The sequence below is a fragment of the Rattus rattus genome, chromosome 2 (genome assembly GCF_011064425.1).
Source record: "Rattus rattus isolate New Zealand chromosome 2, Rrattus_CSIRO_v1, whole genome shotgun sequence".
Lineage (NCBI taxonomy): Eukaryota > Metazoa > Chordata > Mammalia > Rodentia > Muridae > Rattus > Rattus rattus.
The window spans coordinates 104176823-104247960 of NC_046155.1; the positions used below are offsets into that span (position 1 = coordinate 104176823).

Here is a 71138-nt window from a genome sequence, read left to right on the forward strand (position 1 = left end):
TAGAAAACCCTCCACAATCCTACAGTACTCTTTTTTTTTCAGCTTTAGAGACGTTGTCAAGGCTAATTTACAGTGTTACCTGCTCTCCACTCAGAACCTGAATTTTCCAGTTTTCATCGCTTTTGGCAAGCACTCTCCTCACCTACAACAAATCTTTCTACCTTGAAAATCTCCTCGTTTATAGACTACACATTACGACATAGCCCTCTTCAGCTCCTATCCTAGGCCTCTGACTTTTTGTTACTAAATTTTTTTTAAGACAAGTTTTTTTACATCTTAGAAATTTGGCAGATCTTTGTTGTTGAATTATTCATACTTTTCTTGTCAGAATTAAATCAAATATGCAGTACAGACTGCTTCACATAGTGCCTAGTAGAAAAACACAAAATCAATACTAATTACTGTTAGTGAAGGAATCAGTCCAACTTAACAGAAATCCAAGCAACTAATAGAAATATATTTGGAACTTACAATTCCAATCAAATGGAGAAAAACAATCTATTCAATTAATGACATTGGGATATTTGACAAGGTTACTTTTGTGAGAGAATAAGATTATTGCCCGATTTGTTAGGTAAACAAGTAGAAATTCCAGATGCCTAAACAGCAAAACTATAAGAATATTTAAAATTAAAATGAGTGTTTTAAGATAAAACATTTTTGGCATTTGAAAGACCTGAATAAAATAAGGGAACCAAATTCCATAGAAAGTAGCAAATGACTGACAGTTTTGTAAAAACAGAATGAAGAATATAAAAAAAATAACTCTAGAAAAAAGATATATACAAAGCTTGCAATAGAAAAAAATTAACGTCTTGAAATAATAAAGGTTGGTGAAAATAAAAAAGAAATATTTTTGAACATGCAAAGAATCAAAATAGATATATACTATAATAAAATCAGTCTATACATATGAACATATGTTCAATCATATAATATTTAAAGAAATGAAAAATCACATAAAATTTTAAAAACTGAAATATATCCCAGCTCCCTGTGGAGACTTGTAACTTTCTATGGCCACTTTGGACAGTGGCTTGACCACAGCTTTTAAGCATTTGTTGTTTTATTTTGTTGTTACTTGTTTGCTTGCTTTTGGTTTTGGGTTTTATTGTTTTAGTTTTTGTTTTGCTTGTTTGGAGTTTTGGTTGATTGGTTGGTTGGTTGTTTTTTTAGAGGTTTGGGGGAAGTGCTGTTGGTGGTTTGGTTTGGTTTGGTTTGGTTTGGATTGGTTTGGTTTGGCTTGGCTTGGTTTGGCTTGGTTTTTTGAGACAGAGTTTTTGTGTGTAGACCTAGTTGTCACTGTGTAGAGCAGGCTTGCCTCAAACTCAGAAATTTATCTGCCTTTGCCTCCGGAGTGCTGGGATTAAAGACATGCTCTACTACGGCCCAGCACTTTTTAAAGTTTTAACTCTGCAAATGTTTCTGTTCAGTAATTTCTGCCATCTACTTTCTGAAATCACAGCAACAGCAAGAGAATCTACAGACGTCTACATTCTACACTATCAAGTTAGCTGTATGATTTCATAACCACCCTAGGGACGTAAGTTAGGGTTCCTATATTTCAATGAGATGTTGTTTCCAGTTGTTTGCTTGCTTGTTTGTTTGTTTTTCATGTCTAGGAGCTGGAGAGATAACTATGTGCAAAGCACTTGAGGTTCTGATTTGAGCTCCAGCACCCACATGAGAAGCTATATGTTCTGACATGGACTTCAATACCATTGCTTAAAGGTGACGACAGGAGAATCACTGGATTTGCTAGAGACCAGCCTCACTACTCAGCAGGCCCAGGTCTCAGTGAAAGTGTTTGTGTCACCACAAAAGATGATGACTCCTCAGGAGAAACAATTAAAGCTGGCATCTGGTCTCCATATTAATGCGTACACATGCACACACGTGTACCTATACACACATGAAAATACACACACACACACACATATGTATATACACACAAAGAAGCGTCCATGAGGGCATATAATGAAGTAAACAAAAACTAGTTTTAGATCCAGATGCGAACTCTGAGTTCTGTCTGTGAGACACACTGCACTACATTATGAACAACAGAAAACCCAAATCCACTTTGGCTTGAGCACACAGGAACTGTCTTTAATTCTGTTTCTGAATAAAAAACTAAGGACTGGGGAGACAGCTCAGTTGCAAAAGTGCTTGCTGTGCATTTAAAAAGCCAGGCATGGTCCTTTGTCAGTCTACAATCCCAACCCTATGGAGGGTAAGACAAGAGCATCACTGGAGTTTGCTGGCCACTGGCCTTGCTTCTAGATCCAAGAAAAAAGATGAAGGCAGAGAGATAGGACAGGGTAGGGAATGTCCTCTGATCTCTGCACATGTACAAGGACATGCTCATACATGTGGTGCACATCCAACACGAGAGAGAGAGAGAGAGAGAGAGAGAGAGAGAGAGAGAGAGAGAGAGAGAGCGCAAAATGTTTCTGTCTCAAGATCACATAAGGATTGAAGACATCATAAGGATCATTTTAGGGCTTGGGCCTCCAGGTGCTGAGTCACCTAAGACAAAGTGAGTGATGAACTTGTCTTCTGTACAAAACAGCCACAAAACAAGAGAAACGTTATTTCAGCAAAAAACCTAAGTAAAACTCCACAATGAACAAAGAATCAGAATTTGAAATGCAGGTCAGTGTGTGACAACACAACACAGCCATATCCAAAGCATGAGAGAAGAAGAAAATAGAAATCCATACATTTATAAAGTAGTAATGACAAAATTGGTTCTAAGTCTTTATTTTTCAATTATTTTGGTGAATTTCTTCCATTAAAGCCATTATAATGAATCCTAATGCTGTAACAGTGAAGTCTTAAGCAACCTGAAGTTGTAATTTTTAATATGCCTGCCTTCAGTATTTCAACAGTTTAAGCTACTTTAATATTCCAGGGGAAAATAACTCTATTCCCACTCCTGCACAACACAGCAAGATGTCAAAATGAATATGTTTAGTATAGCTCACTCCCCAGACGACATAAAAGATCCTATTGAAATCTGCATCATGCAGGGAAAAGCTAAAAACCCCAGAACCAGTCAGCCCAGAAATTTACCCAAGCTGAAGAGAACGTTCTTCCTCCACATGTGGTATAGACTCTGGAGTGGAGTAGGGTGATATTTGTACCTCACCCCAGAGTCCTTTGTGTCAGGAGACAGCTTCTTCCCCAGCATTCTGTAGAGCGTATCTGGTTTGGCTAGACAGAAGCAAACCCCAGCAGAGCCTGTCTCCAGAGATCACCATCTCAGAAGCCAGAGGAATCCTTCCTACTGTTTCTGCACGTGCGCCTGCTCAGGACTCCAGACCTCCAGCTCACAGGCATCAGTGAATCTGAGATGCTGCTGCTCAATGTGTAGATTCTTAAGAGCCCACCCATACCCACAAAACTTCACTATGCATAGACATCTGTAGAATAAAGAGGAAACAATAGATCAGAAGGAACTAAGGACAGAGAGAGAGAGAGAGAGAGAGACAGAGACAGAGACAGAGAGAGACAGAGAGAGAGACAGAGAGAGAGACAGAGACAGAGAAATTCAGCTTTGTAGTAATATGCTGAAACATAATGATGAGTAAGACATGATCTCTGCCACCTCCCAGTAGTTCCACAAAATTATAAATCCATCAGTGGATGAATCTGCTGATAAAACCAATGCCATTGCAATCCAATCACATCTCAAGACTCTCACCTAAGAAGGCTGGAGAGATGGCTGTCTCAGCAGTTAAGACTTGACTGCTCTTGTAGAGGACATGGGTTTGGCTCCCAGCAACCACATGGTGGCTCACAACCATCTATAATGGGATTCAGTGCCATCTTCTGATGTGTCTGAAGACAGTGACAGTGTTCTCATATATATTTAAAAAAAAAAAAGTTCTACCTAAATAGACTGGGGGCCAAGTCTTTACCCCACAAGCCTTTTGTGGGGACCACTTTATAGCCACATCCTAATAGTCGTTATTACCATCATTAATACTTGTAGCATGCAGCTTTTGCTCCTCCACTTTAAACTCCGGGCAGACTGCACCACCAGCCCCTACCCAGAGAATATTGGATCTGTGGATGTAAAATACAGACACACAGGTAGCTCCATTTCAACCTGCCTTATTGGCTCAATGGTTGGATTCTTCTTAGCCTTCCTCAGCTCTCTTGTGCCCTTCTCACTCCCAGCTCAGCACCCTAAATCTGTCCTCAACAGATGCTCAGTTGCTCAGTTCCCTTCTCCTTTTTCAACAACCCAAAACTGCCCTCCGCTTAGTTGTGTTTCTAATCTCCTGCCTGGGAGGCTGCTCCGCCCGAGATCTCACATGGCTGGTCACCTTTTCTCCCTCTGAAGCATGCTGAAAATCTTTCTCATCCCTTAACCTTCCTGAGAGCACCTAGACATCCCACTTCTTTCCTTCTGCCCAGCAACTGGCCCATGGCATCTTTACTGATTGATTAAGAACCAATTGGGGAGCAGGACCTTAGCATCAGAACCACCCCCTATAAATACTGCTTATTATGTTCTACATTAATATATTATTGTACAGTGACATGTTTGAAAAAGAGATGGAATATTAAGTCATGACAATATTATAAACTAATGCTTACTTTATGAGTGATCCTAATTTCCAGGCTTTGACTAAAGAAATAATAGATTATATTAGAAATATAAATTGTTGTGTCATCAACAATGATTATGTGGACAACCATGAACCGTATCTTCTCTTGGACTCCCATGTACACAACTCAAAAGATGTCAATATACCCCACCTTTATTTGACCAAGGTACATCAAGCTACAAAACACCAGTATTCCATGTGTACAGCTATAGCTTATTCTATGGAAAACATTCTGCAATTAATGAAATGATCCGCTGTCTGACAGAAAGCAGCAGCTATATTCTGCCATTTACAACATGCTTAACACCAAGTCACTTGTATAGGTTAAGGTATAAAAGATATAAAACATTAATTCAGTTAAGAAACTAAAGTTGGGTGTGGTGGTGTACACCTTTAATCCCAGCACCTGGGAAGCAGAGGCTGGCAGATCTCTGAGTTCAAGTTCAGCCTGGCCTACAAAGTGAGTTCCAGAACAACCAGAGCTACACAGAGAAATTCTATCTAACAGGGGAAAAAAGGAAGGAAGGAAGGCAGGAAGGAAGGAAGGAAGGAAGGAAGGAAGGAAGGAAGGAAGGAAGGAGGGAGGAAAGGAAGGGACAGAGGAAGGGAGGGAAGGAAGGAAAGAAGGGAGGGGAGAGGGAGGGAGGAGAGGAGGGAGGGAGGGAGGAAGAAAGGGAAACTAATACAAAACTTGATAAGATAAAGTTCAGTAGTAATTTGCAGAGGCAGTGTTAAAATATATGATTATAATTGAACAAATAACTCAGTACTAGTAAAATATTTGCTGTATAATACAAGCTAAGGATATATAAGTGATATATGTGTGTATTTATGTATTATCTAATTTAGCTCTCAGTAGCTCTATGAAAGTGTCCATAGTTACCACATGTATTACCACATAGTTACCATTTTATAGGTTGAAAAGTGAATTTCCGGATTTGCACACCAAAAATAATAAAAACAAGCAAAATTCAAATAAAATTTTATATGACTCCAAATACCACCAACATGACTATGCATAAATTTCATTATTAGTAATATTGATAATAACTTATTGAGGAGGAACCCTGAGAGGAAGTTGAGAGGACTCCAGGGTTCCCTACATGGTGAAGTTCATGAGACTGCCCTAATTTGAACAGATTCTAGAGTAGAGACATAAATGTAGTGTCCACAGTGTAGATGGGAGCTGAAGAAACGGGCATGACCTTTCCTAGAAAAGTATGAATGAGCAGAGCTCAAAAACATGAGTCCTAATTGAGTGCTACAACTCTGCTGATGTGACCGTAGGGTTTAGAAAACACCACTCCATACAACACAGCAGAGGAGCTGTCAGGATCCAGGCAGAAGAGCCAAGTGTGTCCTGTGTCTCTCTGCCTCATCTATTCCCCAGTGCTGAGTTAGAGCCGAGCTATGAGAAGAGGGAGGCCTCACACGGCAACTGACTTACCTTAGTGATGCTAAAACATCACTGTTTTCATGGATCTATGCTGTTGGCCATTTCCGTGCATCCTTGAGATTCATGTTCTGAGTTCATAAAGGTCATTGTACTTTCACTTACCATTTGTTAAATGCCAGATGTTTTCACAGATAAGGGTATAAATATGAAAGGCATATACTCTTCTTGTTTCAAAGTGTTTACAGTCTGTCTTAGGGTTTCCACTGCTGTGAAGAGACACCATGACCAAGGCAACTCCTATAAGGACACATTTAGTTGGGGCTGGTGTACAGGTTCAGAGGTTCAGTCCATTATCAACAAGGTAGGAGCATGGCAGCATCCAGGCAGGCATGGCACAGGAGCTAAGAGTTCTACAGCTTCATCTAAAGGCAGCTAGGAAAAGACTGGCTTCCAGGCAGCTAGGAGGAAGGTCTCTCAAGCCCACCCCAACAGTGACACACTTTCTCCAACAAGACCACTTCTACTCCAACAAGGCTACATCTCCTAATAGTCCCTGGGACAAGCATATTCAAACCACAATTATTTCTGGTTACAAAGAAATGAGCAACTTACTACAACTAATTCTGCACACGTAGAGATTTTTACGAGATGAACTAGGCAGGCAAAAGTAGAAGCCATGGCTTGCCTGAAGAAAATAAGAAAGACCTGACAGAGAAAGTAGTTTCCTCAGAACCCAAGGCCTGACCCCTGCCTCTGCTTGCCTTCACCTCCTGAGTGCTGGGACTAAAGGTTTGCGATACCACCACTCTGCTTACAAAGTAGTTCTTGGTTTGCTCTGGAAGTCAGTCTGGAGGTTCCTCAGAAAATTGGACATTGAACTACCTGAGGACCCAGCTATACCTCTCTTGGGCATATACCCAAAAGATGCTCCAACATACAACAAAGACACATGTTCCACTATGTTCATAGTAGCCTTATTTATAATAGCCAGAAGCTGGAAAGAACCCAGATGGCCTTCAACAGAGGAATGGATTCAGAAAATGCAGTACATCTACATAATGGAGTACTACTTAGCTATCAAAAACAATGACTTCATGAAATTCATAGGCAAATGGATGGAACTGGAAAATATCATCCTAAGTGATGTAACCCAATCACAGAAAAACACACATGGTATGCACTCACTAATAAGTGGTTATTAGCCCAAAAGCTCAAATTACCCAAGATGCAACCCACAGACCACAGGTATCTCAAAAAGAAGGATGACCAAAATACAGATGCTTCACTCCTTCTTAAAAGAGGGAACAAAAATACCCATATGAAATATTACTCAGCTATCAAAAACAATGACTTTATGAAATTCGTAGGCAAATGGTTGGAACTGGAAAATATCATCCTGAGTGAGCTAACCCAATCACAGAAAGACATACATGGTATGTACTCATTGATAAGTGGCTATTAGCCCAAATGCTTGAATTACCCTAGATGCCTAGAACAAATGAAACTCAAGACGGATGATCAAAATGTGAATGCAGATCGCTCCTGAGAGGCACAGCCAGAATACAGCAAATACAGAGGCGAATGCCAGCAGCAAACCACTGAACTGAGAACGGGACCCCCGTTGAAGGAATCAGAGAAAGAACTGGAAGAGCTTGAAGGAGCTTGAGACCCCATATGTACAGCAATGCCAACCAACCAGAGCTTCCAGGGACTAAGCCACTACCTAAAGACTATACATGGACTGACCCTGGACTCTGACCTCATAGGTAGCAATGAATATCCTAGTAAGAGCACCAGTGGAAGGGGGAAGCCCTGGGTCCTGCTAAGACTGAACCCCAGTGAACTGGACTGTTGGGGGAGGGCAGCGGTGGGGGGGAGGGTAGGGAGGGAACACCCATAAGGAAGGGGGGGGGGAGGGGGATGTTTGCCCGGAAACCAGGAAAGGGAAAAAAACTCAAAATGTATATAAGAAATACTCAAGTTAATAATAAAAAAAAAAAAAATACCCATATGAGGGGATTATGGAGGCAAAGTTTGGAGTAAAGACTGAAGGAATGGCCATTCAGAGCCTGCCCCACATGTGACCCATATATACACAGCCACCAAAACTAGATAAGATTGATGAAGCTAAGGAGTGCATGCTGACAGGAACCGGATATAGATCTCTCCTGAGACATAACCAGAGCATGTCAAATACAGGGACAAATGCTAGCAGCAAACCACTGAACTGAGAACAGGACCCCTGTTGGAGGAGTTAGAGAAAGGATTAAAAGAGCCGAAGGGGCTTGCAACCCCCATAAAAACAAAAACGCCAACCAACCAGAGCTTTTAGGGACTAAACCACTACCCAAAGACTATATACATGGACTGACCCATGGCTCCAATGGCATATGTAGCAGAGGATAGCTTTGTTGGACACCAATGGGAGGAGAAGCCCTTGATCCTGCCAAGTTTGGACCCCCAGTGCAGGGGAATGTCGGGCTGGTAGTAAGGGGGGTGAATGGGGGGTAACACCCTTATGGAGGAGGGGGAGGGGTTAGGTGGCTTATGTACAGGAAACCTGGAAAGGGAATAACATTTGAAATGTAAATAAAGAAATATAGCCAATAAAAAATTTTTAAAAATAAATAAATAATAAATTTAAAGAATGAGACAATTTCCCAAAAGAGAGAAAGACATATATGGCCTTTAAAAAAAAACACATAACACCATAGAAGTTAGTGAAGAACTTTTATTTGTTTTATTTGTTTTGTGTTTGTGAAAGAGTTTTGCTTTGTAACTCGGGTAGTTCTTGAACTGAGTAAGAAAGCCACGCTGTTCTCAAACCCAGATCAACCCTGCTGACTTAGCCGCCTCGGTGCTGGGAGCACAGGCATGAGCCACCAAGCCACACGTACTTGACTCTATACCAAAGAAAAAAGAAAAAGTAAATCATCTTAGGGACTTTAAAATAGCAGACCCCCTTCATGTAAATGTTTAACGATGCTCATTTGTTTATAGCTTTACTTCCTGCGACATATCAATTACTGAGAAAGTCAAATGCTCATTATCCGGGAAATGTTTTTAAGGATAAATGTATGAAGTGGGTAGCAAACATTAAACATGAGAAAGAGCAAGGAGGACCAATCAGAAAATGGAGATGTGCAGAGCAGGGAAGAAGGAAGCAAAAAGACAGTCTTTTCTGTCCAGGAGATCTGTGCTCCTTGGTGAAGCTGGATAAAAGATTCACAGGGACCAGTCATCCCAAAGTCTTAATGTCCAAGAACCAGTGGACCACACCCTCCCGGATCTGCTTAGTCTTCACTCCGTAGACAATGGGGTTCAGCATTGGAGGCACCACCACATAAAGATTGGCCAGCAGGATATGCACATGGCGGGGAATGTTTCTCCCAAAGCGGTGGGTCAGTAAAGTAAAGAAGGACGGAACGTAAAACATGAGGATGACGCAGAGATGCGAGCCACAGGTGCTGAGAGCTTTGTGCCGAGCATCCTGGGAGGGCAAACGAAACACCGCTCGGAGGATGAGCGAGTATGACACAGCAATGAGGATCACATCCACGATGACCATGACGATAGGCACTGAGAAGCCGTACCAAATGTTAACAGTGATGTCGGCACAAGCTAAGCGGGCCACCCCAATGTGCTCACAGTAGGAATGGGGGACAATGTTGGTTCTGCAGAACGGCAGCCGCTTGAGCAAGAAAATCACAGGAAAGATAATACAGACGCTTCTGATGACAATGGCTAGAGCCATCCTCCCAACTGTGGGCCATGTTAGCACTGTTGCATATCTCAGCGGGGCACAGATGGCTACAAAGCGGTCAAAGGCCATGGCTAACAAGATGGCTGACTCCCCCACAAACATTGTATGCACAAAGAAGACTTGGGTGACACAGGCATCAAAGGCAATGTTGTGGGCATGGAGCCAAAAGATAGCGAGGGCCTTGGGTACAGTAGTGGTGGACAGTAAGATGTCTGTGATGGCCAACATGGAGAGGAAAAAGTACATGGGTTCATGAAGGCTCCGTTCTGTGATGATGACCATTATCAAGATGCTGTTTCCGAGGACTGCAGTGACATACATAAGGCACAGGGGTATAGACAGCCAGATGTGATAAGCCTCCAACCCAGGGATGCCAAGTAGCACAAAAACTGCAGGGTGGATGATGCTGATATTGCTGTGAATCATGATGCTCACTATAGTGCTAAAGGAACAGAAAGGAACTTGGGCATAATGCAGTGACACAAACATAGATGTGAACTTGTGACCTGCTGAGCTCCCAAGTTCACCTAGAGGATAGTGGCTAGGGTGTTGGAATAGCTTCTGGACCTGAGAGTTTCCGTTGTACAGTTTCTGTGGCAATGTGCTTTAAGAACCAACAGAAGTTATACCTGCCTCTGTTCATCCTGCCCCCGGTGTTCTGTCCTACCCCCGCCTTTTAATGTTGATTCTACCATTTCCACAGAAGCACAGATTGCCCGCTACCTAGCTTGTGCTTGTTCCATCCACGACATTTTGTTCTGTATTTACCTAAATTTCTCTCCCCTTCTTCTTGTTTGCCCAAATCTTAGCCTTAAAATAGCACCTCAAAACACGCCACTCTGTAATGTGTTTAATATTTCTCCTTCCTGAAGACATATTAACTTTAAACTCGATTATATGTAATCGTATTGTTTATCCGCCTATTACCTTGAGCATTTCTCAGGACAGCTGTCCTCATGGCTCCCTGTGATGGACATGGGGAGTCAGTTGGAAACTGGAAGCAGCTAAGGGATGGATCTACCTTCTCTAGGCCAGATTACTGCTTCCCTGACGGCAGGAAATAGGAGGCAGCCAATGAAACTGAAGGAACAATTTTCATCACTCTCCTCGTGAACCTGTGCTCCCAAACGCTCCACACAAACACCTTTTAATCAGTCCTACATCTGCTTATCCACATTACCCTGCAGCTGATGGGCCCCTCTTTAGGACAAACTGTGCACAAGAGAGAATCATCGACTCTGTCTCCCTGCCCTCTATCAGCTCCGGTGCAGCTTTCCCTACTTGCTCCTTCACTCCAAAAGTAACCAAGTCTCCTTGTTACTAAAAAGTGTTCTAAATTCTCCTTGGCTGTCCAACACGCAATGAACATTTGTCTCTGAAGGTAGCTATCTGTCTGCTCTTTGGACTAAAGAAAGGGTTAGTATTAATAATGTAGACAGGACCATGATGAAGCCTCCATGGGTCAGGTGTGATGACATGTGCCTGTCATCCCAGCACTCCAGAAGGAAGCAGGGGCATGAAAATGGGCACAAATCCAGGCTAACCTGGGATACACAGAGCCCCAGGTTAGACCAATGCTAAAGAATAGGTTCTTATCTCAAATAAACAAATAAAATGCCATGAGAGAATAAAGAAAGAATTAAAACAATAAAGGCATCACATAAAAACTAGACAGACACCCTGATAAACATGTTCCAGGAGCCCTATGGAAGAAGCCATGCGAAGGCATAAAATCCTCAATTCAGGAGTTCATCCTCCTGCCTGTGGGAATGTACTTCGTTGAACCACAACCAGCTTTGAGGAAGGAATGGTGGAACTACAGGTGGATACCAGGGAGAGAACATAACCAGATCCCAACAATAGGTAATGGCCAGGCAGATACCTCTCAAGCCGAATCTCTTAAATGTGTGCTCAGTGTGCACTTGAAGGAGACCCTGAGCTTTGCTGAGTAAACACTGAGGAGTGTGTGCTGGAACAGCGCTGCCTCTATTCTGAAGGCCCTCCCTCAAGTCTATAGAAACCAAAGCCACACCAGAAAACCAATCCACTTTTCTCAGAAGAAAAGATACCGGTATTTAAATCTTTACTGCTTCTTCCAACTCTGCTACATGCTAATTTATTCTTTTCTAAAATAAAGCAGATATTAGCTTTATTGCAAGATACAAGCCCCTAATAAACCCCTGCTCTTCTCTCGAAACTATGTGGTATAACCACAAGACTGGGACGCCAAGGCACGGGGAAGCTGTTGATGGAGTTCTTCAAAGGATGCTACTGATGGCAAGGATTGTCATTTCACTGTGTGCTCCCCAGGGGTACCACCTCAGCCCTGCTGTTTCTCTGCCAAACCACAGAGCGTGAGGGTCACAAAGAGCTTCGTGTGGACTCACAGAGAGCACTTCCCAAGGCTCTAGAGGAAGATTAGAGCAATTTTACAAAAGAGAAGGAGAGTCAGAAAGGTAGAGAAGGGGCCAGGAGCCATGTGGATGTAGGAGACTGTGTTGTGTTGGGTGGGAGCACTTACTTACAGAGTCACTCTCCTTCTCCGTGCCTCTATTTTCTCCTCAGCAATGAGAGGACAATAATCAGCTGTGAGGGTAACTGTGGACGTTATGGTGCTCTCTAGGGCAGCGTGCTGAGAGCCGTTGCTGTTATCGCATCAGTGTTTGTTTGGATGTCGTCCTACTGTACTTTTCCTGGACGCAAAACAGCTGAGCACCAAGCTAGAGTGAACACCATGCTGAAACCCTACTCTTCACCCAGACAGGACTGAATGAAACACCTTTCCCAGGAGGAGAGGAGGAAATTGAACCGAAGAAGCTCCAAAGAAAAGAGAGTCACTGGCAAGCAGGTCTCTCAGGTGGACCTGACCTCTCAGAACCCAAGCTTAGACCCAGACCCAGGCTCAGCCTGGCTCAGAACTACGCAGAAGACTTCAAGCAAGTGCTTTAAAAAATAACCATGTGTCTCAGCAGAAATAAAGAGAAATTGTCCCTGTAATTTACGGATGTTCCTGGGACATGGTGAGGTGACAAGGGTAGCTACAGTATGAAGGAAGCTGGAGTGGGAGCCATAGGGAGGCTGTCTAAGCTAGGAACCAAGGTGTCCTGTGGCTGCTGCTATCTAGGAGTGTTCTTTTCCTTCTCCGTGTAGAGTCCTACCTGTCTACAGACTCTGTCATTGTCCCTTCCTTCCATCTGTAGTTACACAAAGACCTTTTGGATGTCTACGGTCTGAATTTGAAAGGCTTAACATCATATTAACACAGTAGAGTGCATTCATGAGTTCCACCCTATGGAACTGCTAGATGACTATGTGGGTTGCTTTTTGCCTAGCTGAATCATCTGGACACTTATTAATACACATATTAATTTCACTTTGCCATCCTCTGTGTAAATGCCTTTCATATTTCAAGCATTTTTCCACCATTCATACTCTCTAGCCTGCACACTGAAGCTGTGCGTCTGACGGACACAACAGCATACATTATAGCAGGTTTACTGTGAGCTGTATTACAGAACTTTGGTTTTCTTCAACTTTCCTCACTAGCATGCACTAACTGTACACATTAATGGGGCAAAGCTCGCAATTTGGAAACTGTTTACCTCTTAACGTACTGATGCAAATTCAGATTTAGTCCTCACTCCTGCCCACAGGCACTCAGACAGCGGGCCCTCCACCTTCACAATCTAAAGTCAGCATTAGCTACACTGCAGAGTCACAGAGAACTCCCCGACTTGTTACAACATCTTTAGAGAATTGGTAAGTCATGTTTAACAAATAAAAATTTATGCATGGTACCCAACATTATACACACACACACACATACACACACACACACACACCCCTATTTTATACAGTAGCATATCTATTAAGGTGAAGTATTGTGTGTATTATTTCACATCATACCCTTAAAAATCTACTTTCTGAGCAATTTTAAACACATAATATGCTCTTATTAACCACAGTCACTAGGGTGAAAAATAGATCCCTTGAATTTAATTTCCTCTGCCTAATGAAAATTTACATGTTCTTATTGATGTCTCTCTAAAGCCCTGGACCTCATACCCTCTGCTACTCAGCATAATTATTTGTTTTAATGAATAAACTGTTCAAGAAAAATGCCCACCTACCTACTGGTTTCCCTCTCTATAAGTACTTTGGCGATTGTGTTCAAACTGGAATGACCCAGTGTGTCATGTGCGATGACCATCTCTGTGCTCTTGAGATGTACCAAAATGGTGACAGCTCAATAAGCAACCTCTCTCCCAGAGTCTAAATCTGCTCTCCAAAATGCAAGACAGTGGACAGGATGAGTTTAAAAGCTGAGTAAACCAGACTCCCAGATTACCAAGAAAAAATGTCCTGAACAGTTCTCACTGGAGCTAATGCCATGGCGCAGTGGAAAGAGCCTGGCCACACAAGCCTCAGGACCTGATTTAGATCCGCAGGACTCACGAGAGAGAACCAACTCCCAGATCTGTCCTCTGATCTCCATGCATGCAGCATCCATGACACCTATGTACCACTCACATACAAATAACAAAAATAAATAAAACAAAAAGTAAGGAATTCTCCTCACCTTAGGATAGGCATTCACAGCACTAAGAGTCCATCGTGCTAGCATTTAAGAAATATTTGAATAAATAACATGAAACTGGCAAATTAATATTTACTATTTATCTAGTATCTTATTCCACCAAAAGGAAACAATGGTCCAAACCTAAGTTATTTCTATGAGGACTCCTCTGGCATCCCTTTCCTCCGACAGTCCGATCCCAGACCTTCAAATCTTTATCAAGAGCTGACTCCTCACCACATCCTCCTGGGGCTTGCCAGTCCCCTCGTCGGACTCTCATTTCTGCCTCCCTCTGTGTCCACTGTAAGCTCCAGTGATGTCTCCCCATCTATTCTGATGTGGTGTGATCCCTCTCACACGCGTTATTTATTTAACTCCTTTACTTTCTCCCCCATGCACTTCCCCTCCTGGCCTCAATCTTTGAAGATACACTCATCCCTGCCTGTTCCTCCTTTTGCCACCAGTGTTCTTCCACTCACCTATTACATCACAGTATCAGCTGAGGGACTGAGAAAAGCTAAAGAACGACTCATTCTGAGAAGAGAGGAGCAATAGGGAAAAAGTCTGCACTCTGATCATGTTGGCTTGTGTGGGTATCACTGCTCCTAGTCCGGGCAGGACCTTTATAACTAGACACTGAGAAGCCGTGGGCACCCCTCTCCTGGAGGCAGCTATCAGTGTCACCCTTGGGATCATGGAGCATGCATCCAGCAAACCTCAGGGGAAATGAAAACCTTTTCACTAGTGCCACCAGGAACACTAACTCCATGGATAATTGGTAACAGCAGAAAGAAAGAAAAAGACACAACATAAGAGCAGTATTGGACATCCTAACAACAAAATAACATAGTAACACTCAGGTGTGATAACTGCTTATTATATCCCTGTCATTACTTTGAGTTTTTAACCACAGATTGTATCATTTGATTCTCAAAATAACCCAATGATAAAAGGCACTATCATTATATCCATTTTCAGATTAAAAAAAATAGAGGCTGAGAATGAACTAAATAGTTCATCAAGGGAAAAATATAAAATCCTAAAACTGAATACATAAAAGTGCTCAGACTCAGTCATAAACTCAGTCCCCAACTAATTAGGAAATAACCCTGGAGGGCCAATACCTCGAAGTAATCTCAAAGAAAAAGGACAGAACTAAGGAAAATCTGATTAAAATTCTCGCACCATTAAAAGCAAAATGTACAAGTTCATGATCATTACCAGGGAAATGCAAATCAAAACTACATGGAGACACCACTGTGTACTCATTAGGAGAGCTACTATTAAAAATTCAAGTTAAGATTAAAAGAACAGAAAATAACAAGTTCTGGCCAGAGTGTTAGAGACTATGCTTTGTTAATGCCAATCCCAAATGGCACAACTGCTCTGGAATCAGCATGCCATAAAATTACTATATGACCCACTATACCGGTTCCTCAAAAGATAAAATTACTATATGACCCAGAAACTCCATTTCTTGGCACATACCCATAGCAATTGAAAGCTGGACAGCACATAAAATCTCAAGAGATGACAAATGTACTACATTACGATTAAAAGATTCTGCCCAGAAATCTTCCCCAGAGGGAAAAGAGGGCCTGAAGGACTGAAGGACAGAGAAAAGAGGGACAGGCAAAGTCTCTGCCACGCACGCCTGCCGATCTCATTTTCTACCCCCAGGACTCACTAACAGTGAGAGGTGAGGTGAAACAGAAGAACTCCCAAATGCTTGGGATTTAGCCTGGCATGTGCAACAGAGAAGAAGAGATGCTGTCCCAAACAAGGTGGAGGGTGGGTCCAATGCCTGAAGTTGCCTTCTGACCTACACACACACACACACACACTCACACACACACACACTCACTCACTCACTCCTTGGCATGCCTGTACAATCACACACAAATTTTATTTTAAATAATGGGCAGATGAAAAAAATCTTTCCTAACTATACATGAAACTGGGGGGGAGGGTTAATACCTAGAATATATTGCATAGAATTGCACTACAAGAAAAGTGGTGTGTGTGTGTGATCCCAACACTTGAGATGAGACCAGCTAACCTGGGGCTGAACCTGACCCTGCCTCAGTATGTAAGATGGAGAGTGATCAAGGAAGACACCAATGTCAACCTCAAGTCTCCACATACACACATCCACACGTACACCTACATACTCAAACATGCACACACACACACACACACACACACACACACACACACACTGACAAACACACACACAGACACACACACATACATACACACACAGACAAACATACACACACACACACACTAGACAAACACACACACACAGACACACACATACACACACACATACACACACAGACAAACATACACACACACACACTGACAAACATACACACACACAGACAAACATACACACACACAGACAAACATACACACACACAGACACACACACACACAGAGACACACACACACAGACACACACACAGAGAGACAAACATACACACACATACACACACACAGACACACACACACACACAACACACACACACACACACACACACACACACACACACACACACACGCACGCCCGCGCGCGCACACATGGAGATAGGCAGTTCACAGTGTTTTATCAGTTACCCCCTATATGCCTTGGCTCTTTGTTAATGTGACAACATATAACTCAGAGAAACTATTTAAGAGGAATATTTATTATGGATCCCAACGCAAAAGCATACTGGCAATTCAGGAGAATCAGAAGAATCAGGAATTCAAGGCCAGCCTTTGGTTACAATATGAATTTAAAGATCAAGGCTTAGCCTGGGTTATATGAGAACCTGTCTCAAAAAAGGAAAAGAAAAAAACCCTGCAGCTGGGTGGTGGTGAGGCATACCTTTGATCCTAGCACTTGGGAGGCAGAGACAGACAGATCTCTAAGTTCTCAAAAGAGGAAATACAAATGACCAATTTAAAGCTATTTTGAGATCACCTCACCCCAGTGCCAGCAAGCACTGGAGAGGATGTGGAAGAATGGAGAATGGGCTCTTTGTTTCTTCCTGGTGGAAGAATAAACTGATGTAAACATGGACGTCATCAGAAAGTAATCAACTACACGACCCAGCTATCCATCCCTCTGTATACACACAAAGACTGAATAAATAAAGACAAAAAATAACACAGAAAAATGTGTGGGGCCATAGCTAAATGTTCTAAGAGAACTCTTGTAGCACAGCAAACCTACATTAGAAAAGAAAAGAAAAGGTTCCAGATCAGTTGTCTAAGCACCCAATCGCAAGAAGCTAAAATTTTGTACTCGTTAGGAAAGCTATATTAAAACTTAGTTGAAGTAAACATAGGCAGAAAATAATATCATTAAGAACAGAAATGGGGGTGTGGAGAAATAGCTTAGTGATTAAGGGCTCTTACTGCTCTTGCAGAGGACCTGTGTTTGACTCCTAGCACCCACATGAAGGCTTGCAGATGTTTGTAACTCATCTCAGGGGGCCTCTGGATGGTTATGTACACGTACAGGCAAACATAAATTTAAAGCATAATAGGCCTGTTGACTCAACAAAATCAGGCGACAAAATGTGTGTCTTTCATTGTAGCTTTATTGGTAATGGAGTAATGGGTGTTTGTGGGCTTTGACGTGAAGATCCTTCTCATATTTCATCTGCTAAGATGAGTAAGGTATTCTTTCATGTAACTTCCCCCTCTGTTGTGGAAAAGCAGTTTTGTCAGACTTACTGCAAGAATATGACTGTGCAGAAGGGATTACCACAGTCTCTGGTGGCTTCCAGGGCTGTGGTCACTGAGTTTCATATTCCCAGAATGAGCAAAACACCGTCCAGTCTTCATTACAATTTTGTGATAAATGTGTACATTTTTTAAAATTCTGAACAACACGTGAATAAAGGATTATTCACAATGTGTATATATTATATATAAATCTACTGGGGAAATGTTTGCCCAACTCTATTTTTAGAGATGTGCTAGGATGTAATATATGAAAGTGGGGTTTTCTACAACTGCTGGTTAGGGAACTTTCTTGCCCTGTGCACTAACAGGCCTAAGTTTCTGCAGCCAGGACCCTCCATATCCACGCGAGTGTGGTGGGACTTCAGGCCGTGAACTGAAACAATTCACTCGCTGTTTGAGCAGCAGTGTTTCATAGAAAGAGAAAACAGATCTATCTTGTATTTTCTTACCACATAAAGGCTTCTTCTCTTTGAAATAAAGTAAAAAAGCTCTCCTCAAAAAAGAAAAAAAAATAGCTATATCTGTAGACCTGAAGAAGATCTGAAATGTGTTCTTTTCAAGTATGTAAGAGTAGTGCTGTCTATAAAGATGGACGTCATTAATAGTCACAGACTGAGTAAGAGGAGGGTGTGTCAGACATTAATGAAAGTATCAGGCATGGAGGAGCTGCTCATACAAGGACAAGATGGACAGAGATTGCTATTATTTTGGTCTTTATATGCCTTTATTTTTATTTAATAAGTAGTTGTGAAATCTGTGTTAGGAGGAGACAATAAATAAACATTTTTAAATATATTTGGATGATTTAAAAGCAAGTAACCTAGCAAAATAAAAGGAAACACTGAACAGCAGGAGTGTGGCTGGAGGGCAGCTTGGATACAGTTATGATCGGATAATAAGAGATTTTCAACTGAGGCAAACACAATCTTATTTTCATGACTTTCATGGCAATCAGAAGAAAAGGAAGTGGGAAGATTCTGTGATGGAAGATTCAACACCAAAGCAATCACAGACAGAGGAGGGTAGCTGAGAGACTCAAGGACTGCCTGTCCTCAGGCACCACACACGTCTGTGACTCTGTACCCGCCAGTCAGAACTGGAAAAGGACAGCCTGGCCCATGTAGGAGTGGAAGACGCAGACGGGAAAAAATATATTTGAGTAATGTGAAAATGGAGAAAATTGTCATTTTCAAAGACTCTTGGGGCTGGGGATTTAGCTCAGTGGTAGAGCGCTTACCTAGGAAGCGCAAGGCCCTGGGTTCGGTCCCCAGCTCCAAAAAAAAAAGAACCAAAAAAAAAAAAAAAAAAAAGACTCTTGCCCAGCACTGACCTCCATGTTTTCAGGACAGCCAGTTCCATGGAATGTCTAACACTGTTCAGTACTCAAGGAAAGGAGGTGAGATGAGGTGCTAGACATGGAACTGGGGGTACTGAATGAATCTTTAGAAAAGCTGAAAGATACATCTGTGTGCCTTCGACAGGGAAAATGTCATCAAATTCAAAAGAGAACTCCAGAGCGCAGGGAGAAAGTGCGGGTCTCTCATAGACAGGAACCATAATGTAGAAGATTCTTTAAATATAATTTGAGCGGACATGAGGATAGTTAAGTAAATACAGAGGACAAAAGAAAAGGCATTTATTTGCCTACTGATTTCAAGCAAAGCATTTGGAGCTGCTCCTTCAATCTCAAACAGGGTGTTGTTCTGAGGAAAGGAAGTGCGAGCTGAGGAGAAATGAGATTACTCCAGGAACACATGATGAGGCCCAAGCTGATTTCGTGTTATTAAGTTCACATAACCCTGAAGCAGCTGTCATTAAGAGAATCCATTCTGGACTCATACTGACCTGAATTTAAATTCAGATTCATTAGATGTTTGGGTGTCATAAGTAAGCTACTCATTCGTCAGTCATATCAGACATAATGTAGAAATAATAGCATCTAGCTGCACGCTAAGATGATAGACGTACAAATGCTTAGTTTAAACCTGACTCATAGGAAGGGTTTGACATCTCATGACCTGAGCGTTGTTGAGAGTGAAGAGCAGGGTCTTTACAACCTCAGGGGAGGAAACATATAATGAACCACATACAAAAAGCGTATGTCCTAGACATGTTCTTATTAAAATTTAAATTTCCTTCAAGATAAATGAGACCATAAATAAAATTAAAAGACATCAGACTGGCACGTTATACTTCTAATGTAAAATAAAGAGTTGCTGTATAGAATACTTACAGCCATCTACATATTTATGCAGCCAGGAAAACAGCTGGCTAGAAAAACAGACCAAAGAAATGACTGGGAGATTTTCAATAGAGAAACCATAAATAACCATATAAAAAGTATATTAAAACAAGGTAATATTATCTATCAGTCACAGTCATAAAAATATCAGTCTAATATATAGTTGTCAACAGTGTTTAAAAAATAAGATCTTGCATAAATTGCTAAGGAGAAGCCAAATTAAAACAACAATTTTGAGAACAATTTTATGGTACTCTGCTAAAGAAGAAATGTGCATATCTTAAAATTTACAACTCCATATAAATAGATATGCTCCAGAGAAAGACATGAAATTTTCACATCTCCCTTTATACAGATGTATGCAATGTTGTCAATAATAGTAAACATAGCAAAACAGCCAGTAGCAATCTTAAATACATTTTAATTTTCATATTTGGTATGCTCATAAGCTATAAAGCTCTATAGTGATTTAAATGGATGATAAAAATCTGCTTATTTATATAATCATCACTCAAAACCATAATTTCTACATATAATAGGGATTACTTCACACAAGTATATAAAAGCGCCAACAAAGAAAAGCATTAAAGATTCATAATAATTGTTTTAACATGAGAGAACATGTCATTATAAGAGTTAAAAAAGACTTTAGTAGCTATAATTGTTATTACCTGTATTAAAAATATCTAAAAGCAAGTTGGATAAAAAAACGTTAACAACTGACAATTTGGGGACTGACAATTAAGAATATGTGTATATATTCTTTCTTTTTACATTTATAATGTTGGCCACTTCTAAGATAAAAGTATGATTTTTTAAAAAATAAAATACAAAAACACACTAGAGACAAGAGGATGAGACCGCTACAATATTCCAGAACAGGCATGAGACGTAAAAAGGACATGCTCCAGCGGAGACAGGAATCTCAGACACATAAGGTCCTATAGAGACGGTCTGGGTGGCTCTTTGAGTGTATATCCAGGCTGCAGGGATAAAGTACCACAGACTGTGTGGCTTAAACAACATCTCTATCTCACAGTCCTGTAAGCTTTTAGAGAAACACCCCATAAATGTCTATGTTTTCAGCTAATAATAGTATAAATAAGTAAATAAATAAATGAATAAACCTCTTCCATGCCTCTCCTAGAAAGAAAAAATATTCTGTATGTTAAAGGGGTTCCTTTGTGCCCTAACCCAGTCTCACAATCACAGTGTGAACCAGGAGACCATGACATCAGCATGCAGGAGGAGAATGCTAGTCACTAGTTAAATAGGATCAAAGATGGTGTCAGTCTCAGAATTCTATAATTAGAAAGGACAACTATGTTGCATAGGAAAAAAAACTATATAGGGAGAGCAGATAATACACACAAGTATTATCTGCTAAACTTGACATGGCAGGCTGTGGTAGCACACAGCAGTAATCTCAGACGCTGAGGCAGTAGGATCATTAGTCAGAGGCCAGCTAACGTTACGTAGTGAATTCCAGTACTAGTTGGGTAAATTACTGAGTTAATATCTCCAGAAAAAAATAGTAAGGGACTAGGAATGTAGCTCAATGGTAGGTAACTTGCCTAGAGCATGTATGAGCCCTAATTTCAAACCTCCAGTGAGGCAAAAAATACATACATAAAATACATACAAACATAAACACACACACACACACACACACACACATTCATTCATACTAGACATGACCTATTCTACAGTCCTAACACAACTCGAGTTCCACAAGATCCCACTATAAGGAAGATGGAGAAAAAATAATTCCTGTCACAAATCAATGCCCTCCATTCAAGCACATCTACTACTCCAAGGAGTAGAGAAAAGTGGCCCATGGTTTAGAGACTATTTTAAAGACCTTCGCATGCAAGGGTTAGAAAGCTGGAGATGGCAGGGTGATTGATGCTAGAAGACAGAATGGATGAGGTGATTCCATGATCTTTCCACATTTCCATATGGTAATGTCACCCGACCTTACAGGGTCCTTTCTCCTCATATTCAGGGAAGATGGAGCCTCAACTACTGTGATGCTGCTAGGTCTGCAGGCATCTGACTGACCTGGTAGTTGTGGTTTGGTATTTCAGAATTACATAGGTCTCTGTAAGAGGATTCAGTATTGAGTGGCACCACTAAATCCACGGTTTTCTGAAATGTAATCTACTGTATAAATGAATAATGTGTGTTGTGTTTACAGACCATTGAAAGTAAACAAACACAGAAGAGGTCCACATGGAATCATGCTGATATCTGACAATGCTGTCTATGGAAAATGATGGTGGAAGCTATACTAGTCTAAGTAAGAAAGTCAGAGTCAATCTCAAAACAGAGCCTCCCTATCATTTTTCTATGCCAGTCTTGAAGCAATTGAGGGGTTCAATGTCCTCTTTTCTACAGGGGTCTCGGTCAAGGCTAGAGTAACAATCTGTGTAAGGCAAGAAGAAAATCCTGTTCAACACAACTCAGTAGCCAGTATTGGTTAAAACTTCTAGAGTCTGATACCAGACTGTTTGTTTTAGATATAAGTATAGTACAGTTTTGGGGAAACTTTCCTGGTGTAACACAATCTTGTGTGCACAAGGAGGCATAAATTACATAGAAACTCTTCTTAAAGAACATGCCACTTCTTCCAGGAAGATGGATTCTAAAGATAGGTTGCATGTGTTATCTTAAGGGACTAGAGGAGGATCTGGTGTGGTCTCAGTCATAGAGATAGCACAGAAGTTACCTAGGTTATTAGCTACCTCTGGTCCTGCTTGTGGAAGCTTGGGAGAGCCCTTGGCCATAAAGGCAGTACAGAGGTCATCTAGACTATTAGCCAACTCCATCTGGGTTGTGGGAGCTTTGGGAGCCAGATATGGCATGGCCCAGGGGTTATCTAGGCCATTAGTCACTTCCATCCCAAGCCCTCTAGGCAGGAAACAGGTTGTGTCTCTTCTCCTTTGAAAAGACAACCTAATGTGTTTAACATCTCATTTCTCTAATGCTATCTGTGAGCACAATGACACTGGTGCTCCCAATACTTCTTCCCTGCCACTTCCCACAAACGTGCGAGGTTTCACATCCTCCTATGGGAAGCAGGCCCTAACATAGTAGTCCTATAAAGTCATGGACATATTGTCAAATTTCCATTTACATCTTGTCAGGTGACCCCAACATGCACCCAGAGAACTTCTATAAATATGATCAAGAGTCTAGAATACCTAGAATTCTCAGCAAGAGAATTTTCTAGAAACAAACCTCCTTGTAAACTCAAAATCAGCAGGTTTCCAAGAACCCAATTACCTCAACTCTAGATTGTTGGATCTAAGAGATCTGTGCTTTTATCTTACAAGCCATCTCTAATGGACAGGCAAAAACCTCTGAATCTCTTGAAGTCAAAAGCATTTTTCTCCAAATCCATGCATAGCTGTCCTTGTACAGTTCCTGAGCATTCCCCCTCCTTCCTCAAGCAATTACAACCCACTGCCTACTGATTGCATCAAACTGCAACTGCCCACCCAAAACCAAAGCCCCCTGAACTATCTGTCCCTGGAACAAGTATCTATTGCCCCTAGCTATTCTACTAAACTTCTATCCACAAGCCAAATTTCAGCTGAAGTATTTAGTGGTGGCTAAGTGCAAGTACACTAAAGCCAAACTACTTGAGTTTGTGTATTAATTGTTGGTTGTGACTATTGGCAGGTTATTTCCTCTTGTGCCTTAGCGTGTTTGTTTGTTTGTTTTTGGTTTTGTTTTGTTTTGTTTTGTTTAAAAGAGAGAAAAAATCACACTTACTTTAAAATCTGTTTGGAGATGAGGGCCTAGATCAGTACATGCACACAGGAAACACAATAGGATTTGCTCACAGTTGAAAGTCATAAATGTTCATTCATTTTCAGATGCCCCCAGGAAGAATAAGAGGCTTCTTCTGTGTGGCCACTGTATCAAGTACTGACCTTGGTTAGTGCAGCTGGCTTAGTAGGCCTCCAACAACCCTGTATATCACTGGGTGCATGAGCGTATAAACTCCTGGAGAGCAACAGGTCTTGTTATGGTCCCTGCATCTTCCTCCACGTAGCAAAGGACCAGGTACAAAAAGCGTTCAGTCAGTTCTGCTATAGTGCTGTTTTTGAAATGCAAATTTGTCCAAACACAGCTGACACATTAGGAAACTGAGCCATGAGCTTTATACTTACAAATGAGTCTGCATTTTGGAGACTAGATAGCCACAGAAAACTCTACCTAGATTGTTGGGATTCTGTCTAAGTTCCACCCCCACAGCTACCTGGCAGCAGTCAGGTATGCTCCGCCTCACAGTCGCCTAGCAACAGCCAGCTATGCCCGACTATATAAGGGGCTGCTTACCCCCTCCTCCTTTTCTTACCCCTCTCTTACTCCCCTCTTACCCCTCTTGCTCTTTCTTCTTCACTGCTCTTGCCCCCTCTGCACTTCCCTCCACGTGCCTATGGTCGGCCGCCTTTCCTCTCCTCTACCCTTTTTCTCTCATTATAGCTCTCCACGTGGAACCAGGTTGTCTGGGTGTGTTCTGTTCAGGCACAGGCTGAGATTGGAAACCCTGGCATAGATCCTGGCTGAGCACAAAAACTCAGCATGCACTTCAAACTTCTCACAGATACCTCAGCTTCCCTATAACTTTCAACACAGTTTTGATAAGCTTTCTATGAAACTCAAGTTTTTTCTCCAGATAAAGTGTAGTATCTGCATACTTTCTAACCACATAATACCTAAAACAATTGTACTGTGGGATTTTTAGTTATTTTTGCATGTGTATGGTGTACACATGTGGAGGCCAGAGGTTGACACCCTCAGCTGTTCTCCATTTACTATGTAAGCAGCGTCTCTTACTAAATCTAGACATACCCTAGGCTAGCTAACTTGGTCCAGGGCCCTCCTGTTTTTGTGTCCTAATTGCTGGGAATTCAGGTGGCCCACCACATCCACTTGGATTTTATGTAGGTGCCAAGGATCCAAACTCAGTCTTCACACCTGTGTGGCAAGTACTTTATCCAATGAGCTAACTCCTTGGCCCCCATTCCTACCATTTTTTATATGGGTCACTGATATTTTGGGATGCTGTATTTTTATTTTCATTTTTCCAATAATCCACTGGTTTTCACTGTGATTTTTGCATACTGTGGTCATTTTAAGGATGCCTTTTTACAGTTAAAAAAAAAAAAAAGAACTGCATTCAGTATTCTTCTGGTTGATGGTGATTAACAGATAGTCTCCATGGATACCTAACTCCTAAAACTGTAACAAGTGTACCTGTCATCCTAGACTTTGAGGTTAACAGATTTGCTCACAGTTAAGTCATAAATGTTCACTCATAACCTGAACATGCATGCTAGACAATATGAAGATGTGAAGACAACGTGGTTAAGGAGAAGCAATGCTTGCACTGCACTTCTACGTGGGTGAGGAGAGACAAATAGTTTATTAGAGTGAAGCAGATGCTATTACAGAATGACACAAGTTCTCTCCAGCCTCAAAGGCTTTCCAGAGGAAGTGTTCCTCATTCTCAGATTGTTTTTCCCAAGGTTTTCCTTCCATGTCTCCTTTCCTTTCTCCTCACTGAACACGCCGAGACTGTGAGCAGTGAGCAAGGATACAAAGAAGAGTTAATGTGGCACAGGTGGAAGAGACAAGGGCCCTGAGGGATGCAGGCAGAACAGCTCAGAACTGTCCCAAGAGGCATTGATCAATGTGAAGAGAGACTGCCAGCACTCGGTGCTCAGGGTCACTCCCTAGTCAAGTCTTCCACTGGTTTTGTCTTCACTCAACATTTAAGCTTCTGCCGGGGTTAGATGCTTGCAAGGACTCCATCTACTCACCGTGCCTCCTCCGTCAGAGGTGTTTCTTCATATACTCAGAACTCTGGGATTCTTATCATTCCTCCTTCAGTTGCCTTACCTCTGAGGCAGTCCAGGAATAAGACTCCAGTGGAGCCCCCTTCCAAATCCGGAAGAATGAAAGGATACCAACAAGAAATGTTTCTTTTTTTGCTGCCATCTCTCTCTCTCCATTGCTCCCTGCTCACAACTTCTCTCCGCCTGATGTTCAAGATTACAACTTCAGCACCAAATGCAGAATAATGTAAGCACCCCTTGAGCCTACCAAATTTCTCCTATCATTTCAGGTTCCCAGCTTCACTAAGATCCTACCTGTGCCATTATAGTTTCTCCCTGTCTTTCTATACTGCCTCCTCTTTGCTTCCTGGTGTATTAGTGTCCTAATGATTAACTGAAGTAAATACTTAATATCACTGTGTTTAGCCCTATTATAGAATCAAAAACATAGAGGTTCAAGGACCCTCCCCAAAACAGTCAAGATGAGATAACATGGTCCTCACTCCACATCAGTTTTCTCCCCAAATACAGAGAACAAGACTGTCCATGGACTTTGAGGGAGAAGGCAGTCATCTCAGCTCTATCTCCTCAGATGACCTCATATGGGAGAACTTTTTGACTGTAGCAGCCACTTCATCAGTTACCCACTTCCTTAACCTTTCCTTTCTACCCCTGCCTCTGCTCTCCTTATAACACTCATGGATAACTAGGGGCAAAAGATTACCCCATGACCTAATTATGGGCATGGCCATAATTACCAATCCAACCTGTCTCAAGCAAAGATGATGCTCCTGTAATATTCCAGTCCATGGATGGGTTTGTGGCACTGTAACATCCCTAGAATCTCTCCTCCTCTTGTCCTTCCTTCATCAGGAACAATACCCCTAAGAGACCCAAACTTCATCCTTACAGAATGGCAGAAGGTTCACAGTCCAATTCTACCTTTCAATGCCCAGCTTTCTTTATATTGACTGGCATCCCAGGGTTGGGAGATGGCCAGGCCTGGCTGACCCTAGTGTTTGGGCTCATGTACCTGCTGGCCCTACTAGGCAATACAACACTTCTGACAGTGATCCGAATAGACTCTACACTGCACCAACCCATGTTTCTACTCCTGGCCACACTGGCAGCTACTGACCTGGGCTTAGCCACATCTATAGCCCCAGAGTTGCTGGCTGTGCTGTGGCTTGGGCCCCAACCTGTGCAATATACTGCCTGCCTCATCCAGATGTTCTTTGTCCATGCACTGACTGCTATGGAATCTGGTGTGCTTTTGGCCATGGCCTGTGATCGTGCTGTGGCAGTAGGGCGTCCACTACACTACTCTATCTTGGTTACTAAAGCCCGTGTCGGCTATGCAGTCTTGGCACTGACACTGAAAGTCGTGGCTGTTATAGTGCCTTTCCCTCTGCTGGTGGTACGATTTAAGCACTTTCATGCAAAGATCATACACCACGCCTACTGTGCACACATGGCAGTTGTAGAGCTGGTGGTGGGTAACACATGGGTCAACAACATGTATGGGCTAGCACTTTCACTGGCTGTGTCTGGTGTAGATATTCTGGGCATTGCTGGATCTTATGGGCTCATTGCCCATGCTGTACTTCGGCTACCTACCCATGAGGCCCGAGTAAAGGCCTTTGGTACATGTAGTTCTCACATCTGTGTCATCCTGGCCTTCTATGTACCTGGTCTCTTCTCCTTCCTCACACACCGCTTTGGTCGTCACACTGTCCCAAAGCCTGTGCACATCCTTCTGTCCATCATCTATTTGCTGCTGCCACCTGCCCTCAACCCCCTCATCTATGGGGTCCGCACCAAGCAGATCAGGGACCGATTCTTAGAAATGTTCAAATTCAGAAAAAAGCAGTTCTAATGGACCGTGACGTAAACTGGATAGGGGAATGCCCTTGGAGCAAAACTTGGAGTCTGGGAATGTGAGTTATATTGTCCTTATATTGTCTATATATGCATAGAACTTTGATCACTCAAAGGTATTTGCTGTGAACCCTTAGTGTGCATATCATTGGCACCTGTAAACTTTGGCCTAGACAGCCATATCTATTACTTGAAAGGAGGCAAAGGCAGGGGCTGAACATTACCATGCAGGGAACATAAGGAGATGAAGGAACTAGTAGATATTCTAAGATCTAGTCTATTGGAGAATTTCTCTCTCCTGTCCAACCCTATCCCTTCAACCCAAGTCTCACTCTGCTTCTTAGATGTGTAGGTACTTGTCTGAAGTTACACCTCTGTCTGTCCCTGGAACCAGATTCTATTTTCAGCCTGTTCTAAAGATGTTATAGAAACTTATACTCCACATTGTAAGAATCTGAAAAATATACCCTATAGGGCCAATTAAGCCAGCATATAGGACTTAAGATACTCCCAATCAAAGAATTTTCCTGGTCTCATGTGTAATCACTACTTTACCTTCCTTCAGTTCCAACAAAGACCCCCAAAGTAATAGCTACAACTTCTTTCTCTGAGGCTGGAACTTTGGGAGTCAGGAATCCAACTATAATAAGTAATAATGATAACGATGAAGCTGATATTTAAAGGGTCATGATCATGTGTCAACCTGCCCTTTTGTGTGCCCTCATCCATAATGTAAAATCTCCAGCAGCACTCCTCTCTGTCTCGCTCATTGTCACTAACAGCATGTGATACCAGTGCAATATGATGAAATGGGACTACTTCATGCTGCTGCAGCTGCCCAACAGAATATTAAACAGGAAGCAGCATGGTGTTACCCAATGGGGGAATCCAATTTCAGTTATGACTGGACAATGGAAGGAGTAATATATAATAGGCAGGGAGTCACATCTGTAAGGTCAGAGAAAACTTAGTCATAACCACAGTATTGGTGTTAGTTATGGAAACCTGAAGCAAGAACATATCCCAAAGAGTTAGACCAAGCACCATGAGACACCACACAGAGGAGGTAGCTCCAGAACTGAAGGACATTGGTCATTTCTAAGGCTAAATGGGATCTCAATAGACACTTATAAACAAGGAAAAAGTACCTCAAAATGTCTGCATGATTTCAAATCACACTGAATCTGACTCAGTGAAGAGAGCATCTAGTCCTACCTAGAGCAACCTTCCTAAACTGTAACCCTTTAATACAGTACCTCATGTTGTGGTGATCTCTAACCATAAAATTATTTTCATTTCTGTAATTTTACTACTGTAATGAATCATAATGTAAATATCTTTGAAGGTAGAAGTTTGCCAAAGTGGTTGTGACCCACAGGCTGAGAACCACTAGTCTAGTCAATCATGTGTGAGTTCAGTCATTCTCAAAACTAATCTTTTTCATGCAGTTGTAAGTTTAAGTCTTCCACAAAATGCTTTTGTAAAAAGCTAACAAAATAGTAGTCCTGGAGCTGGAGGAGATGGCACTGGGAAACACTCTTTGCCTGTGTGCATGATGACCTCCACTCAGATTCTCAGCATCCACATAAAATCCAGGTGCAAATCTGTTAGTCCAGTACTGAGGAAGAGGAGGACTGGGAGGAGACAGATCCCTGGAGCTCCCTAGCCAATCAGTGGGCTCAGGTTCAGTGAGAAACTGTTTCAAAACATAAAGTGGGGAATGACAGAGTGAAGATACCCTCCTTCAGCTCTGGGTCCTCTGTGTGTGTGTGTGTGTGTGTGTGTGTGTGTGTGTGTGTGTGTGTGTGTGTATGTGCACACACAGACATACTGAACCTCATGAACCACAAGCTACAATATCCATTTACTTCTCTTATGAGATTTCCCTTTGATTGATCTAGTCTGAGAAAATAACTGAGATATGAACAAACACGTATGGCAGTAGGATATTTATTACATTATTATAAAGAAATATAAAGGAATTCATGTGTGATAATCCCATGTCACACATACATACACACACACCGTTTTCTTCTCTGATACATGGAAAGGGAAATCATGTGCAATCAATGTTCATTAGCATGAGTCTGTTACCATCCCACCATGGGAAGATAAGGCACCTTCAACTCGTAGCTGTGCACAGTTCTCCCAGTTTGATGTTCCAAAGCTGTGTGCTGAGAACGCTTTTTCTTCAAGGCAAAAAATCTAACACATTTGTGTTTTGATGATCTTCCATACATACCTACCGTGTGATATGTTCAGAAAGCTTTGCCAGCACACACTCATTCTCATTCTTCATAATAACCTGAGAATTAACTATATGCCCACTGCCCATCACCTATACTTTCAAAATAAATAATCTCTGTAGAAACATCTTTTCCATAACTTTGGCCCCAACCATTATGATCCTATTTATAGCCATTATTTCACTTAGTGTAAATGTTCACATATTTAACTGAAAAGAATGTAGACAGGTTTGACTAGAGGGCATTGCCCTGAATTTCAATGGGGACACTCCTAAACATATGAAATATTATTCCCTTTCTGTAAACTTAAAAATTCTCAGCTTTATTACATATTTATGCCAAAAGGTTTAAAGTAAAGCATCCAGAGTTTGTATAGTTATCCCTGCAGCCTGAAGCAAGAGACCATTAGGGATCTCTATCACTCTTTATCTTTGCTGTCCATGCTACTTTATGCTACCACGAGAATCCCATGTTCTCTGCATAAACAGTCCTATTTATTTATTTCCTATCTCCATCCACATCACTCTTTCATATCCTCAAGGCGATCAGTGCCTTTCCAAAGATAACCATAGAATGGTGTCACATGGGAAACAAATCTCAGAAAGATATGACCCAAACAGTCTGACTCTAGGGCTCACCAACTAATTCATGACTTGGTTATCATCTGTTTTCCTTGAGCATCTTTCAGTCTCAGACTCTGAGCAAAAAGGAAAGACAAACTTACTCAAAGTTAAGGTATAGCATCACAGAATTTAGGAAGCCTATAAATTCATGGGAATTGGAAGGCAGGAAAAGAACAGAAGATGACTTCCAGTTGAGTAGTTTATTAGAACCCAATCTAACCTCTGCACCATGTCCTGAACAAAATTCTTAGAACTTCTGCTGCCTAATGACCAATAAGCCATTCCTGCACTGGCCTCATGCATGTCTTCTCATTCTGGACTCCCCTTGTCACCTGTGTTTGCTTCTCAGTCAGCTCTACTTCTACACTGCAGAGGTGCAGAGGGACACAATTCTGTCCTACTTGTCTCTATCTGCCTCTTATTCCACCTCAGTGTTGCTCATCAGAATGCTTTCTTGGGGACCAGAAGTACCAACTACACTGCACTGTATTTCTTTTCCTTGTCAACCAAAATCAAAGGATGGTGTATACATCTTTGAATGTAGCAATTAAGTCAGAAGTACACAAGTGGGAGGCCAGCTTCAGTAACACAGTGACACGCCGGCTCAGGAATGGAGAGAATGATTCAGTGATTAAAAGCAATGATTGCTCTTCCAGAGGACAAGGGTTCAAGTCCCAACAACCACATGGAGGCTCACAACTGTCTCTAATTCCAGATTCCAGTCCAAGGAATCCAATCATCTCTTCTAGCCTCCGCACACACACACGCACACACACACACACGCACGATACATACACACACACACACACACACACACACACACACACACACACGATACACACACACACACGATACACAGCCAGATATGTAGGCAAAACACCCATAAACATTAAAAATTACAGTCCTAATATCAAAGATGGTATTTGTGAGGGGCTTGCCAAATAGACACAAAAAAGAAGGAAGTTGGTTTTAGCTGTCTAAAGAAACCTGAGGTTTCTCACTTGGACTGCTGTGGCTTCTCTTGCACCCTATCCACTTCCCTCTTACTAAGCCACGTGTATTTTTCTCCTTACACACTGAGGTGAGCAATGCAACACCACCAAAAGGAGCTACTGTTCAATATTAAGAGCCGGACCCCTAGATCTGTAGTTAACTAGTTACTATGTGTTGTTGGCTAATTAGTTTTTCCCAGCCTTTTCTTCACTATAAAATGAAACAATAACACATACTCCAGAAAAGAAGCTGGCAGTGGTGCACACCTGTAATCCCAGCATTCAGAAGGCTGAGGCAGGAGGATTGCTGTGAGATTCAGGCATCTTGCAGCTACATGAGTTCAGAGCCATTCTGGATTACAGCAACAAACACAAAACAAAAACAAGAAATATCTAAAGGGATCATCTAAGATAATACATTTAGCATTGGACACACACCCTAGCACTGAAGAGTTCAACAAATATCTGACATTAAGTCATCTCCTGGAACAGGGCCAGGTCTACTGTCCAGCATTTGCTCAAAGAACTAATGCACCTGTTCCGTGCATTATACTGTCTGAGGAGACATGCCTTTCCCTTGAGAGACTTCCTTTTGGACAGTTTTCTTCATAACACTTTCCCATCACTACTATACCCTTCTGTGTGGCATGACGAATACCACTTCAAGCTGGATCTGAGATAACCAGCTTTGCAGAACAGCATTCCTCTCTAGGTCAAGCTGTAACAGGACACCCCCTAGACAGGAGACCTCCGGGTAACCTCAGAAACAGTAAAGACAAAGTGTGCAGTGGGAAAATGACTACTAAAAAGTTCTAAAAATTTTTTTTGAAGAATCATTCTTCTCAAACAAAATACTAGGTGAGCTCTTTGAGCAAAGACACAAGTGAGAAGAGTATTAACAAGAATGGGAGAGAAACTACTACACATAAATTGGCCTGCGACAGGAATGGAACATGAAGCAAAAGAAAATCTTCATGTTTACCTGGGTAATTCTGGCTTCCTGAAAATTCCTGCCAGTTACTAAGGGAACATAATTCCATTTAGATCTTACGCTCCACATTGCCTGCTCAGCCTAACACCCTCCTACACACACCTGCTTTCCACCACATTATATCCCACTCAGTAATAACTGGTTTCAGTCTAGGAGCTTTTAGAAGTTAGGAGTCCCAGGCATACCCTCCCAGATGAATTAGATCATAATTTGTAAGAATAGGAGACAGGTATCAGTAATTTTCTAATCTTCCCTGGTAATTTAAAGGTTGGGAATCCCTAGGATTTTGTTGCTTTTGTTGATGTTGTTTATGTATTTTTCAGTATAAGCCTTGATCTATACTTCTGTGTCCTTCTAGACCCCAATGCAACCTCAAAGAGAAGTAATCCACAACTAACTAGACAGCAGTTACTCTAGTGATGCAGTTAAAAAGGAGTGGTCCTATCCTGTTTCCTTAAAGAACTCAAACCAAGAACTACAGATGAGAAACTGGGACAGAAAGAATGTGTTGCATTTTCCTCTCCCAAAGCAATATAATGACCACTCTAGGCTGAGGCAGAAGAACATGAGACCATGAGGCAAGACTGTATAAGAAGAAAGAAAAAGTGGGTGAAGAGAGATGAAAGAGGAGAGCATCTTTGTGCTGTTTAAGGACAGGGCAGGGCAGGGACATAAAGGAAACATAAAAGGGCAAAGGGTAATAGAAGTGGAAAAAGGAAATAAAAATTTGTAAATATTATGACCCACTGGCTGCAATGAGGCTAGGAGAGTTACGGTGCTCTCTGTATCCAAGGCGCTATCACCTAGCAGGGCCTCTGTGACCTCATGCTAGAGTAGGTCACAGCCCAAGGTAGGTGGGCCTTACCTCTCTGGGCAGCTTGGGGGTTCCTGCAGCAGCCACTACTTTGCCCAAACACTCCCACTCCCCACCATGTTGGTCAGTACCCCCCATCTGCTAACACTGGATGAAGCAGATGCCACTTGGGCCCTCATCAAGGATAAGGTAGGTAAAGTGAGAGGGATAAGGAGAAAGTGGCAAAGCATGGCCAGGCTGGGTCTTAGGTGGTTTCTATGTAGAAAAAGATGGAAAAATCTAAGATAAGAGTGGCAGTAGCAATCAACTTATAAAAGCCACAAAATACAACTGAATGAGTGAACAATGGGTGAATGAACTGCAACAAATTTAATATGAAAACCAAAATCTATGAGAGGGAAAAAAAGAAAAAAAAATGTGTATTTCCCATCTTAAACCACCATCTCAGCATCCACCAGACTTGAAGCAACCTTAATGGCATTAACTCTCATTGCTTGGGAATATGCTAACCACAAAAGTGAAGGAGGCAGAAACAAAAGAGAAAGGGTCTTTACAAGATTAAGAATAATTGGTTTCAACAGTGCTGAAGTCTATACCTATACTAGACTTGATAAAATACATTATCATAAATGAGGTATTCCACTATAGAAAAGAAAAAAAGGAAACTCTCCTTATATTATCTCAGTGATAACTCAGGGCACTGATACACAGGATTAATGTGGCAACTTCAAGGAGAACAGGGCACCTCTAAGTGCCCTGATTTCTTTCTTTCAATGCAACAAGCCAGCACTTCAAAACTGCTTTATGTTACAAAATAAAAGCAGAGCAGCTTCAGGGGTCATTGGGTGAATTCAGTGTAAGAACACAGATATGTGGGATCTGGGAGATAAAAGGTAGATTACTTGAACTTCTGTATGGCTTTGCAATCTAGCATGACTGAGAGCCAGAAGGATCAGCCGATGAAATCTATAACAGGTCAAAACTGTTAACAGCTAAGTTACTAACTACTGAAGAGGATCTGGTTCCCAGGCCCTCTAGAGAATTGATCACAAGCACAAATACCCCAAAAATAATAATAATAAAACTAAAGGAACTGGAAACCCTAAACAGACATTCATTGGAACAATACAAAGATTAGACATCACATAAACATGGAAAGAACTATTCCTTGTAGCTAGAGTAGAAAGCAAGTAAAAGATAACTGCCCCCGCCCAAAAGGATGGGCATTATAAGCCTGCATCGGTGTACCCATTTTTCACTAATAACCCAGCACTTAGGCATAATCCTTGAAGATTCCTTTTCCCCCATCCATGAAGAGACCAAGTTCTACCAATTCTATAACCTTAACTCTTTCCCATTATTTAGTTCAGGAACTAAAATCATGTTTTGCTGGCTATTATTGCAACAGTCTTAAGTTATTTCTCTTTCCTGCTTTATGCGTATTAAAAATCAGCTCTCTTCTTCCTGGTCCCAGCTTCCCACCACAGGCCTTAAGTGGCTTCCCATTGGCCTCCGAATAAAACAGTTACTTATGAAAGGCATACACACGTGACTTTCCATATCCTACTTCCTGAATGCCTTTCCTCTTCCTTCTTTAAATGCAAGTAATATGAAATGATGTACTCCTAAATGTTCCTAAAGGTTCAGGGATTTTCCCTGGTGTCCATTCTGCCAGGAACGACTATTGCCCAACATGTTAATTCCTCCAAAGCTCAAGTACTGTCACCTACCAAATATCTTTAACCATCTTTCTATCAGAGACAAAAGCTGTTAAATCACTTACTTGTCTTTGTCACACCCTGCTATTATTTTACTTAACTACTATTCACATTTTTGTCTCCTCTATTAGCCCAAGTTACATGAGATAAAGACAAAGTCTCTTTCTTTAATGTATCCAAGTATTTACCAAAATTTGGCACAAAATAAGACATTAGATTCTTCTACAGGAGGGAACTGGGAAATAAGGAATGGATCTGTATATACTGTAGCAATGTATTTAAACAGTGAACAATGGTGGGTAGGTCAATTTAGACAACACAAGTTAACCTCTGACCTTAACTCAGCCCCTGACTTATAAACTGGCCACCTGCAGGTCATCGAGGAGCGTTTTGGGTCCAATGTAGTGGCAGTACCTTTCCTGTCGGACGCAGCCTACTATGATCTACTGGGCGTGCTAGTCAAACAGTCCCGTCCAGCCCACACCCGCCTGGCTTTGCCAGGTCGGCAGGGCCGAAGGGCACTGAAATCAGTAGGGCTGCTACCAAATCTTCTAGAACAGGCAGGGTCTGAGGGTGTCTTTGCCCACTGCACTCGGGAATACTCACCAAATGGCCGAGCTGAGATAGCTTATGAAGAAATGCGAATGTTGGATGGGCAGCCCTGCAGGATTCGCCTACATATGGGAGGCTTGCGCAAGAAAGTTGCTTTCCTGCTGCTACCACCAGGGCAGGTGAGCCTACAGCAGAATCTTTCCTGGCTCCGAAGTACCCACAGCATCTATGTCATCTACCAGGTCTTCACCTGCACCTGGCTGCAGCTAGGGCTTTTGCCTACATCCCGTGAACCCCAGATGCTCCGGTTACAGCGGTCACTACCTATTGCTTTCTCCTGCCTCAAGTTTTCACTGCAGCCCAAGGGTGTGCTGGGACCACAGAAATCTCTGACCAAAGACCCATTGCCCCAAGGAGCCAACTGGGTTAGACCTAGCCTTAGCATCATATCAACTCTGGGCTCCACATCAGTACCTGCTGATACCCCTGAAGTTGCTGACGTACCTCCACCTGTCCCAGCCCCACCTACACCACCTCCCCAAGAAGGACCAGAAGGCAGACCCACCAGATTCTCCTATAAAGGTCGAAACCCCTTCCGGAGGGGCCCCTATATGCTTTCAGGTACTGCTAGGGGAAATGAAGATGAGGAATGGGAAAGACTATTGGAGGGAGAGAGTACAGGGAATATAACCGAGGAATGGGTCCAGCAGCACAGAGTTTGTACAGGACCTTCATGAAGGACTATGGGAGCCAAGGGGAGGGTGAGGTGGAAGCATGGCTGTGGTAAGTGGGCGGGATGGGGAGTTGTAGCACAGAGATTCAGAGGGAGGGACTAGGGAGGAAGACCAGGGCATGAGTCAAGCTGTGACTATCCCCAACCCTAGCAGACAACTGGCTCTTCAGCCCCCGCAACCCTCCACCAGGAGCCCAGGGTGGGGGCCCCGGGGACCCCGACCGGCACTCCATGTCCCTGCCCCTGCTGCAGGGTCTGTCCTCGGAGTTCGACAGCGACGAATGAAGCTGAGTCAAGAGATGCAGGGGGCAAGGCCCCTAAGATCTGGCATAGGGATACTGGTCCCCAATAAACATCAGCTGCTGCACCCCCAAACCACCCTGGGCCTGTGTGCTTCTTCCTTCCAGGGTCCAGAAAGATGAAGAGTCTCCATTTTCCCCTAAGCATCAAGTCCGCTCACCTTCTAACAGTAAAAGGGCATTCTTGAAACCCTATCATCACCAAAGAGAAAAATGCCCCTGATGATTCATTCCCCCACCTATATACAACCTTCATAGGGCCAGAGCCCCACAGATAAAGGGTGGCAAAGAAGAATTGAGCACAGAATAGAGATTTCCCTTTTATACATATTGCAACAAGTTCTCATAAAACATTCATCTGAAATAAATTAAAAAGTCCATTTGCCACTGCCTCCAAACATAAAAAGGAGCCCGTGTCCTGGATTTCAGCCCAGAACACAGAAGGCCCTGATTGTCCATGGAAGAAAATTAAGGATTGAGGGGCCCAAAGCCTGAGATGGGAGGAACAGATACCTCCTCTGAAGTATCCAACAAGAAAGGCGAGGTGACAGCATGGGCCTGGGAGATGGCAGCCAACTCCTTGAGAAACTCAGGGAAAATGACTGCACAGTAGACAGCATTCTTGACTCGAAGAGCCTCACCTTGGCGCTCAGAAGCCCCACCCCGGGGGAGTAGAACTGGAGTTGAAGCCCCTGGAGAGCCCCCACCTAGTCCAAGTCCTGTTCCATCTCGCCCAGGTTGAAGAACCTGTACCGCCTGTCGGGCCCTGGTTGGGCTGTGTGCATGCCGCAGGAGTAATTCCCCCAAGGATGGCCTCCGGCTCCTCACTGGAAATAAACAGGGGTATCAAGAAGGTGCTAGATCAGGGAGCCTGCCTTAGTCTGAGGAAGAGATTCCCCAATCCCCTTAAGTTATTGAACTTTTCCCCTGGGGTTCTGGAAGAAGGACAAGATGGACAAGAAATGAATTGAAGTCCATTTCTTGTCTCGTTTCTAAAGTTGACTGAAGATGAGAGAGGTGCTTTTTCTCAGTCTCACACCAAATCCAGCTTGTTCAGTCACTTCCCCTCCATCAAGTCTCCTCACAGCCAATATTTAAACTATTTTATTCCCAGCTACAACTTCTTCCCTCTCCATAATTCCCTCCCCCTAAAGAATTTAATCATTATTCTACCACCACCAAGACCACTCTCTTCAGTCTAATATGCCCTAATTCTTGTTTCCTATCATGCTCTAGATCAGTTAAGTCTCAACTTTCCTGATGCTTCAACCCTTTAATACATTTTATGTTGTGGTAACCCCTAAACATAAAATTATTTCATTGTCACTACCTAATTTTGCTACTGTTATGAATTGTAATGTAAATATCTGATATGAGAGCTCCAAAGGGGTCATGACCCACAGGTTAAGAACTACTGCTCTAGACCTACATACATATAGAGTCAACTGCTTCTACTTTGCTCTGCCTACCTAGAGCTGACCCACATCCTCTGCTCCTTCAATACCTACACGTACAACTGTAGTTCAGGACTGCTTCATTTCTTCACACTCTAGTGCCCATCAACAGTAGACTTCCTTACACTACTACTTCATCACTCATCAGTCCTTCTCCTATACCCACCAAGACCTCCCTCCCATTGGGTATACCCAGACAAATTCACATTTGTTTAAACTGAATAGAGCTGTCTAAAATACTGTCCCTTCTGCAGTTTTTGCTGATACTGCCAATTAGGCTCTTTTAATAAAATAACTGTATTCTCTGACCCAAAGCCTGGCATGAAGACTTGCTTTTAAACAACTCACCAGTTTGTGGATCTTAACTAATGCTGGCTACTGAGATATCTAGGGAGAATAAAGGAAGGTGGTCCTCACCTAGGGAATCAGAGCGGCGGGGGGTAGGTCCTGCTGTAGGACCCTCAGCCCAGTCCAGCTTGCCACGGGCAATGAGGTACTTCTTGGCTTTGGATAGCAGGGCAGGGAAGTCCTCTTGGGAGGCCGCAAAGCTCTCAATCTTATTCTTCACAGAGCCCAGCACCTAGGAAGCACAACTTATGACATTTCTCGTGGCTCCATGTTTATACAAGGCCTTTCTAGTACCACTGCACCTGTTCCCAGCCCACCCAAGGTCACTAGTTGTGGGCCTGGCCCACCACTGAGCCTGGACGCACCCATGCATGCATGCATCGCACACCTGCAGCAGGGACTTGACACTGGGCTGGAAGACCATGTTGGTGTTGAGCAGGAAAGAGCGGAGCAGGGGCTGGGGGTGACAGGCCAGCTGGGCCACCAGCCCCGTCAGCAGGAAGTTGACATAGACGGAGTTCTGCAGCATGTTCTCGAGTTTGGCAAAGAGCACAGCCATGAAGGGGCCTGGGAAGGGGGTAGGCACAAGGATACAAGGCCTGAACACAATGCATACTGCACGCATTACTCCCCCAAACAAGACCCCCACTAGATGAAATTATATTAAGTATCTGAGTGTGTCAAATGACCTGTGACCAGTTTCTCTAGAAAACTAAGGCAATCCAGATGCCCACTACAGACATTATAACCTATGAGTCGGACCTTAAGTTCTAGAATCAGAGATCTCATCTCAGATTTCAGACGTGCCCTGGGGCAGGATAAGCTGAAAGCTCACCAACATTTAGTTCCTTGTTTGTAGTAAAATAAATATACCTACCTCATATGATAATTAAGAGGACCAATGAGATACTGATGTCAAATATCAAGTACAAGATCTAGCAATTTTTTTCATTTGATTGTAATCATAACCTATACTGTATTTCTCAGTTTTCTAAGAAGCTTCGCTCAAGAAAACAACAGAATACAGAGAACCAAAACACAGAATAAGGTTCCAAGTGAGACAGAGTAAAATGAAACTGGTCACGAAGAAAGTAAAAAAGAGATGTAACAAAGAAGAAACTATGAGCTTCAAAGCAAGTATTAAGTCTTTAAGGAAACAAAGATAACATTAGCTCTGTTTTTCAGGAACAGGGAAATGAGTGAAGTAAACTAGACACTGAAGGAAAAGAATAGCTTAGTTGGGGAACAGAAAAGTGATTCAGGATAAGAAGGGATTAGTATTATGTCCTGGGAGAGATGCCTTAAGACATAACAGGACACTAGACCACTAAAGCCATCACAGTATTTCTAATGAAGGATTTTTGGAGAAAAGAGAGTATTAGATGAAGCTGTACTCACAACTATGATTCTGGAATAATAAACAAGAGGTGGTGAATCCTAAAAGATTTTATTCTACCATCTGCTGGAGGTGTCCATATTACTAGCCATAAAGCAAAAGTAATACTAGCTTAAGAGCCTATTAAATAAAATCTCTTAACTTTTTCCTTCTGCTCATTCCCTGGGAGTATCTTGTAAAGGATAATACAAACACTGCAAATAACTTTACCAAAAAGAAAAAGGAAAGAAGTACCAACTAACACATCAAGACTGTGGTAAAAACCACACTACCTCCTAAAGGCACTGAGCAGGAAAGGAGTAGAGCACTGGCTTAAATGAATAGAAAGATAGTTTTCAGGGTTGGGGATTTAGCTCAGTGGTAGAGCGCTTGCCTAGGAAGCGCAAGGCCCTGGGTTCGGTCCCCAGCTCCGAAAAAAAGAACCAAAAAAAAAAAAAAAAAAAGATAGTTTTCTATAGTCGGCTAGAGAAGGAATATGGCCCTATATGGTGCTATAACAAGATAGTCCCAAGTTTTCCAAGATATATAGCAGATAAACTTGGATACCAACAACTAGGATAGGTGGTGTCTTAGTCAACTTAAATCTTCCATAACTCACTGATGATAATCCCAGTGAAAAGCTACTATTTGCTGAGTTTTCACAATGTGCCAATATAATGGTAAATGATTTTCAAGCACCAACGATAGGTGCTAACTTAAGGTCTGCTTAATCGAAAGCCTGTGGTCTTAACCTTAGCCACTGCACTGCTTCCCAGACTGCTTTGTTTTCCCATGCTGAGATGTACATTAGAGCCTGATAAAGGCTTGTCTTGCTCATAAACAAAACAGAGTCAGCCCAAAATCTCAGGTTGGGCCTAGCTCCAGGGGCATCGACCCAAAAGGGCCTACCAGGGACACTCAGAACCATACTTTGTCATTTGCCCTCAAAGAGAAGTACTGCTTACAATCCAATCCTTATTAATCATGTCCTTAAAATAAGTATACCGGAAAGTCATGGCAACCAAGAAAGTACAAGACAGTAGATCAAAGAAATGAAATAGGGCCCTTCTTTGAAGAGACAGAAGGTTCTGTGCAGGAAGGAAAACAACAAAATGGCTGACTCCAGGACCATAAGAGACCTAGCAGAAGATTGAAAACTCAAATATACACTGTTGGGAGTGGCACAAAACAGAGGTGCACGTATGTCTTTCATACAGGACAGTACAATCATCCATGTGGCTCAAATGTATTTTTCACCACGCCCAGAGCATCCTACTTACAAATCCCAGAAAATGGCCAGACTAAAGGAAAAGGAGGAACATGCATATAAGGACATACAAGGCTCAGACATAAGTCAATATCCAAACCAGCACAAGCATGGAAAGACATATCAACAAACATGAGGGCACAGTATGACATGATATGAATGTAGAAGAGACTCAAGCAAAATGGATGACAGGCAAATACACAAAAATGGCATAGCCAAAAAGGTCTTAGAAATCGGCACAAACATGTTGAGAACATGCAAGAGTACACAGAGCGAAGGCTTAGGTCAAATAGCTTACCGGTGAAGGGCTGGCTGGGCAGCTGGTGGAGAGTCCGCAAAGGGCTGCTGAGGAAGGGGCCAGGGGGCTCAGGAGGGCAGGTGAAGCTCTCGTAGGCCTCCTCCTCCTCAGGAGGTAGTGGAGGCTCTAAGGGAGGCTCTGAGCCAGCTCCACCATTGCTCAATGCCACCTCCAGCTCCTGGAGCTCTTGCCCAAAGCTCTCTAGTCCTGCCATGCCCTCAGAGGTACCCTCTAACAATTCCCTAACTCCTTCCTGTGACACCAATCGTGGCACCAGACGAACCTTCTTGGCTCCTTCTGGCCATGGTCCTGGTACCCCATTAAGCTGGGGTGGGGGTAGGTAGCCAGGAGTATCCCCTACACCCACAGCTAGCCCCCGACTCCCTAGGTTTTCCTCCTCTCCTTCCCTCACATTGTCCCTGTCTTCCTCTGGCAGTAGGCTGCGTTTCTTAGTCCGGGAGCCAAGAGGGTTAGGCTCAGGAGGGGGGCGCTCGCCATCATAAGGGGCAGACCAGGTTCGGCAGGCTCGGACACAGCGGTCTACACCACGGCGTGCCTCACGCAGATACTCCAGGTAATTGTCTTCTAGCTCACCAGGCTCCTCTGCAGGACTGGGTCTTCGACCAGGGCTGGAGGTTGGTGATGCAGTAAGCCCTGGGGATCGAGGAGCTGGACCTGGGGACTCAGAGCCACTTAGGCTCTGCTGACGGAGAAACAAAGCCAGACGAGATGGTGTGGAGGGCCGGGGCACTGTTACCACGGATGAAGAATCAACACTGGGGCTTCCAGGGCCTTTAGAGAAAAAAGAAAAATAAGCAAAACCAAGAAGAGATCAAGAGGAGACAAGAGATCTAGAGACTAAAAAAGAAGAAAATGAGGAGGTAGAAATGGAACCATTTTGATAGCTGACTCTCCAGTCTCTAGACTAATTTATCCTAATTCACCACCTCCCTCACCACCTCCATAAATGAAATTATGCAAACAGAATACAGGACTGAAATAAGAAGAGGAGGGCTAGAAGGTAACCCTAAATTTCTCTGGAAATGCTAAAGATCCTCTCTGCAGGACCACTCACCAATCTCCCTAGAGAAGGACTGTACATATTGTCACCTTCCTCCCCTCACCCAAGCCCTGCTTTCTCTTTAGGCTCACCCAGAACCCAGGCCATACCCGAGATGTCCTCCCTTCTCCCTGGCTCTCTGCTAGGCCCACCTCGTGCCCACGAGGCATGCTCTGGACGAGGTGGGCTAGGGGCATGGTGTCGACAGCAGCGTGGGATTAGGGAGAGAAACTTGTCGGCTGCTCGTCCATAAAGATCCACATCACGCACAGCTGGCTTCTGGCTCAGCATCACATGGTTACATGGGACAAGATACCTGGAAGAGAGCAAAAATAAAAAGGGTGATCAGGAAAAACAAAGTACCTGGAAGAGCAGGGCAAGTGAACTAAAATGCTAAAGCAAGCTCCAAGAGACGCTCATAAGCAACCCCAATACACCCATCACCCCAACAAAATACTAGGCCCTGAGGGTCAGCCATCCCTCAGCCCTGCCCCCACAGGTACCTGAGAACCAGCTGCAGCAGAACATCCTCACAGCTGAGGTTCAGAAGGGTCCTGAAGAGACTCAGAGAGACCATGCAGAGCTGAGGGGGAAGGGGAGGGAGGGAGTCACCATAGGAGCTCTCTATCCTCCAAACTATTTACCAATGGGAACTACCATTCCCCAAACCCAACTAGCCACTCCTAGTTGGCCCATGTGACAAGGTCTAGCACATAATCAGTATACAAGTATTAACCAGATAAACACATAATCTTTGTGAGCAAGACTTTACCATTCACAGATAAATAATCATGTCAAATCCACTGAATTCTACAGACCATATACATAACTGAAGACTATCTGACCAACATACTGATTCCATCAATGTTTCAATGAGACCCCAGGAAAACAGACACTAAGAAAGACTAAAACAAAGTAAATGATTCAAAGGAAACTATAGCAATATGATAGCCAAGCAAATGTCAATCAGAGGGGACTGTAGCCAAATAGTACTTGAATGGCTACCAATAAAGAATCAGAGGGAACCTAGAAGAATCCCAACTGGGAAGTAGGTAAACTATGAGTATTGAGTCAGAGTCACCTCTCCAACACCAGTGTATCTCAGGAAGTGGGATAAAGAGCTCAGGGCAACTGACAGGAAAAGGAGAAAGTAAGTGGGTAGGTCAAGAGCAGGAAAACATTTTGTTTTAAAACAGAAAAGCTTTATTCCTTTCTGGCCAGACATAAATAACAGACCGGCAATAAGCTAACTCTCATAGCTCTGAGTTCCTTAATGTTTCATGCTTTCTTTATGGCAAATATATCAGATATCTTTGTCTTGTATAGTCTTGGCATTGCTTGCTAAATGGCTACTAGAGAATTAAATGGATCAATAAATGGAAAAAGTTCACACTTGGGGCAACAGAGATTTCCTAAATGACTACTTTATCTAGCAATGAGAATTCAGACTCCTCAATAGTAAGGTGAGCAGCAATTTAGTTTTTCAAAGACTTGATCACCAGAACCCGTAAGCATTTACAGTCCAAAAGAGACTTTACAGATGTGATTAAAATTATGAACCCTGTGGGGCTTCACAGTGTAGCTCAGTGATGAGTACTTATTTAGTAGGCAAGAGGCCCTGGTTATGATATACAGCATCAGAGTTTAGAATGTGAGGCTGTCTCAAAGAAAAGAAAGAGGGCTTAGGCATGTAGCTCAGAGGAGACTGCTTGCCTAGCACACACACAAGGTCCAGGGTTTGGCTCACAGTACTATTCCTAAGAAAACATTGTAAAGAAAAGAAAAACTGAGAAAGGGGCTCAAAATATAGCAGGGATGTGACCCACAGTTGTGGCTCTGAGAATGGAAGAAAGCAGTCAAGCTAGGGATGGTCCTTCACCAGGAACAACAGCCCAAATGTGTACTTCAGAATGAAAAACTATTGTTTTAATTCACCAAGTCCATGGTCATTTGTTTTGACAGCAATTAGAAACTAACAAAGATAACCAAGCCCACAAACAAGTTAGCCAGTGGGTCACTTGAAGGCACAGAAGTCAAACTAATGCACTATCTTAAAGGACTGGAAGGTGGAAATGAAATCATCTATATTTATCATGAGTATCCTGCAATCAGAAGAGATCTAGTTACTGTAAGAACCAGCAACAAAGAAGTAACAAGCCAAGAACATGAAAAGCTCCTAAAAACCCTTGGAGACTAATAGAAGTGCTAGAAACTAAAAACCATGAAAGAAAACTACAAAAGTTAAGATTAGGATGAAAATTGACAGTCAAAAGGATGATAGAGAAATGCACCTTGAGGGAATAACTGTCAGGGCAACCCATGGGGTTAGATAGACCTCAGACACAGGCATTCCCTACCTTTAAAATAAGGATAAAAGATTTATACTTTATAAAATTAAGTGTTTGATATCAGAAACATACTCACCTCTTCTTTTCTCTCTCCTCTCTAGAATGCATTAATCTTAATCGTCTCAACTCTCACTCCTCTCATTCTTTCTCCCTCTTGCTCAGCCATCTCTAGTCAGATCATTCAGTCCTAAAATACGTTACACTCATCCCCTATTACATGTCCTTTGCATATTGGTTCCTCTACCTAAATTATTCCCACTTAATATTCAAGAGATACTCCATCATCCTGGGCATAACGTCACCTCCTCTGGGACATCTTCTCTTCTAGCCAATTCATTCTTTTCTAAACTATTCGTTTGTTTTGCAAACAGTAACCTCAATTTTCAACTATTTTAGTAACTTGCTATCTATTTTCTCCATTAAATAGGCTCTAAGGTATCAGCAACAATATCTGCCATGATATCCCCAGCATCCAGTGACCCAACAGGATGTTGTAGCAATACAAATGTGCAAGTAGAGGCAATATAAGTGGGTAAGCAGGTGGATTTGTGCCCTGATTAGAGTTCAAATGCAGTCAATCCAAAAAGGAGAGACAGCAAGCCTACAAGAACTAGTAGAGAGACATTTATTAGTAGAGACTCTTATATCACCCACAGCAACTGAGAGAGTGGTAAACAGCTTAAGGGACCAGTGAAGCAGTACCACATTATGAGCACTACTTTGAGGCAAAGCCTAGAGCCCTGCACTACAGATGCACAAATGAAAAACAGGGAAATAAATTAAATTCTTTACTCAAAATGGCTAAAAGTTTAGTACTACATAGTGCCAGCTTGAAGTGACTGCCAGAGTTAAAACCCAAAAAAAGAGCAGGAACACTCTTGGACAACAGAGATCAGAGAAAGATGGCTCACCCAGGTAGTAAGCCAGGACAGAGTTTAAGAGCCATACCCGGGAGTTGCTGCCAATACGGGCAACGAGGGTGTCAAGGATGGTGTGGGTATCATGCCGATGTAACAACAGGAATCGCAGGAAGGTACGGAGCAAGGCAGGCTCTGAGATGCTCCGCAGGAAAAGTTCCAGATAGGCGGTACTCGCGATCATCTCCTCCACAGAGGTCTGGATGAAGGAAAGGGAACATTTGGAGACTTAGGGTTTCCCTACACATATAGTGATTCATATTCCCTGGGTTCTAGGAAACAAGAAGTATCAGAAAGGGAAAAAGGAAGAAGAGCACTACCCGCTGCCTCCCATATAAGTCCTTTCACTGGTCAACCACCCTCCAGACAAGGTGGTCCTATGCCTCACTATCATTCTTACCTTGTGCAGGGCAGGGCCCATGACAGGCACCAGGAAACCATTATGGATATAGTCAACCAGCTGCTTCTGCACCAGGGGGTGAGCTACCTAGATAGAACAAGAGAGAAGAAAGAGATGATCAAGAGTCCACTGCCTAAAGGGAGCATAAAGATAGGCATAATAACCCCAATTTCTATAGCAGAACTCCAGGAAACGGACCCTCTCACCCCAACTTCCCAGAAGGACCAAGTGTCATACCACTTAGGAATACTATCCCTACCTGAATGACTGCATTGCAGAACTCTAGGGAACTCATGAAGAGTGCAAGGGCAGGCACTCCTATCCAGTCTTCCCGGCGCAAGCAGTGCCAATCATCCCCTGGAACCTCAATCTTTCGAGGCAGTGAGGAGTACAGGGCACTCAGCCCTGTGGCCAGCACCTAAGGAGGGTTACCAAAGGCTCAGATAATATAACAACAAAAGGGAACTAACTAACCATAAGATTTTATGGGAATACAGCTAAAAGATACTACCAAGGCAGGTATTAAGTTGCCATGTATCAGGACCTCACCTACAACATCTGCCCTATCTAGCTATGCTCATGTTTCATCCCCATTCCAACATCAAGGAGTTGCTTTCAAATCTGAAGCAAAAGGACCTCCTTGATACCTAGCCTTTCCACGTCTCCTGGATAGAAAGATGCTGTCCAATGTTCACATGCCTCACCCTACCCCCCCCCCATCCTAGGGTTTGCTAACCGGGCAGAAGTAAGAGTGATCTGCGATGTAGCGGCCCACAGTGGGGCTCCCATCTGACAGAGCCATGAGCAGAAGTAGAGCATCACGGGCCTGCTGACCCAGGGTGCCTTCTCGATGGACAAAGGGGACAAGGCGAGAAAAGAGGAGAAGACGTGGAGCAGCTCCAGGCTCTGGGGGTGGCTGCAAGAAGAACTCGAGCAATGAAGGCTCCCGAGCAACACACACACACAACTGGCTGAGAAGTAGCACCAGGCCTTCATCCAGTGCTGGGCTACTGGGCACAGGGCGGCCACAGGCATCAAGCAGGGCAAGCAGAGCCTCACGAACTGGCCCATGCCGCAACAGAGGCTGCCGAGCTTCGCTCACTAGCATCTCAAATAGTTTCAGCTGTTCAGCCCGCCGTTCTTCGACCCCATCCCCAAACTCATCCCATTGCAGCTGCCATGTCAACACTCGGCTCAGCAGATCCTCACGCAGAGCAAACTCTAGCAGGGGCCCAGGGCCTGAGGGGGCTGAAGGAACTGCTCGATCCTCTGCCAGCAATGTTAGCATTTGGTACGTGTGGTTTCTCACAGCACTGAGATCATCTGCACCTCCAGCAGCTGCCTGAGAGCCTTGCCGCTCCAGGATTCGCACCACCTGAGGCAAAAAACAGGAAAGAGGAGAGTCTAAGATGAGAAGGTAACTGAATGGGGGGGATAATATCAAACTCAGAAGGTTAGAACTTTGGGACAGGTAACAGCCTAGGTATTTTGTCACGGAGTCTCCTACCTGAGACCAGTGATTCTTGAAGACCATGAGGCATGTCTCAGGGTCAGCCATGACAGGGGTCTGTAGACTGGCCCCTTGAGGTACACGGTGACCAGGAACCCGGGAGGCCAGCCTGCTCAGCCAGTTCATCTTCTCCATGAGGCAGGCTGGACAGGGCCAGCAGCCAGAGGACTACACTCTGAGAATGTACCAGCTGGAGGTTTTCTCCACTTCTGTCTCCAATCTGCTTCATCCGGTCTGTAGGAGCCAGTAGCTGGCCACAGAACCACAGATTACACCAAACTAGAGTAGTAGCAAGGCCAGAGTTCACTGTCCAGTCCAGTGTTGCAAATCTAATTCAAAGGGAGATGAAAAGGATAAACAAGCTCACTTCTCTCAACTTCCCTGAAACAATAACTCAGAAGCAGTCCACTGAAAATCACACAAATTACACAATTCCACACAGTACATGAAACTTACATGCCCAAAATAGAATGCATTCATTTCTACCACCAAACTTGTAGCTTCCTCAACAAACATTCACCTATATGCTTAGATCAAAAATCTGGCCAAAGTCCCTTGTTTATCCTCTTCCTTCCAATATCTAATTCATTCAACAAATCTTGTCATTCCAGAGGATTATGAGTTCAAAGCCAGCTTGGACTACATAAAGTTCAAGGCAAGCTAAAGCTACATAGTTTGTCTCATAAACTTTTTTTCAAAAAGAAAACAACAGGGATGAAAAGAAGTACACAAAAATCAAATTATGTCTATTATAATAGTTTCTAACGTAGCTTTCTTTGAGACAGGCTCTCAATATACTGAACAGGCTAGCTTTAAACTAACTCACTACGTAAGTTAGTTCATCATTCTTGCCTCACTGCCTCACCCCTGCCAGACACCATGCCTGGCTTATAGTTCTATCTTTGCCATCGTGAGAGTTCATTCTCCATTTAGCAACCATATTGCTTTTAAATCTAGACTTTACTACACCTCTTCTTTGTTGGACAGCCCTCAATGGCTTCCTATCAATCACACTAGTGAGTCCTAATTCTTTACCTTATCTTATAGAAGCCTATACAATGTAATCCCTACAAGCTTCTGACAGTCTCCTCCTCACTGATGCTTTAGTCACACAGTTCTTTAATAGTTTCTATTCCCTATGTCTAGAATGTTCTCCAGCTCTTCTGCTGGCTCTCAACAGTTCTATTCAAGTGCTATCTTCCCAGAGAAGTTCTCCGTAACTAACAATTTTCTAAACAGCTTATCTTCCTATCTTCACTTTCTAGTTCATAATCCCTTAATAGTTTCTATTATCTGAAACCTATCTTCTCTAGCTAGCTATCTTCTCTACCAAGAAATTGGTTCTTAGAGGGCAGGATCTGCCTATCTTATTTACTTTTGCATCTCCAGTGGCTAGAATAGTATCTATTTGTTAAGTGCTTGGATAAATACAGGCTCAATGAATGAACAAAGAGGTAACATATTTCAAACTAGCTACTGGCTCAGACCATAACCCATAGTTCTTTCTCCACCATATCTAACACCTCTTCATCAGTACTGTCTCTGAAGAGAAAAAGCTCTTCACAGAATTATGTGGTTCAACTGTGTTTCCTCTTTAGACTCTAAAGGAGCTGAAAGAACCCAGAAATTTGATCCGAGTGCCACACTTTCACCTAACGTTATATTAACCAACATATCCTTTCATCCATTTCTTTTACAATTAACCACATCACAACTAAAGGAAGGTGGCAACTGTGCTGAAGGACACCTTTTGTAGAAATGATCTTATACAGGAAAGGGCCAGTCCTACAGATCGAGAGAGGCATACTCAACTGATTAATTCAATGTATAACAATACTGATAGAAGTACTGGACATGTTGGGGATTTAGCTCAGTAGTAGAGCGCTTGCCTAGCAAGCACAAGGCCCTGGGTTCAGTCCCCAGCTCCGGAAAAAAAAAAAGGACATTGTACTAAGTAAGCCCTGAAAATACAGGTAAAACAAAAATGGGATAGCATAGGCAAAATAAATAGAAATATTTGCAAAACTGTAATAGAAGAGTGAAGCGATGCAACTAACTTTGCCAGGGGTGCTGTAAGAGGGCTCCACAGAGATAGTATCTGACTTAGGTCTCTAATGATACACCAGTTACACGAGGAGCTTTCTTCATAGCAAAAACAATAAAGTCAGGCAAAATGGCTTCCCAATGTTCAAAATGGCCTTAAAATCCCAGCACTTGGGAAGGCAGGCAGGAGAATCATGAGTTGTATTATAGCCTGAGCTATATAAGCTAAAAGAAATCTCCATAAAACAAACAAAAATAAAAAGTCTAGCAAAAAGTAGAACACAGGGAAAAAAGCATGACAAATCTAAAGTGAGCTGCAAGTTTAGTGAATCTTAATCACTACTTAGAGAGCAGAGGCATGGTACTGAGTTGAAAAGAGTGAAGGTTACAAACACCACTGAATGTGATGCTACAGGAACCTTAAGTTTTAACTACTGACATCCTGGAGACAAAAATGTTTTCAACCAAGACATAAGATCAGATTTACCTTTAAAAATACTTCAGATAGCATCATAAGGTAGAGCAGAGATAGATAGATGTCAATAGACAACTTAAAAGAAATTTAAAAAGATCTCTCTTTTTTTTTTTTTAAAGTAATGGTAAGGTAGCAAAAATACCAGTAAAAAGCTAAATCTTAGATTCACCTCTATCTAAACATGTCCTGTGCAATGAGTATTCATATCTATAATGTCTTTGGAAATTATTTAACCATTTTTCTTCTCCTTCTGCAGGAAGTCATATCATTCATCCTTTGAAATCCCAGTACCAATACAGCATCCAAAGATGTTTGTGAAACAATGGCACAATATAATAATAATAGCATATATACACATATGTGTATGTGTAAATGTACATATATACACACACACATGCAAACATATGTCACTTACTACATACATACCAAGCTCTGCTCAAAGCACTACTTTTTAATATACTCATTTTACAACTGAGGGAATCAAAGCCCAGAGAAGCTAGACAAACTGCCTCAAATTAGGCAGGTGGTAAACAGCTAGTCTAGAATATAACTAAAGATAATCTGCCTCTGGCTTTAAATCAAAGGGTGAAAACGGTAAGGCCTGGCACATCCAGAGATGAGCAAGAGAGATGATTAATGCACCTAACACTAGAGACTTGGGAGCCCCGTCGACTGTCTTGTGCTTCACAAAAGGTGATGAGATCAAGTACATTACACACCTGAAATGCCAGCACTCAAGACTAAAGCAGGAAGACTCATTCAAGGCCAGCCTGAGCTAATATAGCAGGTCCCCAATTAGCCAGATGAAAATAAGTCAGATGGGGGGAAAAAAGATGGAAAAAGAGGAGACAGAGAGGAGGAGGACAGACAAGAGTTTTAAGCATGTTAAATTTTGAGACACTTAAAGAATACTTCTAATATCCAGAAAATGGGCTAGGAATGCAGCCCCATTGGTAGAGTACTTTGTCCAACATGCACAAAGCCCTGGGTTCAATCCCCAGCAACACATAAACCAGGAATGATGGTGCACACCTACAATTCTAGCAGAAGTCCTAGATAATCTTCAACTACAAAACTTAGAAGCCAGCCTGGGTTGTGAGACTGGCAAAAATAGATAGACAGATAGACAGACAGACAGATAGACAGCATACTTAAGTTCAAGAGTGAAACTAAACTAGAGCTATAAAATTCAGGAGCTGCCAGTCCATAAGTGATCAATGAAGCTGCAAATGGCATCATGAAAGAAGGTAAATGTAGAATCTTTAAAAAAAAAAAAAAAAACAAAACAAAACAGGATTTTGGAAAGCAGAGTGTGGTGGTTTGAATGAAAATGGCCTCAACAGGATCATAGGAATAACACTATTAAGAAGGCTTCGCCTTGTTGGAATAGATGCAGCCTTGTTGTCACTGGGATTGAGCTCTGTGATTTCCAATATTCAAACCAGGTCCAATATCTGTCTCTCTTTCTGCTGTCTGCCAATCCAGATATAGAACTTTCACTCTGAGCTCCTTATCTGCCTCTACATCATGACCATAATGGACTAAACCTCTGGACCTGTAAGTCAGCCCCAAATATTTTTCTTTTTAAGAATTGCCATGGTCATGGTGCCTCTTTACAACAAAAACCTAAACTAAAACACAATGAGAATTCACTGACAAAGATTTAGCCAGATGAAATCTGCATCCCTATAATCCCAGCACTTGAGAAGCTGAGGGGGGAAGAAAGTTTGAGTTATATAACAAGATAATTTCTCAAAATAAATAAATAAAATAAAATAAAAATACCAGGCATGGCTATATATGCCTTTAATCCCAGCACTCAGGAGGCCAAGGTCTATGAGTTCAAAGCCAGCTGGACTATCTGCATGGAGCGTTCCAGACCAGCCAGCAGGGGTACACAGTGAAACACTGTCCCTCCAAAAAAAACCAAATATATACCCCCAATAAAAACAGTGAAGATAGTCAGAAATTAGAGACACGTAAGAAGTAATAATCTAGAAACCAAGGTATGGATGTTTCAAGAGACTGGAGATTCCTCATAATCCCATAAAAAGAACAAGTAGAATGAAGAGGGAAAACTGTCCACTGGTTTTACTGATTTTTTTAAATATAATTTCAGAAAAATAGTTAAAGAATGACTGAGAATTAGAGTATAAAATACTTGAACAAAATTCAGTGACAGAGAAGGATGAAAACAGGGCCATTTGTGTAGAAAAATGAGGAGGTTGGGAGTCAAGAGTTCATATGGTTCAGAAGTGAATGTTGCTGGCTCAGGCCTGGGAGGCTGAAGCAGGAAAATCATAGTGAGTTCCAGGCCAGCCTCAAGGATATTTGTCAAATGAGAAAATAAGTCTGAAGAAAGGAAAAAGATCACGTGGATAAATAAGTTAGGAATAGCAGACAAAAATAAGGAATATAATATCTGAGGGGAAAAAAGCATATACCATCTTTTTTGAAAGGAAGGAAGGAAGGGAGGGAGGGAGGGAGGGAGGGAGGAAGTGAGCAGTACAGGATGAGTGTCCCCTCAAGTAAATATAAATGCAAAGACAGAGGGAAGTATCTACCACCTCACCGCCCCCCAAATCCTCCACCCTCCACACTCCCACTCCAGCCTCAGCCTGCCCCCTCACTCAGGAGACTAACAGTAAGGGAGAAAGGAGAAGTAAGAAAGTAAAGCCACAGAATGGATGCTCACTCTTTCATACACAGCATCCTATAAACTATCAACAACTGCACACTAGTGGCTAAGAACAGAAAGAATGCACTGGAAAAAATACTCATAGTCCCAAGGATTTGAGGTCCCAGACAGGCACAGGCTGAGAAACACAAAGCCCACAGTTAAATGATAAAAACTCTTCCCTCTTACTGCTACTAGCCTTTGACAATGTATCAGCCTCTGCTGGTTTCTTTAATCACTGCCTATACCTTTGTAAATATAGTCCCATTATTAATTAAATTCTTGTGAAACCCAGCCTGAGCCATCTGCCACCTGCCACCTGCCAAGGAGCTTGACTGATACAAGAATATCACTGTTTACAGAGTACTCTCTACAACATATCTCATTTGAGCACTGAAAACAAATAGAAACCTTATGCTTGGAAAAGCATAACACAAATAGGAGGTAAGGCTTGAGCTCTAAAATTCCTCAAACAAAAGTTTAAATCTCAGTGTACCATCTCTCAACTGTGTGATATTAAATAAACCACAAATCTGAGCTTGTTTCCTTGTCAAAAAAATTCCTAACAAAGTAACTGCTTCTTTTAAGAAGTAAATGAGGTAACAGCACTTCAGGCAAAAAGCAAATCCTCTGTAAATTGTTTCTTTGCTCTTTTCCTTTCTGATCCTGTATGATAGGATGCTCACACCTCTGAGATAAGAGATCTAACCTGCTCTAAAGTATGTTCTGCACACTCAAGTCTCAGGATGCTCAGCAAAATAAGCCTTTCATGTGTCTAAAACAAAACCCCTCCAGGTTTTGGAAGATTAACAAACTGTTTCCATCGTGCAATATCTGAGGTACTCAGTCTTCCTCCCCTCCTTAACCACCACAAAGCACCTACAGATGTAAGACTGACCTCCAGGCCTTTTTGAACTACCTCCTGCAGGCCTTGGAAAAGAACCACATAAAATCAGCATCTCAGAGGTCAAAACCAAACATTTAATCTAGGCCCTGTTCGCATGCTGAAAAAAATTTCAAAAAGGTCTTTCCTTGGTATTGCTACCACCTCTTTAAACTCCTGGCAAAGAGGCAGAACTGCATTAGCTATGATGCCCTTTGTCCCAAAGCAAAGTCCAAAAAAAAAGATAGATTCCTCGGTCTTCCCTATTTTATCTTCAGGCTAAACCACACAGTGAGTAGGGAAGAAGCAACTGACTTCCTGATCTACACATGGCCAGAGTCAGCCACTCACCTCAGGGTCCAAAGCACAATAAATACAGCTTTACAGGCCCACAGAGCGCAAAAGCTGTCAACCAACCTTAAGACAACAGAGACAGGAAGTGGCTCAGCTTCAGCCTCTCTAAAGAACCTTTGCCCTGGGAGAGGCAAAGAGAAAGAAGTAGGAAGGGATAGATAGATAGACAGACGTATATAACTTTACCAAACAAGGAGAGACCAAAGACCAAAGGTCCAAATGACCTTCCGAGAACAAACCTCTTCCTAAGCAAGACTGATTGTTGGCATAAAGCCGTTGCCCCAAACACTGAAAGTGGAAAGACTTGATAAAACCTGTAGAAATGGGAGGTGGGGAAGGGGGTGACTCAATAGCCTATCTGGAGCTCAATTCACACATACCATCCCTGCTTTTCAATGTCTCAGACAAATGGGCTTTCAGAATACAGCCCACCTCTCCCCATACCACCTGGGCCTCTTACAGGTATCTCTTCATCTCAGTCATAAGGCACAGTGAACTTCTCACACACAGTGATTGTCTTTACAACAGTGAACTCCTCAGTGTCACACATGGTTATCTCTATACCTGTTGTTTGAGGGTGACAAAGAGGAAGTCAAAGACTGGGTGAAATTGATCCTAAAGGGTATGAAAAGTTCACTGGGAAGAGAAGAAAAGGTGTTCTTAGAAGAGGAAACAGCTTTTACAAAGATTTCAAGGCTAAAAAAGTAACATGTTTGTTAGAGAACTGTGAACAATTTATTCAAGCTAGAACACAGAGGAGGGAGTGGCAACAGACAAGGCATGAAGAGGTGAGTTGAGGCCATATTAAGGAAATTGGATGTAGTCCTACAGGCTACAAAGAGCCAACTTTTTTAAGCAGCATAGTTCCATGATTGAGTTTGTATTTTTAGAAAGATCATTCTAGGAATAGGCAAGAAAAGATCAACTTTTAAAGCAATAGACATTTTTAAAAATTTAGATAAGCACCAAAAAGCTTAGGACTCAGGCAAAAGTTGGTGATGATGTGGCAATGGAGATAACGGAGGAAAGTATATTATCATCTTAGTGACTGACCAAATTTAGGAGGTAAAGGAGCAAAAAGAATAGAGGGTGACACCAAAGTCATCCTCTGGATTGATATAAGGGCAGATGATGGCAAAATTTAAAAAAGGATCTTTGGGGCAAAAAGACTAAGTTCTGTTTCAGGCATGTTAATTCAAAGATCCCTGTGGAGATTTCTGCATAAGTGCCTATGTATATTTAGAACACAGGGACTGAGACAGATACAGAGAAATAATCATATCATTCTTTTTATATTTTCACATTCTCCCTTTAAACTAAAACTATCTTTTTCTCCCCTAACCAGAATGAGAACTCTATGAAACTTCATAAGACTATAACTTATTTCTATTGTTATCTTATGGGACTGAATTCACAAGAATTTGTTGAAAGAATAAATGAATTTGTTTTCCTAGCCCTTATTAACAGTACACACCACTACAAAAAATGTTTCTGTCACTACAGCATTCTGATCCATGTTACATCCTCTCAGCCCTACCATTCCTCTATATATCAGAAGTTGAAATCTATTTTAATTAATGTGTTATTGTGGCAACAAAAAGTTTAGTATAGCAAACAAAAACTTTCAAATTCTGTGCCTTCTCTAGTACAACAAAGAATTTAGACAGACCCTAAGAATGCTCTAACATGCCAGCCACAGTAGTGAACACCCATGTAGGCACATCTCTGTGACCAGCCAAGCTACACAGTGAGACCTCAGCAGGGGCGAGGGGGGCGGAGGGGGGGACAAAAAGGAGTTGGGGAGGGAGAAGGAAGGAGAGAAAAAAGGCAAAGAAATTCTCTAACATGTGATTAACATAATTATCAGTAATATGCACCCAATTCCTATTCCATGTCATTGATACACTATTAATCAAAGCCCTCATACCTATGACATGCTCACACCCCTTACTTTTTTTTTTAGTATAACAATTACAAATCATAAAGAAAACTTCTTGCAGGTATGAAGTCCTCTATTTCATCACAACTTTTCCAATACATAATGTGCCCTTTGCCCGCACTGCCTTTACTCTCTATTACAAATCTTCCTTCCTCTAGTCACTACCACTATGAAGATGACAAACTGACTTGTTTTGTTACTCTATCTCTGTGAGACTGCTAGATTTTGAATCTGATTCTTCATCTGTAAAATTCCTTCCTTTGCCTACTTCACAAGGTATTCAACAAATTTTGAGGATGCTATGTAAAGCATGTCGCTTTGATTTTATATGAATTAACATAATACATAAGCATGCATGCTATTCAGATATCCAAAGTTACATAAAATTACTATATTAAGTACATGGTTCTTCGACTTCAAACAACACACACACACACACACACACACACACCACTATCATTCTGAATGTCAGGATTTCATAAACCAGTAGAAATATTTATTTTTAAAAAGATGATCAACTTTTTATTTTCATGACTTTCTTTAAACTTACCACGTACTTTATCACTAATTTCTTCACTGAAAGAGCAAAGAGCACCTTAACACCAAAGAAGTAAGAACAATAATATTAGAGTAAGTTAACCCCACCCCTCTTTTGGCAGTATTGGGATCAAACTGTTGGGTCTCGAACATGGAAGGGCATACTCCTACTGAGCTACACCCCCAGGATACAACTTTAGTTCTTCCATCCTATCTTATACAGATGAACACTACCATGGACTAGATCCACACACAGCTCAGTGTTTAGGGACCACTACTACAACCTGTAAAGCTTGTCAGTCCTAAAAAGTTCTGATTATCTGGCCAGGCATATCATTATGAAGAAGGCCTCTCTGGCCTCCAGAAAGAAGAAATGAAAATAGATCACAGACCTCTTTGGTCTCCAGAGAGAAGAAAATATATCACAGGATAAAACAACTCCCTCTGAAGCTGAGATTTTTTTAACAGGATACAAACTGAGGCTGCCTCAAATTCTCAAGAGATAGTCTTCATAGACCTAAATATTGTTATGGTTAAAGGAGGCTCAAGATGCCTCAACTACATAGCAAACTGTCAGCAGAGAAGATCCAGAGATGTGAAAATGGCCATATCACTGAGTAAGACCAACTTCCCAAGTTCATGTCTGTACGGCTTGGAAAATACAACTAAAATGAACTTAATTACAGGGTACAGAGGAAAAGATGAACTATAAAAGAATAGAGAAAACTTTCCAGGTGGTCAAAGTGTTTGGCATCTTGATTTCACAAATATGCACATATGTCAAAACATGTGTATGAGCAGTTTAATGTACAAAAATTTACTTCCACAAAACCTTGTTTTGTTCCTGCTTCTCAAACTCCTAAGGAGAGCAAACCTAAATACAGTGCTGCAATGGACAAGCCATGTGGCTTCCATGAAAGTAGAATTAGCAACTGACAGTCAAATACAGATGACAGCCATAGGTAAGGAGGGTTGTAGTAAGAGTGTCCAGAAGCAGGCTGAGAGAAAATATGGGTAGTTCTATTTCTCCACCCCTCAAAAGAAAAAAAAAAAAAATCTTTATGAGTGTCTCATCTTAAAGTCTGCCTTATAAAACAGAATCTGAGGAAACTCTGGCTCCATTATTACTCTCTGGATGACTAAACCTCAAACATTTTCATTATCACAGTTATTATTGCTCATGATGCTGCTTTGTGTGTGGTGTTTTTGGTTTGCTGTTGTGATTATTTTCCTATCACTTTCTAAAACATCTATGGGCACAGGGCGGGCAAGTGCACAACACTTGCACCTGTACTTTACTTGATCTAAAACTACTGCTCTCCCTGGACAGGACATCCAAGGAGGCCCCACAACCAACCTCATCTCTCATCCAAGTCTCACAACCAAGCCCTCTCTCTTTCCTCTCCTACATCAAGGCGCAGCCATGCCCCGCAAGTTCCCGCCTTGGCCTTTAACGCTCCCCCATCCTCGCACAGGCCTTACTCCCTCAACTCTTGTCCCAGGACGTCCCTCACCTTTCCAAGCTCAGCGAACCCACACCCTTTGCAAACGGTGGTCATGAGTTCCTTCAACTGGGCCCTTCAGATCTGGACCCAGAATCTCCTCTAGTCGACTTCCTGGTCCACAGCACCTAGGCTGTCCCCCTGCCCGCTACCTCACACGTTCGCAGCCCCTCACCACCTGCCAACCCCTCACCCTGTCCCTTCAACGCCAGCAATTCCCAAACCCGGTGCCGTCATCCCGAGTCCCCTCGGCACCTTGCGCATCTGCGCGCGCTGCGGCCCACGCGTCTCTTTCGCTTGCACCGCGCCGCCCTGCCCGGGCCTGTCGGCGGCCGGGCTAGGTGAGTTCAGGCCGCCGCCATCGCTCCTCAGGCGAACCAGCCGCGCCCCGCCCCGCGCCACACGCAGCCCGCGCCCCCGCGCACCTCACGCAACCGCCCAGTGACGCACCGCTAGACAGCGGCGTACCAGCTCATTGGCCCGGCCGGGCCCCAGCTAGAGCGTCGACGCTCGTTTCCTGGCAACGGCCGAGCGCAGGGGCGTGGTCTCCATCCGCATTCCAAGAAAGGAGCGGCTCCACACCCTCAGGCCCCGCCCCTTCGCGCCGCGGACTCCGCCCTTCTGAGGATTCCGGCGTTTCATAGGGGACGACCTGAGAAGAGGAGGAGGCCTGCGGGCAGGGGCGGGGCCTGAGGAGAAAAATTCGAACCGGAGGGCAGAAGGCTGCTCTAAGGGAGGGACAAGCTTCTGAGGCCAGGATAGACTAGACCTTGGAAGGCACCAGCCAGATAGAGGGCGAGGCCGAAGGGGCGGGAACACAGTCTCTGGGCGGTGCTTAGAGCGTCAAGTGGGCAGGGCTTTCCCTATCGGCCAAGGGCCAGTCTGTGGGCAGGGCTCTGGAAAGCTCTCCTAGACCAGGCTGGTTGCTACAAGGTAGTTTGTTTCCACCAGACTTGTACACGCAGGTTGGGTTCTACCTTCCTACCACGCAGACCTCCTCTTCCTGCCTCTCCCGAAGCTTCCGCGACCTCGTGGAACGCGGAATAAGTTCCTACACGACAGCCTGGATTCCTGATCCATTAAAACCTGTCTCAGGGCTGTAAAAGGAAAAGCATCTAGACGCAGCACTTAGCATGATTTCTGTGCATAGAAGATGAAAGAGCTGAGAGATGGCTTCCAGGGGGAAATGCTGGCTGAAACAAGAGTGAGAAACACTAAAAGAATTAGCAGTTTCCGATAAAATCTGTAGTTGAAAGTATTCTAGCAGTGTTACCTGGTTGTGATCATTCTTCTGTGGTTACTTAAAATGATGGATGACAGGGAAACGTGGATAAGGAGTTTACAGTTTGGTGTGTTTTTGTGACTTTTCTGCGAGCCTAAAATTGGTTCATATTAAAAGTATTCAAAAAGAAGAAAGAAATGGAAATTTCACCTTAAAGAATTAGGGGGTTGGGGATTTGGCTCAGCGGTAGGGCGCTTGCCTAGCAAGGCCAAGGCCCTGGGTTCGGTCCCCAGCTCCGGAAAAAAAAAAAAAAAAAAAAATTAGCTATACTAAGGCAATGGCCATGACCCCCGAGAACACCAGTACGGTGTGACTGGAGCCTGGGAGCATGCAAAGCAAAGATCAGATAAGAAGGAAAACGGAATATAGACTACTGCAGGACTAGTTGACCATTTTAGTTTATATTGTTTTCTTAATAATAGATACAGTTTTAAACATGGTCAGGTGGACAGGGCACCTTTTCAAATGGTCATTCAAAAGCAAAGCCCAAAATAGGATTAAGAATGTAGAAAAGGGGGGATTATAGACATTAGAAAAGTTTGAGAATTAGCCAACTGTAAAAGGGAAGGGGAAGGATTAAATATTGATATCCTGTATAAATTAAAAACAATCAAAGGGAACCAGAGAGATACCATCATAGTTAAAGCACTGACTGACCAAGTGTGACAACCGGAGTTCAAATTCCCCAGAATCTACATAAATACCCGGTGAGTGTGGTGACCCACCAGTACCTGGCCTTGGAAGGGAACGGTTTTGTTGAGAGAACCTGTCTCATTAAATCAGAGGGAAGAACAAACAAGTATGATTTCTTCAGTCTTAGGTCTCCACCTGCACATACATGTGCCCACGCACATATAACACACACACACACACACACACACACCACTCGAGGGCATACTCACAAATTTCCAGAACTGGGGGCATTGTTATGAGAGGTGGGAGTAACAGTGACTGGAAGGGAGAAGAGCGACTCCTCAGGGTTATAGTAATAGTTCTGCTTCTTGATCCCAGTGCTGAGCTGGGGAAGTTCAATTTGTGAAAATGTAATATTCTAGATTACTGTTGCTACAGTGATAGTGGTAGTTACTATATTGGATGTATTAGCTGTGCATTGCTGTTACAAAATGAAATTAATAACTTGAAATAGTTTATCTTGGCTTAGAAATCTCTGCCCATGGTTGCTTTTGGATCTGTGGTGAAGAAGGAGATTGTGCCTCAGAGCATATGGCAGAGGAGGCTGTTTGCCTCATGCCATCCTGGAAGTAAAGGGTAAGAGAAAAATGTTCGAACCCCAGTATTCTTTTCAAGGGCATACTCATTGGCATGCTACCTGTCTCCTTCCTAAAAGTTCTACTCTCCCCATTTGTGCCAGAAGCTATTGACCAAGACCTCAACACATAGCCTGTGGGGTACATTTAAGACCCAAACCATAGTACTAAGTAACAAGCCACTCCAAAGTAGTGGCACAACCCAGAAGGCCTGTCATTCTGTGTCCAATAAGATGCAGCTGAAGTGGCTTATTTCTATCCCGTGAAATCTGAAGCTGCATCTAGGAAGCTCAAATGTGGGAGTGACTTGAGCCATCGTTTGAATCATCTAAAAGCTTCTTCAGTTGTACGGACAATGCTGGGCTGGAACAACTGGAAGGCTGAACTTAGCTCGGACTTCTCGAGTTTCTCACAGTGTGATAGACAGAATCTAAGAGAGCAGCATCCTGAGAGGCAGTGATCACAATTTGCATGCCAAGCTACCCAGAAAGCAGCAACGTCTTTGATGGTCTAACCTCAGACATCACACAGCATCACCCTTAGTATGCTCTATCAGCTGGCAGTCACAAGTGACAAACATCAAAATATTTGTAGTCGTTTTGTAAAATATACACCACATTACGTAATACTAAATATTGGTCCCAGGTGTTTGGCTATGCCTTAGTTAGAGTTTTACTGCCGTGAACAGACACCATGACTAAAACAACTCTTATAAGGACAACATTTAATCAGGGATGGCTTACATGTTCAGAGATTCAGTCCATTATCATCTAGATGGGAACATGGCAGCATCCAGGCAGGCATGGTGCAGGAGAGGCTGAGAGTTCTGTATCTTCATCTGAAGGCAGCTAGCAGAATACTGACTTCCAGGCAGCTAGGGTGAGGGTCTTAAGCCCATGCTCACAGTGACACACCTACTCCCACAAGGCCACACCTCCTAATAGCGCCACTCCCTGGTCCGAGCATTTACAAACCATCACAGACTGAGAGGACAGAAATGGGTGTTGGGAAAAAAAAGAGTAGGTGGAAGAAGATAACGGTGCTGATACAATGGTTGAAGGTAAAAGCTTGAGCCTCGCCACTGCAATTCGCTCTCCTAGGTGCACCAACTGACTTCAAACATTCTACTCTGACCTCCGATCTCCATAGTAATAGCAGCAGGGACATCAGCCTGAGGGGGAAATTATAGGAAATATGTTTGTTTTTTCACAAAAAGAAACGTTCACAAGAAAACTTGAAAGAAGTTGAGGGGCCACAAAATATGTCCAATGGCTGGCGGCATTGAGCATGAGAGATAATAAGAAAGGAACAAAAGTAACATAAGCCCCAAAGGCGAGGTGATGCGTATGCAGATAAAGCTGTGGCCAGGGAAAACACCTCTAGGTGAGAGGCACCCCTTTGTCCCTAGAGACTAGTTTAACACCTGACATGAAGAAGCCGCTTGGCACATAATTGTTAAATAAATAACTAGGCCCAAACAGAGAGCCTGCATAAAGTGAAACAGAATTCAAACCTACACCAAAGGCAGGCTTGGGGAAGGCGAAAGAAGACAGCAACAAGAGTGAGCTTCCTTCCCAAGCATCCACCTCCCATCACCTCCAGGGACCTCATTAAAGGTGTTTAGCTGGGCAGGTGTAAACCAGCCTTGGGCCTGGGAGACAGGGCAGGGTGCTGGAGCTCCGTTGCCTCCACCCACTCCATACCTGCTAGCTCTAGCTGTGTTGCTAAGAGCTTCAAAGACAGAAAAGACGCAGCTGGAGCCCGAGGGCAGCCTCTTCCAGGAAGCCAGGCACTTTCCCAAGCCACCTATAATCGGAGAATCACTGGATAGTCTACAGACTAGAACCACACTACGGAAACATGAGCCAGGACGGCAAAGTGAAGACCACAGAGTCCACGCCCCCAGCCCCAACCAAAGCCAGGTGAGAAGTCTGGTCCTCTGTGTGGTGTCTAATCACCTCACTCCCTGGGGCTTCCTTCTTCTCGGTGTCCTGGTCATAAGGCAAGCACTGAATGTCTGGTGGATAAATGAGTGGAGTCTCTTCTTCCCTGCAGGAAGCGGCTGCCAGTCCTAGACCCATCTGGGGATTACTACTACTGGTGGCTGAACACAATGGTCTTCCCAATCATGTACAACCTCATCATCGTTGTATGCAGGTTTGGCAGGGGTACTACGTGAGGCTACTTAAGAGAGGGGCAGGCCTAGAGGGTGAGGCCTAAAGGAGAGCTGTCTTCCCTGGAAGGGCTCAGGGCAGAGGGCTGAGGGACCTGTCCTGACAACCCAATTACACATTGGTACCTTTAAGCAAAGACCCTCTGTCCCTACCCTGCAGGGCCTGCTTTCCTGACTTGCAGCACAGTTACCTGGTGGCCTGGTTCGTGCTGGACTACACGAGTGACCTGCTGTACCTACTAGATATCGGGGTACGCTTCCACACAGGTCAGTGAGTCCCTGGGACTAACCTTTCTCCCAAGAAAGTGTTAAGAAAGCAGCCACCTCCAGGGCCTGCACTGTCACGTGCCACTTTGATAACACCACAGTACTCACCCCAGAAACTTGCCTCCATCTTGCCCTCATGTCTGGCCTTGGCATACCCAGCATACCCAGCCTGCCGTTGGCCTACCCATGGTTGACTCTAGCCCATCTCCCTCTTTCCTCCTAGGATTCCTAGAGCAGGGCATCCTGGTGGTAGACAAAGGCATGATCGCCAGTCGCTACGTCCGCACCTGGAGCTTCTTGTTGGACCTGGCGTCCCTGGTCCCCACAGATGCGGCCTATGTGCAGCTGGGCCCCCACATCCCTACACTCCGGCTAAACCGCTTTCTCCGAGTGCCCCGCCTCTTCGAGGCTTTTGACCGTACAGAGACCCGCACGGCTTACCCAAATGCCTTCCGCATAGCCAAGCTGATGCTTTACATTTTTGTTGTCATCCATTGGAACAGTTGCTTATACTTCGCCCTGTCCAGGTACCTGGGCTTCGGACGGGATGCGTGGGTATACCCAGACCCTGCGCAACCTGGCTTTGAGCGCTTGCGGCGCCAGTATCTCTACAGCTTCTACTTCTCCACTCTGATCCTGACCACGGTGGGTGACACGCCGCTGCCAGCCCGAGAGGAAGAGTACCTCTTCATGGTGGGTGACTTCCTGCTGGCCGTCATGGGTTTCGCCACCATCATGGGTAGCATGAGCTCTGTCATTTACAACATGAACACTGCAGATGCGGCCTTCTACCCAGACCATGCGCTGGTAAAGAAGTACATGAAGCTGCAGCATGTCAACCGGAGGCTGGAGCGGCGAGTTATTGACTGGTGAGAGGGCTGGTTGTAGACCAGGGGAAGGTATGCCTTAGGACCTGAGTCCAGGAACTCTGGTCTTAGTGCCTTCTGGGAGGTGGCATTCGTTCATAGGTCTACTAGACTGGGCTTAGAAAATGGTGTCTTCTACAGAGGGAATCTAGACTAGGGGAAGGAAGAGGGTGTGCAAGAGACTGACAGGAAGTGGAATTTGTATTAAAGAGTGACACAGAGACCAGAGAATGATAGCTGCTACTGACTGAGAGGATTGCGGAGGCTCCAAAAGGAGTGGGTGGAGAAGGGAACTATCCGGCCAGGAGATGGCCGATAGATAGTTGATCCTATCATGATAATGCAAACTATGTTCTGAATAAAGGAAATGTCTCACTGTCCGGGAGCCACCAAAGCCTGTCAAAGTGGGTGGGAGCTTGGTGACTAAAGTGAATGACTCAATGTGGAAGTGGTACAGGACACTCAGGCTGGGGTGGAGCCTAATGGGAGGTAAAAGAACTGTGTCTCTCTACTATCAAGAAACCTCTGTGCCTTGGATGAAGTAGAAAAGATCATGTCTGCCACAAAGAAAAGGGATCCCATTGCTCCTATGAAAAGTCAGTGTGGCTGAATTCTTTGCTGAACTGAGTCCTAATGAGTAGGCAGAGGCGGACACACTAGGTTCCAGGGAGGAAATGGCACTGCTTTTCTCCCAGGTACCAGCATCTTCAGATCAACAAGAAGATGACCAACGAGGTAGCCATCTTGCAGCACCTGCCTGAGCGGCTGCGGGCGGAGGTTGCTGTGTCCGTGCACCTGTCTACCCTGAGTCGAGTCCAGATCTTCCAGAACTGTGAAGCCAGCCTGCTGGAAGAGCTGGTGCTGAAGCTGCAGCCCCAGACCTACTCGCCCGGTGAATACGTGTGCCGCAAAGGGGACATTGGCCGAGAAATGTACATCATCCGTGAGGGCCAGCTGGCTGTGGTGGCCGATGATGGTGTCACACAGTATGCTGTGCTTGGTGCGGGGCTCTACTTTGGGGAGATCAGTATCATCAACATCAAAGGTGAGTCTCCGAGGGAAACTGCTAGGGACAGGGTGACAGGCCCCTAGGACAAATGGTACTTTGGGGCACATAGATTAAGGAGATCTGGCCCTTGTCTGAGTTGCTGCAGGACTCAGGAGAGAAGCAGGGTGCGGATTACCTGTTGCCTGGGAAGCAGTTGAGCCAAGGTCGGTGGGTGGGATGGATCCTTAAAAAACGAGGCATTCACGTTCCACAGGCACTGGTGGGAGTGCGGACAGATCAGCTGAAAATCACTGCACCAGCCATGTTGCTATGTAACTACCCATTAACGGTCTAGCAAGGGAGATTACCGATAAGCACAGGGCTTGGTCACTAGCACAATACTAAAAGGAGAAAACAAGGCAGGAAAACTGGTTCAGAAGCACCAATGTGGAGGTATGTCCTGGTTTAGGAGTGAAATGCAACCCTCCTGTCTCTTCTACCCACCCACCCCCTCACGTTTCTGCCCTTGGACCACAGGGAACATGTCTGGAAACCGACGAACAGCCAACATCAAGAGCCTAGGTTATTCAGACCTGTTCTGCCTCAGCAAGGAGGATCTGCGGGAGGTGCTAAGTGAATACCCACAGGCCCAGGCGGTCATGGAGGAGAAGGGCCGAGAAATCTTGCTCAAAATGAATAAGTTGGATGTGAATGCTGAGGCAGCGGAGATCGCCCTCCAGGAGGCCACAGAGTCTCGGCTCAAAGGCCTGGACAAGCAGCTTGATGATCTGCAGACCAAGTTTGCTCGCCTACTGGCTGAGCTGGAGTCCAGTGCACTGAAGATAGCTTACCGCATCGAAAGGCTGGAGTGGCAGACTCGAGAGTGGCCAATGCCAGAGGACATGGGTGAGGCTGATGATGAGGCCGAGCCTGGAGAAGGGACGTCCAAGGATGGAGAGGGAAAGGCTGGCCAGGAGGGACCCTCAGGCATAGAATGACCCCGTCCTGACCCTAGGACTCCCAGCTCAAATAAATCCAGAGTGGTGGGAAAGTCTGCCTGCAGGAACTGTCATCCTCTTTGCTAGGTTACAGAACGTAGGTAAATTGGTCTATAGATGCCTAGCTAGGGATGTGGATGTGGATCACAGCATCCATTAGTCCCATACTCACCAGCAAATGTACACACACACACACACACACACACACACACACACACACAAACACACACACACACAAACATGCGCACTCACACGCTCAAGACTGAGTTCTACATAATGCTCCTGTCTTCTGCACACATGTGCACCATGATCACAGAGAACAATTGAATGCACTGGGACTGTTGAGGTAAGCTTTACACGTCTTAAAGGAGGTCTGCTGGTTTAGGGCAAGGACAGTGTTGGAGCTACAGGGAAAGTAGACAGATACAATTCCTGAACTCTAGGTCACCACTTCAGCTGCTTCAGGGCATGGCCCGACTTCAGGTCTGAGCTGGGCCAGGCGGTATTTTGAAATGAACCTGATGTGTAACTTAGAGTACAGCTAGATAAGTGTCGTTATCGGGAGAGAGTAAGAGGGTTATTGCACTTTACAACATTTTAAAATATGTAATTTTTTGTGATTTATTAATAAAATATAAGGTTCATAACGTCGGCACTGGGTTTATCTCGTTCATCTGTGTTGCCAGGGCCCATGCTGCCTGGCACATAATAGGTGTGCACATACACATTTGGTGAGGAAACATAGATAAAGCCCAATGCTGGAAGAAGATAGGTGTCAGTTCCTCGAGAGCCTTTTCTACCATCCCTGCCCTCAAATTACAGTGAACTACAGTGGGGGAGGGGTCCGCTGTGAACAGCTTCATCTCACACCGCATGGACTCAGGGAGATGAAGAATCAGCTTATTGTCAGTACAGTGTGACAGACACACTTGACCCACTTGGGGCCCTGTTAGAATGGGTGGCTCCTGCCACTCCATAGAATCCTTGTCTGCAGCAGCACAGGTCCGCAGATACTGGGCCATCTCCAGTTGCCTGAGGACAGGAAAATAAGTTTCAAGGTCAGATGTGCATCTTCTTCTGCCTCTGTTCTTCCAGGATGAGGGGTGTGGTGTCACCGTATGGGGTCCTTCAGTGGTGGAGCAGTTCCCATCACTGTACTGAAGACAGTGCTTTCACAGCTTGGAATTGTGGGTAGAGGGGGTAGAACGCAATCTCAAATCTCTGTAATAACAAAAATAAAGGTCAGTTCTTGCAGTCTGGAGAAACCCTCAGCGTGTAACAAGGGCCAAGGGAGGCACTCCAGTAGATGGTGAGAAATGGAATTGAAATAGTCGTTCAGGGTACTGAATGCTTCATCCCTCCATCATAGGAAACAACTGAGGTGTTTGTGTCGCCTGAGCATGAAACTATTTCTAAAACTAGGAATCATCAGAAGCCCCTGCCCCATTTTGCTTACAAAAGCTGGGTCTCTTCGGACCTCATCAACAATTCACTTGGAGGCAAATGTTCCCGTCCGTCTACACAGGTTTAGAGGTGAAGGAACTGAAACTTCTGGACCTCAGGGTAGAATATTCCTTAAGATTAATTAGAGGAACAGGAATCTTGAAGAATACATTAGGGTTTTTGTTCCTTGCTATAACATCTTACCAAACTGTACGGCCTAAAACAGCACCCACTAATTACCTCACAGTTGTGTGACTCAGATCCGGGCTCTGCTCAGAGGCTGCTAAGACAGTTCAGATGTCAGCTGGGCTAGGCTCTCAGCTGGAGGCCTCAGGGGAGAATCTACTCCCAGATTCGTTCACACTATTGGCAGAATTTGCCAGTCTTGACTGGAGGACTCAGATCTTTGGTTTTCTGATGCCCCCCATCCCCTCTCCCCCCAAGCATTCAACTCCCAGGACCAAGCAAAGGAAATGTTCTTCGTGCCCCATCATATTAGGCTAGGTCAACCTGAATCACGTGGAATAACTTCTCTGTTTCAAGTTTGGACGACTCTTAGCTTTAATTACATCTGCAAAGATCCCTTTGCCGTAATCAGAAGGCAATAGTAATCACCAAATTTCTGCCCACTGTAATAATCTCTTGGGAGGGAGCAACCTAAATCCCACTTTCACAGAGGGCACAGGACAGGAAAACTCAGAGGTGTGTGTTTGTAGAAACTAGAGGCTGACACAGTGTCGTCATGAAGCGCTGGAATCTCATCGTATACCCCGTAAGAGTGTGTAAGCCTGAACAAGGCACATCCAGCTAGCACTGAGGGCAGAACACCGTAGACTCTGCCCTAAGTTGGGGAAGAGAAAACAGACAGAAATGAATAAAATGCAACCGAGATAAGAATCCTCTGAAAGTCAGATTGTTAGAAACTTTAATGAAATTTGCAAAACTCAAGATATATATACAGTATTTTTCCTATCACTAAGGAGGCATTCATGACTGCTATAGTTTGGGTTCTTATAACGGTTTTAGGAAGTTTGCTATCATGCTCATTCTTTCCAGAGCAGGAAGCTGTAGCCCTTAGAGCAACTGAAAATACTAGGTTTGATTTGTCAAGTTTCTCTATGCCGGTTCTGCCACACGTATTGTCTCAGTTCATCATTGCAGCCATATGACAAGGATATCAGTACTCTCCCCGTGCTGAAATAAAGAAAATGAGACTATGGGATTAAATAACGCATCCCATGGGCTGGAGAGATGGCTCAGCCGTTAAAGGCTAGGCTCACAACCAAAAATAACGCACCCCAAATGACAGGCTCCTAAGTCACATGAATGAAATGAAGCCCACATCTATTATTTCATACTTATTTAGGCGTTCATTCGTTCATTCAGAGAGAATACCAGCTTTGGGGCTAAAGCAATTCAAGCCCCTTCCTTCACAGAGAGCGATGCGACACTTTTGATCAGTCACTGTGGTAACCAGGGGAGACGTAGTCACTCCTGCAAAGCAAAGCTGTTACCTACTGACAAGGCTGTAGGACACAGCCACAAAGATGGGAACCACCTGCTACACTGGAGACCTACATTCTGCGTGCTGCTAGATTTGCCCCAAAGTGTCAAAATATATCAAGGGCTTTCCTGCTGAGATCATGACTGCTTGAGATTTAGCTCTTCTCTCTGCCAGCAGACGTAGGCCCTCGCTGTCTTTTCTTCAAGAGTTATGGCTGCAGGATACCTTGGGCTGGCTGAAATGCAGTGTTCACACTATTTTCCCAGTTGGCTAATCTCCTGCAGAAAAATTATCATCTCATCCTACCCGCCTCTCTCTTTTCTCTCTCCTCCCTTTCTCTCTTCCTCTTTTCTTTCTCTCTCTTTCTTTCCTTCTTTGTTTCTTTGTTTCTTTCTTTTTTTGTGTTTGGCTGCTAGCCCTGGAAGATATGGAAATAACTTGTCAAGCTTGGAAAGGAGTCAGATTCATAGGGAGAAGGGCTATCCACCCCAAGGTAAGAGCTAATGCAAACTCCTAAGAAGAGGGGGCAAGGTGGGTGGATTCTTGCTTGGGATTCAGCTGGTTTTGGCTGAGTCTGGAATCAGAGATGGGTTGTCAAGCTGATATCAAAATCATGACCCAAGTCGGGGTACCTGTTAAGCTGGACTGAAATACTGCAGGTGGGACAGAGCATGTAATGGTAGCCAATCACGCTTGAGGTTTGCTTCTGCTCTACAAAATCTTTTAGCACTATTGAGAGCAAATGCTAGAGAATTAAAATGTAGATTAATTTATGAGTGTCGAATTCCCACCAGCATCTGGTGGATAGAGATTTCTCCATAATGAATACCATTTATCACTCACTTCCCTCTACCTGTGATTTTGCCTTGAGAATTCTGAGGCTCTAGCTGTCAAGCTCCTTTGGGCCCAAGAATTTATGGCCTCCGGCCTCTTCTTGCAGTACCCTATGTAGCCAGCAGAGGGTGCCAGGTTCTTCCTCCTCTTACAACCCTCTGTTCCAGGCTTCAGAATTACTTTGAAAAACTGGGAGACATACCCCGGAAGAAATGGAATTTCAAGGGCAAAGAATAATATTGGTGGGCATTGTGATCTTGACTGGTCTGTCAAAACACTTTTTTAATTTTTAGATTTATTTTATTTGTATGTGCATTTATGTATGTAAGAAGAGGACATCAGATCCCACAAAACTGGAGTTACAGATGGTTGTGAGTCACTGTGTGAGTCCTGGGAGCTGAACCCAATTCCTCTACAATATTAACAAGTACCTTCCCAATTTCAATATCTCAGCCTGTTGCTATCAGCCTTCGTCACCAGCAGGACCCACAGGAGCACCAGAAGCTAATAATTTGGGCACATACTTGGAAGCTCTCTCTGAGGGCTTTTCTTTGACTCTATTAGCTCTCAAGTGAGGCCTTGACCTGGTAGATCTCTGGTCTTTACTGACCAGCTTTGAGGCTCAGTTAGATACCAAGTGTGATTATCCAGCCAGAGGCAGCCTCTGGGTGTGTGGCTCTGCTCTCCTAGATCACAAGCTCAGGGACCTGAAAGGCCAATACGGCCCCTGATGCTTCCCCTGCCCAACATTAATGCCTACTCTGACTCCAGCTGGCTGCCTTCCCAGCCATTTCCCTCTTTGTTTAATTATGGCAAGAGAAGAGCCTCCTATGTGGGCAGGGATTGCGTAGGCAGGAGCTCAACACAGAAGCATATCCACACGTCACAGAAATGCAGAGAAAGCCTTGAAAGGTGTGGACTCAAAAGAAGGCAACCTCGTCAGACCCAGAGAGAAGGACTGACGAGATGGGGCAAGGAGGAAGCTGGAAAGTCCAGGGACTACAATGCCATTTATCTCCTGTGTAGGGAGAGAGAGAGAGAGAGAGAGAGAGAGAGAGAGAGAGAGAGAGAGAGAATATGAGAGAGAGTGTGTGTGTGTGAG

At 43.6% G+C, this 71138-nt stretch overlaps 5 protein-coding genes across 7 annotated transcripts; 3 read left to right on the forward strand and 2 right to left on the reverse strand.

Annotated features, from left to right (window-relative positions):
* Nucleotides 1-9250: 9250 nt before the first annotated feature.
* Nucleotides 9251-10582, reverse strand: LOC116893190 (olfactory receptor 52B2). The gene has a single exon (XM_032895092.1). It carries the CDS (start codon nucleotides 10262-10264, stop codon nucleotides 9251-9253), a length of 1014 nt encoding a protein of 337 aa, XP_032750983.1. The 5' UTR covers nucleotides 10265-10582.
* A 16493-nt stretch (nucleotides 10583-27075) lies between these two features.
* Nucleotides 27076-28056, forward strand: LOC116894147 (olfactory receptor 52W1). The gene has a single exon (XM_032895866.1). It carries the CDS (start codon nucleotides 27094-27096, stop codon nucleotides 28054-28056), a length of 963 nt encoding a protein of 320 aa, XP_032751757.1. The 5' UTR covers nucleotides 27076-27093.
* Nucleotides 28057-33841: 5785 nt separating this feature from the next.
* On the forward strand, nucleotides 33842-37012 carry C2H11orf42 (chromosome 2 C11orf42 homolog). Its single transcript, XM_032893171.1, has 3 exons — nucleotides 33842-33913; nucleotides 35817-36615; nucleotides 36882-37012. The coding sequence occupies exons 1-3, from the start codon at nucleotides 33842-33844 to the stop codon at nucleotides 37010-37012; spliced, it is 1002 nt and encodes a 333-aa protein (XP_032749062.1).
* A 309-nt stretch (nucleotides 37013-37321) lies between these two features.
* Nucleotides 37322-58799, reverse strand: Fam160a2 (family with sequence similarity 160 member A2). Of its 3 annotated transcripts, none has more exons than XM_032893169.1 (12): nucleotides 58669-58799; nucleotides 48001-48332; nucleotides 47230-47868; nucleotides 46753-46911; nucleotides 46494-46580; nucleotides 46125-46292; nucleotides 43332-43411; nucleotides 42981-43144; nucleotides 41769-42560; nucleotides 39217-39395; nucleotides 38898-39060; nucleotides 37322-37853 (listed from the first exon to the last, which is right to left on the reverse strand). In XM_032893169.1, exons 2-12 carry the CDS (start codon nucleotides 48136-48138, stop codon nucleotides 37495-37497), a joined length of 2928 nt encoding a protein of 975 aa, XP_032749060.1. In that variant the 5' UTR covers nucleotides 48139-48332; nucleotides 58669-58799; the 3' UTR covers nucleotides 37322-37494. The 3 variants fall into 3 exon arrangements, with proteins under 3 accessions (XP_032749060.1, XP_032749059.1, XP_032749061.1); XM_032893168.1 differs by having other exon boundaries at nucleotides 42939-43144; XM_032893170.1 differs by lacking the exon at nucleotides 37322-37853 and having other exon boundaries at nucleotides 38948-39060; nucleotides 39194-39395; nucleotides 42939-43144.
* A 3917-nt stretch (nucleotides 58800-62716) lies between these two features.
* On the forward strand, nucleotides 62717-66782 carry Cnga4 (cyclic nucleotide gated channel subunit alpha 4). Its single transcript, XM_032895867.1, has 6 exons — nucleotides 62717-62885; nucleotides 63019-63120; nucleotides 63297-63403; nucleotides 63627-64272; nucleotides 64965-65314; nucleotides 65795-66782. Exons 1-6 carry the CDS (start codon nucleotides 62824-62826, stop codon nucleotides 66253-66255), a joined length of 1728 nt encoding a protein of 575 aa, XP_032751758.1. The 5' UTR covers nucleotides 62717-62823; the 3' UTR covers nucleotides 66256-66782.
* Nucleotides 66783-71138: the final 4356 nt, after the last annotated feature.

Bases quoted from the DNA above. Each gene is read 5' to 3' on its own strand.
- LOC116893190 (XM_032895092.1), bottom strand. From the start codon at position 10,264: ATGTTTGTGTCACTGCATTATGCCCAAGTTCCTTTCTGTTCCTTTAGC.
- LOC116894147 (XM_032895866.1), top strand. From the start codon at position 27,094: ATGGCAGAAGGTTCACAGTCCAATTCTACCTTTCAATGCCCAGCTTTC.
- C2H11orf42 (XM_032893171.1), top strand. From the start codon at position 33,842: ATGTTGGTCAGTACCCCCCATCTGCTAACACTGGATGAAGCAGATGCC. The intron at 33,914-35,816 runs GTAGGTAAAGTG...GGCCACCTGCAG, and splicing joins GGGCCCTCATCAAGGATAAG to GTCATCGAGGAGCGTTTTGG. The intron at 36,616-36,881 runs GTACTGCTAGGG...CAACCCTAGCAG, and splicing joins GGGCCCCTATATGCTTTCAG to ACAACTGGCTCTTCAGCCCC.
- Fam160a2 (XM_032893168.1), bottom strand. From the start codon at position 48,138: ATGGAGAAGATGAACTGGCTGAGCAGGCTGGCCTCCCGGGTTCCTGGT. The intron at 46,912-47,229 runs GTTAGCAAACCC...AACCCTCCTTAG, and splicing joins ATCACTCTTACTTCTGCCCG to GTGCTGGCCACAGGGCTGAG. The intron at 43,412-46,124 runs GTATGGCTCTTA...CTTCCCCCTCAG, and splicing joins GTATTGGCAGCAACTCCCGG to CTCTGCATGGTCTCTCTGAG.
- Cnga4 (XM_032895867.1), top strand. From the start codon at position 62,824: ATGAGCCAGGACGGCAAAGTGAAGACCACAGAGTCCACGCCCCCAGCC. The intron at 63,121-63,296 runs GTTTGGCAGGGG...CCTACCCTGCAG, and splicing joins CTCATCATCGTTGTATGCAG to GGCCTGCTTTCCTGACTTGC. The intron at 63,404-63,626 runs GTCAGTGAGTCC...CTTTCCTCCTAG, and splicing joins CGGGGTACGCTTCCACACAG to GATTCCTAGAGCAGGGCATC.